Here is a 72089-nt window from a genome sequence, read left to right on the forward strand (position 1 = left end):
GCACAGTGAAGAGATTAATCAGTAGGAAATTATTTAGGTTGCTCCGAAAGTAATGCCTCCATCTGTATTTCCATACAGATACCTTATATGGTATGCAAAATGTAAAATATACCTTACGGATACAAAGCTTACAATTAAACTATTTAATAGAGCAAATTCCCATCTACAAAACACTATTTTGTAACACAGTCACCATCATTGGCCAGTTTGCACAAATGGGCCAGCTGTGCATGGCTGTCTTGAATATGACTTGGTTTTCACATTGCTTTTGCCACTGCTGAAATGCACCATCTACTGCCTTACGATGATAGCATCACTGTTTGGTCTACATAGATGTTCAGCAAGCATTGATGAATGTCCGTGGGAGCAAGTTTTTCCATATGGAAGATGGACACACCTTCAACTCATATACACTTTCACATCAGAAGCTGCTTTGTCAGGCTGTCCCTCTGCTGCCATCCATCACACAGCAACAAAATGTAAGGAAATATTGTGGGAAATGTTCAACTTCTACTGCCATAGCACCAACATCCACCTCTGACATCATAGGCCAACTTCATAAAATAGGAGGCATTACTTTTGGAGCAGCCTCCATTCTAAGTATAGGAACTGTGTTCAAATTTTATGACCAATTCTACCATACTGATAGCGTTAATCATTCTTTTTCACATATACATGAAGATCAGCATGTATAGAAATGTAAAAGTTTCTTAGTTACTTTAGCATTCCTAATCGCCTTACTATAGAAGCCTCTAATAATAGCTTTAAAAAGGTCAGACAAAAAAAAAAAATTTTCCAAGATTTTGTTCAGACTTCTAAGAATATTACCACCAATTCACTCTTCCTTTAAGTTGGACCTTCCTAAAACATGATTGTAAGACAAAAAATGAATCTAGACAGGAAAGAAATGGCAAACTTGATAATACAACACTTAGGAATTCAACAAATACCCTAGTTATTCTTCAACTATTTGTGTGAGCTTTCATCCCATTTTCAAGAAACTGCTCAACTGGGCAGTACTGGTATGAGAAATTTATTGCCACTTTACTCCCAAATAAAAACATGACCTGGTTTTGGGTAGTAATATTGATAACTGGTAATATTTTGTCGCTGTTCCTACCAGGGTTTACTTAGGTATATTAGCATTAATATCTCTCTGGTAATTATTATTAAATTATATTAATTCATATTCATATAAAATTCATTTTATATCATCTACATAAAGAATATCATTGTTCCCTCTCTTTTTTTTTTCTCCACAGTACTTAATTACATTTAATATTTTCTGTTGAATGGTCACTGGAGAGGAGATGAAATATCCATTACAGCTTTTGGAACCAAGAGTAATTATTCAATAAAACTGAATAAGTAAGAGAGACAGAAACACTTTAATGGTCTGCTTGTTAAGGAGTGAGAAAAGTTGATGGTGTGAGAGACATGGCCCAAATTTGATCATCAGAATTACAGAGAAAACACTATTGCTGGTGAACTATCTGATAATTTATGGAGTTGAGTGGATCTTGGTTTAACTCTGTACATGTGCATGTGTGAGTATACAGTGAATACTTCATATATACAGTTTGACAGAACAAAAGGCAGCTTCAAAATAAAAGAGGGTAGCTTTAGGTTAGATTTTTTTACTCAGAGAATGGTGAGTTGCTGGAATAGGTTTTCCAGAGATGCTCTGGATGTCCCATCCCTGGAGACATTCAAGGCCAAGTTGAATGTGATCCTGGGCAGCCTGATCTGGTGGGTGGCAACCAGCCCATGGCAGAAGGATCTGAAATAAACGAGTTTTAAGTCCCCTCCAACCTAAGCCATTCTATGATTTTACGAATGTGAAACTTCGTGCAAAAAACTGTTTTACACTATGTAGATATTTATATACTTGATACAGACTGGCCCAGTGACCACAGCACAGCTCTACATTTTGCCAGTTCTCTCCTTATATCATGTTATTGGGGCATTGGATTTTGATTTTTCTCCCGCAAGCTTCAAGTCATCTGGAGAGTATTTAGAAAACTTCTGTGGAATAAATGCCTTCTGGGCAAGCATAAGTTGGCATTCCTTATACACTGTTTCATAATCTTGAGATTTCCCAGAAACAAGGGTTATCCTCAATGCTTAGAAAGGCTCAAGCAAGTTACAGGTGCTTTCCTTAAAGAAGCCACCAAATGCAGTGAAGGTGTATTCTAGCCTTTCTTGTACGATTCAGTATTTTTCTCTGTTAAGAAGTGGAAGGGAATGGAGAAGTCATGATTTACTTCTAGCCAAAAATATTCAAATAGAAATATATCTTAAAGCACCACCCTATGTATCTTGTCAGCAACTTGTCTTTTCTTTAAATGATGGCTAAAATATATTTTTTCCCATACCCCTTGATTTGTTAAACCATAATCTTGAAATTGAATTACAGGACAGGAACGATAAAAATAGATGAAACTATTATGTGTCATAGAGAGGCAATTATACTGTAGCTAATGATCTTTACTAATAGGAAAAGATATACTGCCACATGTGCCTTGAAGATCATCATTCAATAAAATGGAGTCATCTATCAACTGAACCTTTAAGGTAGTGTTTAATTTGAGAAGTGAAAGAAATGAAATTGGGCTTTGGAGAATGCTGCGAATTCCATCCATGAAATGAGATAGAATACTGATCTAATGAACTATTTGAAGTCTAGACCATATCGTTAACCTGGAGCCTTGAGCAATTGGTTGTACACACATGCATAACCAAAAGCATGGTGGAGGAAAAATTAACATTTCTTACTCAAAGTCATTACGTTGTTCTGTATAAATTTGAATACAATTATGTCCACCAGCATACAGGATTTCTACTGAATTCTGCATGTTCAATCAGAGAACCTGGATGATGGGATTCTTTGGTTCTTTGACAGGGAACAAATGATATAACATTGGTATAGTCACTTTGGTCTACGTTAACAAGTACAGCAGTGTAATAAGGAGCATGTGGGGCAATCCAGTGTTAAAAGTCCATTTCCTGCTACATATTTTGTATGTTCTACTTTCTAGTAGATCACACCACAGACTACATTCTTCTCAATGATAGATGTATACATGAGTATCCTGATGATGATCAGATGCTACTTTTTAGAAGACTTTTCTCTGTTGTCCATTGCACTGCTTCCCTTCTCCCATCCTTTCACATTTCTTTCCTTGTTGCCCTCTTCCATCCCCTTCTGCCCTCTCCATCTTTACTCCACAATCACATATTTTGAAACAGAGACTGATAGTGACCGTAGACCTACAAGTTTGAGCTACTATCATCACTGTCTTATCCACTCTTACCTTCTCCTCGGTTTAACAACAAATAGCTATGAGGCAAGAGAGCAAATTTCTCATTACACAGTCACCCCCAAATAAACTAGGCTTTCTTGCTATACAAGGCTGTCATAGACTCTGTGAGCAATGAACAACTCAGGATTTGTGTGTAAATAAAAGGACTAGGATTGAAGGATATCAGAAGAAGGCCTTCGTATACTTCGTATACTTATCAGCTGTGTTTTTCAGGGATCTTTGGCCAGAAGTTTAGGGAAATTTTGAGATAATTAATAAAAACTCCGACTCGGGATAAGAAAAGAGGTGTGAGATTTGAGAGAGATTTCCTAATATGGAGGGGAAGAATTTGGCTGGCTTTGCTGGTGCTTTGAGGACATAGGTTTTCTTAGGAGAGAAATTGGATAGAGTAGGTTGTTACATTGATGGGAAGCTGAAGGAGGACAGATTGTATGTAGGGCTGGCCTGGTCTATACAGTCTTAAAAAATCAGAGTTAGAAGTATAAATCTTTTCCAGGAGACAAGAGGAAAAAAAGGGTTTTTTGACAACAGTCACGGCCTTTTTTGTGTGTTTTTCTTTACTGGGTAATTTGCCTTTTATTAGTTGTATCCATTCATCCATCATTTTCTGCTACGCTCAGCTGTGAAACTAATTCTTTAGGCCGCTCTGTCCAATGGCAACAGAGGTTACTCTTGGGCCACTTGCACCAAGAGAGCTGTCTGGTTATAGCTGATAGCAAATGGTTGACTGGATTATTTTCATGATGAATATCCTTATGCACCAAGAGAAGGAGGTATTTAATTTTGTATCCAAAAGAGAAATGTCTATGTGTAATTGTGTGGGGGATAATTTTTTTTTTTCTAAAGTCGCTCATTAAACTGAATGGCATCTAAAACAATTGCAATTCATTTTCAACAGCCTGAGGGAAGAAAATGCCAATAGACAGAAATGACATTTATAAATACCTACTAACTGAACAATGTAAAATCCAAATAAACCCCAAATCCCTGTGCCTTCCCCATCCTTCTCAAAAGAACTCATTCACTCCCTTCAACCTTTAAAATAAAGACAATAAAACAGAAAGGGAATGATCAACTTTTTAAATATTAACTGACTTTTTTCTTGAGTTTTCCATGTGACATACATTTAGAATTTGTGTGTAAATCTGAGCAAGAAGGGCTAATAATGAATACCTCCCATTTACCTCCACTATTTATTTCATGCATATTGAGTATTGACAAAAACATTATTGATTAAGGAGTTTGGAAAAAGCATGCTTTCATTCTTAGAGCAGTGGTAGGTCTGGTATAGGCTCCCAGTATATGTCAGGGAATTTGCACAAGCCTGAGTCTGTTACCTAAGATTTAACAAGCAAAATGGCAGGAGAAGACAAGTTAATCTAAACAAGTTCAGTTTGAGTCAAGAGGCTGCATAACCTCAGAAAGGTATGAACATAATTCTGGTTAAATGCAATGTGAAATGCAGAGAGATTCAAGACATCAGTGAAAGAGTCGAGAAAATACTGATGCTTCTGGCATTCCTGTTTTCTTCGTGCATTTAGATGCGTTTCCTATAAATTGTCACAAACAAAGGATTAACCTAAAGAAAATCTCTAACTCACTATGGATTTCCTCTTAAATTATATTATCTAGCATAATTACTCCCTCAAAGAAAGTACTTCTTGCACTTCAATGTAATAAAAACAACTCATAAGATAATTCTACCAATTGCTTGTTATGCCTTATTTTTCTTCCACTACTGTATAATCAATGAATATAAAGATGCTATAATTATAAAATAAACAAGATTGCTTCAGCTAAACAGGTTATAATAGCAAAAAGAGAATAGATAGAATGCTCGCCCACATCCTAGGCTCACTGCAAAACTCCAGAGAAGGAATATCCAGAAGAGATCCTTTCTCACTGGTAGTCAGCTCTTAAATGGGTCTAGGAGAGTGGAGCCAGGCTCCACCCCTTCTGGCACAGGTGAATTGCCTTCACCTCAGGTGATCAATCAGAGTTTCAAGCCATGATTCAGCAGTTCCCATGCAACTGCATATGTGAGAAAGACATCAGCAGCAAACAGCTATTCGAAATTGTTAAAAAATTCAGTCCATCCTGATAGAAGAATCTGTGAAATTTCACTTTGAATACACTTTAAATCTTCTTCTCTATCAATTAGATGGCATAATATTAATAAATGATTAATCATATTAAATACAAACAAAAATTGACTGGAAAGCAATGAATGCTTAGTGGCATTGAGAAAAATATGAGGACTAAGCCAAAGGCACGTGATTCAGAAGATAAGCAATCTGGACACAAAGTTAGCTATGCAGGAGAGAGTATAGTAATTTACTGAATCTGAGTCTTCTACATAAGATAGAAAAAAAAAGTAGATGGGAATTTGCCTCACAGAGGAAAGTAGAAGTGCGAAGTATCAGATCTACAAATCCCATGAAGTACCATGGAGCCTCATAATGTAAAAAAAATATATATATACGTATAATTTCAATAAGTCTGATTTTCACTGCCAACCATGAGTGCTCTTTAGCTGCTGGTTTTATATTATGATCCAAACAGCAGTAATTAACCCACTGGGAATGTCCAGAGCAGATAACATTGGCGTATTTTAATGGAAAACCTCCAGGAAACTTGGATGCCTGTTTCATCTGCGTTCAACCAATATGGATACACATTTGATCTATTAGACACTGCAGTGTGTATATATATTCCATGTAAATACGGTGACAATATCAATGTCCTGACTTGGTTTAATTAAATTTTCATAATTTTCTCAATTTCTGGATACTGAGAGAATCATGTTTTTTGTGAACATCTTCTCAAATTCAGGCTTCAGACTCAGTTGGCCAGATTCGAATCAGATTCCCTGGAAAGTGAATGTTTAATTTTTCTGAATTTTCTAAGCTTTGAAATTTTCATCAGGAGTACATTTTTCTCTGTACACCATAGATCAAAGTAATACTGTTCTCATACTATAATGATTGATTCAAAAATGAAGATCTCTTAAAATTCTATAGCAAGTAAGTTTAGGATTTTAAGGAACTGTTTATGTATAATTAAATATTCATGGCTGCCTTTGCAAAAGACCTGGATTTACTTTCTGTCCCAACATTTGCCTGAGCAATCCCCTCCAAAATCAGACACATTGAATCAGTGTAATATAGCCTAGAATTTAAATGGTATGGAAAAGGGAAATAAGTAATTTTTAATTCATTTTCTTATTAGAAACAAAATCAGTTTGCATTCTGAGATAATCTAGAATGACTCTTCTCCAAGCTGACACTCAGTGAGATACTGCATCACGTTGGGGTAACCCACAGTTTCAGCCTTACCATAAGGAATTTCTTTATGTTCACATACACTTTTAGAGTGAAAACCGGTATAATTTAAAATATTGTATAATGAGTTTTTTTTAATGCCCCCCAAAATTTTGTTTTTTGCCATCTTCCTGTATTTTTCCATCCAAACTAATTGAAAGCATAACTTCAAATGTCTCAGAAACAATGTGAAATAATGCTATTCATTCTCTTTATTTCTTCTCCATTTCCCTTTTACATCAGGGTCATCATGCCAAGGCTTAGTGGTCAGCCTGATGTGCAGTTTCAAAACCTTATGAAAGATATTGCTGTGACAGGTTGGATGAGACATGACAAGATAAATCCATGTAAAACAATTCTAGATGTTGTTAGGCCTCAATTTAGGACAGGAGTTCTAAAGAATTTTTGCCCTGTGGGAAAGATCTGTAAAAGCCCAACAATATGAAGCATTCCACTTGTTCCACAGTGAAGGTGATACTTAATTAGTGTGCTGGCATGAGAAGTACCAGAGGTTACACTGGCTCCTCGGTGAGTTCTTCTTTGATTAAATACAAGCTCTTAGGTTGCTTCAGTGCAGGGGTCAGGAAGGCAAAAGATGCAAATTCATTCACCCACATTGTTTGCATTTTAATTGTCAAGCTTTGCTGTTTTAATGTGAGCTAAGAGTGAGCCCAACATGTAGATGTGTCTACAAGAAACATTAAGTCTTTAAGTCATTCTTCCTTCCTTATGCTGGTATAGGACCCCCATGGACTTGACCAAGAGAGCTGCTGCAGGATTGTAATGGAGTCCATGGAAGAGGGATATGGTTTCTGACTGGCCATGAGAAAGTAAGCAATCCAAAACTCAAAATGAGCTTTTGCTTATTATTCAACTTGCTGAGAGTGTCCTTGGGCATATACAAGAACAAATATAGTGAAGATATTATTCCTTAATATATGATATTCTTTAATATATGATGAAATCCCCATTGCAAATGCTTCTCCAACCTGACTTGGAGCTACATAGTTCTATAGCTAACTTACAAATAATATGTACAGCAACGTGTCACTAAACTCTGTAAAAGAGAAAGTGAGACCAAGTCACTGACTGAAAATATGCCATGAAGCAGGTAATAACTGGAAACTCATCAGTCATCTCCCTTAAGAACACAAATTGCTTAAGGGTGACTTTCCAATATTTTTGAAATACTAAAAATGTTGCTCTTTTCCCTGCATATAGAAGTATTTAAATAAGTTGATGTGAATGAAAAAGGCAAAACCACCCCTCCTCTCACTCTTTTTTTAAATATTAAGCATGTGAAAAATTGTCCTTTTTGAGGTGCTTAGAATTTTATTTGGCCCGAGACACTTTAAATAAGTTTTTGATAGAATTTCAAATAAAGCTGACCAGGATTTATCTTTCATCTTTTAAAAATGTTCAGCATTTGGCTGGTTACTTAATTTTACAGGAAAAAAAAAAAAAAAAAAGATTGGAAGATTCAAGGACAGAATAAGCTCCCACTCACTACAGAAAAGTTTTGGTTAAAGTACCCCTCCAAGACAAAATGTAGGTCCAGTTCTTGCCTGAACCTATATACTTCAAAATATCATGTGTGTCTCTATGGAACATTTTTTTACTTGGGGACTTCAGGTGAATGCAGCATACAGTAAGAAATTAATGTATAAGGAAGTGATATTAAATGGGGAATGGAAACTATTGCATGTATATCATTTGATAGGAGATTCTGTGCAATTAGAAATCTCACAATAATGTGAAACAAAATCAGATGAAATCAAACCTAGGTTATAATCAAGAGAAGGTATTTCATATTTCAAAATAACTGGTGATAGAAGGAAGGTAGCCCCAACAATAAAACTACTTCCTTTACATTCACTCAAGATGTAGTCAAGTTTTCCCTGAGCTTACTGATAGTGCCTTCATTCAACGTTCAATTTTCTTTATCAGATCACTGCTATTAGGGAGGTATGTTGAACAATAGCAAGCAAAGTCCAAAATTGCTTTCTCACATTTCTCTTTTCCTGTGATTTCTCTCAGGCTATTATTTCAAGACATTGTTCGGCTTGTACTGTAATGCCCAACTTGGGTAATGGGAATATATTTCTACTGTTTCCCACTGCAAAGAAGAGCCTGCTATGGTGCAGTTGGCCATGTTCCATTTGAACAGTATCAGCGTGAGATCATCACTGCCACTAAAAAGTAAAGTGTTAAGCAGAGTGCACAAATATTCTGGGTTTTAAGACAAAAAGCCACCACCACAACAACAAAAATACAAGAAAATCCAGGATAATTCTGGGCAACTAAATATCTGTTAGAACATTTTAACCATTTTTGAGCTATGCACAAATATATGAAATGGAAATTAAATTAGACGGCCCGACGTAAACCTTCTGTTGAGAAAAAACAACAAAACAAAACAAGAAGAGAGCTTAAAAGATAGAGAGAATGAGAGGAAGAGAGAAAGGACAGTTGAAACTGACTTGAGTGTCCCTCTAGGCTTTAGTGAAAATTGAATAGACATTGATGGATTTGTTTTCCTTTCAGATTAAATTGAACTTTTGATTTGAAATTATTTTGCCTGCTCCTGCTTTTGAAGGCTACATTTTTCCTTAACTAATTTTCTCTTGTTAAGGCATTCTAGTTTCAGAGCGGTTGATAGTGTTTTACAGATTGGCACTGTAATCCTCTGGAAAGAGCAAGGAAAGAGAATCACATAAATAACACTGAGCTATACTTTCTTGTATTGCTTTACCCTCACAATGTCATGGCTTTTAAAAATTCCATCTTGTGCAGTTATGATTTTAAATACAATTGAACCATTTCCTAGGATCACATGTTACCAGTTCCATGGAGTTAAAATCTTTCTGGACATTTTAAAATTGCTGCTGAAGTATAAATAGCAAATACTTGTACTGTTCTCCAAATGAGTATGCAGCCTACACTATGTGGCTGTGCAAACTACTTTATGGTCTTTGTGGTTTCTGCTTCTCTGGCCCTCACGGTCTCAGCCTTAATCTCAGATCAGCTTTGCTTACAGTGGAGACCCACTCAGCATAAGTCAGGGAAACATTTTGCTCTACCCTCAATCTTATATTAGTCTCAAGATTATGCTGTAGATCTAGGAATAGGCTATTACGCCCCATGCCTGGGCTGAATATCAAACACGTCCCAGCTACTCTGTGCTTAGCTTTAGGCAGACTGGAGTGATTTCTTCCCACAGTGATCTCATTGTTGCCTGCCTAAGTTAGAGAGGAGCTTCAAAATGTGTATAAACTCATGCTATGTTGTTGCTACTTGCAATGCAGCATAGGTCTGGGTCTCACTCTGGAAGGTCTGATTCTGTCTAAACTGGGCAAGTATGCACTAAGTAACTGTATGGGAACTGCTGAGTCACGGCCTGAACCTCTGATTGATCACCTGAGGCGAGCCATGAGTCAGCCTGAGGAGCACAGGTGAAGGCAATTCACCTGTGCTGCCGGAAGGGGTGGAGCCTGGCTGCATCCCTCCTAGACCTATTGAAGAGCTGGCTAGCAGTGGGGAAGGATCTCTTCTGGAGATCATCTCTCTTGGTGTTTTGTGGTGAGCCTAGCTGAAGGGTAAGCTCTTCCACTTATTCTCTTTTGTTATCGTTGTCTACTTTGCCTAACTCTCTTGATTATATTGTGATTATAACATCTTGATATCCATTGATTATACAGTTATATTGTGATTATAGCATCTTGATATCTATTGATTATACAGTAACTAAGCTGAAACTTTGATCCACAGTGCATCTCAGGGAATATCTGCCTCAAAAAGAGAAGTCATTGTACTTGTTTTATTGGGCTTGTTTTATTAAATGAAGCTATATTCATTTCTAGAAAACAAACAAACAAAACATAGATCAAAACAATTAAAAAACCCAACCAACCAGCCAAAAACCCTTTTCCAGATTAAATATGCTAGAGAGTATATCCTACCGTTGTGCAGGGAAATTAAGGCACACAGACCTTGCTTAGCTTAACATAATGACAAAACTAAAAACAGATTTCCTAAGAAAATTCCAGTAGTCAAACCAGATATACCAGCCACCAGAACTGTCAAACTAAATACCATGACTCTATAGGCTCAGGACATTTTGGCACTAAATTCTATGGAAATAGCTACAGGTAAGAGACTGAATTTTAAACTCTGTAAATAAAAACAAACAAAACACCTAAAATTCTGCCGAGCAATCTTGTTACTATGTTGAGAATGTATTCTTAGCATGTAAATGATTTACTGCATGTGGATTGGTTGGACCAATCATTCAGAAACACCATAAACTATGTCTTAATCCTTCAGGAAAGGTACCAGATCGCCTTTGTTTTGCACACTGCTTCTCTTTGGTACTTTGCATGTGTAGCATCTGTTCCAGGGAAATATCAATCAGTGGGTTCTCTGTTTCATGCACAGATTAATCTCATAACATCAAAGATTAATGTCATATGCTCAATGAAAAGTCAGAATTTATTTATTTACCTCAGCATCCTGCCATATTCCTTGTTACTTCTTGCTCTCCAGATCCTTGTATCGTGCAATAGAGGAGTGGACTTGTAAAAAAGAAACTGAGATAACCCAATAAAATCTTCTGAAGCATTAAAAAGAAGCTTTGGGGAGGCAGAGTAAGATGTAGGTGGGTGAAAATTAACACTGTTTTGCATCTGCCTGCTAAAAGCATCACAAAAAAAAAAAAGGAAAAAACACACCCATAGCATCTTTTTATGCCCCTTGTCATTTTCCTGAATACATTATCAGATTATAAATTGTGAGAATAAGAATCTGGCTTCAACTAGAAATCTCTCTCTCCTTGTTTCACTTTCAAATACACAGAAATAATCAGCCTAGAAACATAATTTGATTTTTTTAAATGTATTTTACAAAGGAAATGATTTCCTGCAGCATCAGTTGCCCAGGACTCAAATGTTCAAGAGGAGTACCTATCTGGCTATATTCTCTTACAGAAAAGATGTGGTCTATTTGGTTATCATGATCCTTTCAGTCTAGGAGTTGCTTCAGAAGCTTCTGTCTCTAGTAGTAGGATTTAGGGAGGTATTCATCTCCAAATTCAACCTTGATACCCAAACCATCTGTAGAGGAACTGTTATGTCACAGCCTGAACTGATGATTGAGCACCTGGTGAAGGAGGAGGAGGGGGGAGGGGAAGGGGGGTTTGGCTGGCTCAGGAATCACAGGTACAAGCCGTTCACCTGTGCTTCCCACATGACTGGAGGCTAGCCCTTAAATGAGCCCAGGCTTCTCTCCTCCCCATTCCTAGGGCTAGCTTCCAAAAGGAGAATGACTCTTGGATGATTGTCACTTCCTGAGAAGTAGTGCTATATGGCTAGAGACTCTATCTGCAGCTGGGTGAGTTGACTTCTTTCTATATATGCTTACTGATATTCCTAATGGTGCTTGGCCTGATATTCTCAGGATCAATGATATCAAATCACTTTTAGCTGATAACCAGTTTTGTTAATAGATAAAAGGCAGGGGATGATTATGAGGCTTTAAGTTAAACCTTACATATAATTAAGCACTTATGTTATGGTTTAGAAGAAGCCCTGCCAAGCAGAGATATGGAGCAGCACTTGCAGGACAAATTCTATAGCTGCAGTTGATGAGTCTCTCAAACAGAAAAAAAAAAAAAATGTTACAGAAAAATTTTAGTATTACACTGAGAGAAGTAGATTAAAAGAGGCATCTTATTTCTTAATCTTCTATGATGTAATCAGACACTCTTGTTTGCTTGTTTTCTAATTTTGAAACAAAAGTGTGAGAGCTGGGAAACAATGGTGAGCCTAAAGTCTGTTTCTGATGTGTAAACCTTAAAAATTTTACCTTTTGAATAGTCCAGCTAAAATAAAATTCAGACAAGTACTTCTTGCAGAGTACCAAGAGTTTATATTTCCCCTGATTCTTAGAACTAGGGGATCCCACCCTTTAACTCATTTGTTTTGGGATATAGGCAAATAGAATGGCTACTGTTACTTGTGTAAAAAGAGCAGATGGGAAAAATAAATTCTATAATTTCTGGAAGAAAATTCAGTGCATCTTCTGAACTACAAGGGATAAACAGTGGAAAATGTTAGAACTTACCTTCAGGTGTTGATGTTATAGTTTGTTTTGAGTTTTGTTTAAGATGTGAATTAAGGGTTTCAATAATAGTCTTTCCTCTGTCTTCTGAGCAGCTAACACATTCCTTGTTGCTTCCTTGTTTTAATATGTGATAAAGTAATTCAGAAGGAGAATAGTGAGTGTCAGGCTGTGTATTCCACAAAAACCCTCTGAGCTGCTTTTCAAGCTCTTTTAAGTAAGAATCTAACTTTTTCTGCAGTGCTTGTTCTCTTCTTGCTGTTTCCTCCTCCAAGAACTCTAGGAAAGTATTCACAGACAGCAAAGATATCAGCACCAACAGTGGCTCAAATTCATTTCTGAGCAGACTGAAATACTGTCGGAACAGCTGGAGTTCCGTCAGGAATGTGTGCAGCCATGTGGGCAGGAGAGCTGCACACACATACATGTACTTTCTTGATCCAAATTCAGGTGGAATTTGAGTGAAGTTTTTAAAATTTCTGTTTGGGAGGTCTAGGATCACGGTGCTGTGTAGTACGATGTATCATATTTCATAATAGAAGGCTTTTATTTAAAATCTGTGACAATGCCAAGTGCTGCTGCTTACTGAAATCCAATTACTTGAGAAACATTCAAGACATCGCACTTCAAGATGTCATCTCTAAGGGGAAACAACTGCATTAAAACAGTCATGAAACTTCAGGACCAAACACTTAGGAAAAAAAAAAAATCAGCTGTAAAATTTAAAGTACTGATTTTCATTTTCCCTCTTCTTCAGTAATGTCATGCAAATACATTTCATTGGGATTCACCACAGGCACAATTATCAATATTTTTTTCTGCTGGATTGCAACTGGAATAAGTATGTACCCAGACGCTTGATAAAATGCGTCTGATTTCACTCTTTGTGAAGCACAGGGTTATTAATTATTACTGTTCTCACTCTTCTGGATATGGCAAAGAAATAGCAAAATCAAATCAAATTTGTCTCTGTATTTAGCCTACGATATTTTGATTAAAGAAGGTACTATAATAACTGGAGCATAGTTGCAACAAATATTGATTAATTGGAGATCTCGCAACAAATTTAAGTGCTACGCTGTTTTTATGTAGGGTTGAAAGTACTCTACAAAACCTCTGTTTTACATCCCAGGAATGATGTCATTTTTGCTAACATTTTCATAATTTGTTAGTTGTTTATAAGAAGCAATATGGGATAGGCTAGCAAACGTTAATATTTTCACAAAAAAAATTATTTGTTTCTTTAATTCTTTTTTCCTAAGAAAAGGAGTCTTTAGAAAATGCAATACAGCTTAAACTGAGATTGCCATAGTGCAAGATGTGTGAGGTCATGTATCAAGTAATGAGGATATGTTAAGCAGTTAACAGTAAACACTAGCCATCCCATTACTTGCTTATGTATTCAGCTCTTTTTAACACCAACTATTTCAGGCTCTGAAAGATTCAGATGTATTTTATCTCCTGTTGTTCTTGTTAAGATAAATTTTAATGGCAGGCTAAACTTTCTGGGCTTTTATTTTTTTTAAATTCAGCTTTTCTTTGCTTGTATTTTTCATACGAATTAAATCTGTTAGGGTGAGACTATGAACCTCTTGTCTTTGACTCCAGTATCAGGCTGGATGAGATCTTCAGTACTGAGAATTGCTTTACTAATTAGTATAAACTACTTCATTTTCATAATTGGTTCTTTCATCCTCATAGAATTCTTTCATAGGTTCTTTCAAAGAATCGTTTGAAGCACCTTTGGTAAACATGCAGTCTCTGTACTTCTTTAAATATGGCACTCAGGTAGACTGACAGCAGATCAGGTGTTAGTCCAGGCTAGTATATGTATAGTAATCCTTGAAGTCTTCTCTAGATTTCCTGTTAAAAGTTTTGCTCTTCCTCCAGCTTGTTTATCAACAGAAGGCCTAATACACTGAAATACTTTCATGTTATAGTGGATACTTGAAATTTATAAGCCAGTATCCTACTCATATCACATCTTAACTATCTTTAGAAAATGAGCTACAGGAGGTCTAACCAAATATCTTAAGAGAAACAAAAATGGGCATAAGCAAAGTAATTCAAAACTGTTGGAACAGCTTTGGTCATGCTTGCATGTGGAGTGCTCTTTAAAAGGTGATTACAGTTAGTGAGAGTGTTGGCTTTTTGACCTCAGGAAGCAAGTGAAATTCTAGGAAAAATTTTATTTGTGGCTGTTGAGTGCATAATAGTTTTACTGCAAGAAATAGGATGATAAAGTAATACTCAGAAGTTACTAAGTGGCTTCTCCAAAATATATTTTTCATAAATTGCTCTTTTCTTCTAACTCTTTCTACATCAACCTCCAGGGGGCTTTCAGAAGAGCAAGAAGAAATGAAGATGCTCTTCACCTGAATTTTTCTTTAAGTCCTATTTTCAATGAGCAATAGAAATAAAAGATTTTCTTCCATCAAATACTTTCTGTGATGGCAGCAGTTTAGTGTGAATGTGTGATAAGAATATCTGCAATGTAAAGATAGCTGGGAACTTTGAATCAGTCCCTTGGCTGACAGTGGGCAGCCCAGTGTGTTACAGAGGAGGGTTTGAGAAATCCTGTGTCTGGCAGATGTGAAACAGTTTGCAGCCATGCTAATCGCTATTGCCTTGGAATTGATTTGACCCTGGAACATGAAGTGAGGCTTTATTTTTGTCTTCTCTTGCTTGCTCTGGATATTTTTATCAGAGTAAATGCTTCTTTTTCCCCCTCGGTCTGAGATAGAGAGCTATATTTGTTACTGGTGAAAACCTGTAGCAATGAGTTTAACTGTTTAACTATTCAGTAAGAATACAGGTCTTTTAATACGGGAAATTATCATCTTTTATCAAAATATTTTCCCTTTTCTCGTATTTGCTTCCTTTGAATTTAAGTATCACTCTTCCTTCTCGTACTGAAAGATGCGAAATCGCAATGTTTCATTTTTCACTTCAAGTACTTTTTTGTAGATTGCCTTATTCATCTACGTATTTTCTCAATGTAAACAAGCCTGGTGCTTTTAATTCCTTTTCTAGGCAAGTTGTCTTGATGATTTAACCACCTTTGTCTGGACCTCCTTTAACTACTCTGCTTTTTGGATGCTTTTCTTTAATCTGAGTTGCTTCTCAAGGTATTACATCTCATTTATGTAATTGCTTTATATTCTTAGACTTCAGTCAAACAAAACAGAGTTGAATCTTCAAAGAGATTGACAGATGTCATACTGCCTGCCAAAATTATCATAGAAATATGTACACAAATTAAATTCTATTTCAATGCACACTGCTTTATTTTTTTTTTTTTTTAAGGCTTGGTGGATATATATATTATTTGTCATAGTTTTGTCCATTGATTTGTTCTTGTTAATTTGGTTAAAGGTCTGACTTCCCTAGCCCAATGATTTAGGCCACCTACTCATTTTATGTCACTTACAGTTTCCTATAATTAATTACTTCATTCAGGTCGAAAGCTTGCAGCACAATTACTGATAAATCTCTTGAGAAGAATAGCAGAAGAACAAATAATAGCCTAGAAAACAAAGAGTAAATTTTTTTCAAGTAATCATTTTAATTTCTTTGCAAGTAAAAAGATTCATTGGTTTTCTTAAAAATTTTCCACTCATGGAGAATTCCAGCTTATCCATGGACTACTTTTTGAGATGACTTTGAAGCATAGAGAAGGCAGACTTTCATTAGGGTGCTGCTGACAAACCACGTGCAACACCACAAACTGTTGTTCTTAAAAACTATCAATGAAAAATCACTGAGAAGGGCAGATGGGGAACAGAGGCTTGTTAGCTAAGCTGAATGTATTGAAAAATACATCACTAAGATATTAGAGGATCTTATACATTGTAGCTTTCTTTAATTGCAGTGACACTCAGCATGTCTCCAGGTTCCATTGAGTTGATAACATAGGTTTGCTTACATGTGTCCTTATTTCCAGACTTGAGGAGCTATTGTTAAAACATTTCAGGCAAAGCAAGCAGCTGTAATGTTCAAGGAACATAGAAATTTCACCTATTTTACAGATGAAAGGAAGAATCTATGTGCAAAGGGCAATTCCATGCAATCACTATAGTTAAAAATACATAAATAATTAGGTTGATAGCAATAATATTCATGTTCTTGACAGTAATTAAGTTGGAATGGATGTAGCTGTGGGGCTAGGGCTCCTCTACGGAGTCAGCAAGATATTAGGTGTAGGTGAAAATGTACAAATTGTGGCTTTTTATTGGTTTGCAGTGTGTAGATGTGTAATTATGTCTTTGTGTCCAACATAATCATAAGATGAATGACAACCAGCTAGAGGAACACGGGAGGTCCAGGAGGTCATCAGTTAGATTCCAGTCTGAGAACTGAGTTAAAGGTATAAAAATCTACACATGTGTCCTAAGCAATAGATTGCACATGGGGGTTTGCTGCAGAATGAGATGAAGTTCTTAAAAACACTCCTTATGCTACCTTCAAAATATGGTGTTTATGGATAGAAAGCCTGCTTGCTGCTTATTTGGCTTGGAAGAAGTGACAAAGCAGAACAGATGCTTTTTCTTTTGCTGCTTGAGTGGAATAATTCCAAAGAAATTTGGAAAAAAGTACTGGAATTTTAAGAGTCTTCAGAGAAATGTTACTGAAAATTTATCTTCTACAGTGCATGTGACTTAGAAATTAGTTCTCAGATAATAAAATAAAGCAGAACAGTATTCAAATAGAGCTGAAAATATATTTCTGCTGTGAAACTAACAGACATAGGCAACTAGGAAGGGTGGAGGCAATGCCTCTGTTATAAATAATAAATGACTTCCTGTGGAAAATGGTAGATATATGTAGGGGTAAGAAAGCCTAGAAAACCCTTTTTCTTTGAGGGTAGAAAGGGGTTTCCGTGAACTTGAATTTACCACTAGCATGGGCATGTTTATCTTCTGACAATTCATGGTGTGAAATGGTGGAGAGGGTTTATTTTAACCACACAAGTCCCCCTAGGTCTCATTGCTGTCTCTATGTTTGGTGCTTGGCACAAAGAAAGTTTTTACTGAGCAGACCATTGGCTGAGGCATTTACTAGGCAAACTTGAAAATCTAATGCCACATATGATTAATAATAAGAGTTCTGCAAAGAGAAGATATCAGAATTAGAATCATGTTCAAGCACTGTACGCCAAAAGACTTTGTTCTGTCACTCAATTACAAATAAAGTTATCCATCATTGATATTAAAGATGTACATCATGGATAATGTGAATAGTGGATAATGTGAGATCCTGTAGGGAATTTTTTTTTTTTTTTTGCTGCAATTGCAACCAATGTCCTTGCCAACTTCCTGTCATGATCAGAACCCTGAGATCATGGATTTTGTTTCCCTGGGAGGGGGGGAAGTTTTGGGAGACCTTTGTTTTCATGCCACTTCTGCTGTTGTATACATTATCTAACTGCCACAGTGATCATTCAGGCTCGATGCCAGGGTAACCATAAGCCTTCAGGATGAGAGAGATGGCATTGGTATTCAGCAGAAATGCCAGCACAGAGAAGGCAACTTTCTAGAGTCCTTTCACTCCCATTTCAGAGCAGATTGCATGTGCTGCTTTGAGAGATGTACAACATTTCCCAGAAGTTATTTGGTAGGAAGTCAGACTACAAGCCAAGGACAATGAAATGAGTAAACTGAGGGGGTATTTTTGGACACCTTAAGTGCAGTTCCTCTGAATACACAGGCATTGCAACCAGTGTTCTGTGATCAGCTGTTTGTATGCCTCTGAAATGTGCAGGTATGGTACCATTAGTGGTAAGCCACATGGAGCTCATAAAACAAAGCCTAGAAGTTAATTACTAATCAAAGCCAGCAAAAAATGTATTTTGCTTTAATATGACAATGCAGTACATAAACTCTTGAGTTAACAGACACTTTAGAAAATGAATAGTGATTACTGTTATAGCAGCTGTTTTGTCAGCTGCTTGAGAACCACAATATGTTAGCCAGCAATACATTAGCAAATGACATAAAGACAGATAGGAGTTGAGACTTTCCATGCTGCTAGCTCCTCTGAGATAAGTAGCATCAATAGATACTCTGTTTAGAACCTCAACAGACAAACTAGGGACAGGGTATGGGAAGGGGTCATCGCAACAGTGGGAGGAGTTGGATATTGCATATTTGAACAGTTGTCTGTTCTCTGAAGAGGCTTAGTGAAGTGAGTGTACAACTGGGGACAAAGGGGAGGAACTTACCTTTTGTCCTACTTAAACTGTAAGCTCTCTGGGGCAGAGACCCTCTACTGCCCTTTGCTTTGTTCTGCACTTCACTTTCAGATATTGTTGTATTATAAGCAATATATTATTTAATCACAAGGGCTTTACTTTTTGATGGTTTTCAATTCACTAGCTATACAAGTTCAAAGTTCTTAAGCTGTGCCTTATATATGTTAATTCTACAAATGTTTATTCAAGGGATTGGAAGAAGTCATTCTTTAACAGGTTAAAATACTCAGTAGTGGATTTGTGAAGATTTTAAGATCCAACACTGGCATATCCATTTTAAGTATGACACTTGTCTGCATTTCACACTAAAATAAGTTCTTGCATTTTCAAGTAACTTGCTTATGATCTAAGAACAGGATCATCCTTAAGTTATTTTGTTGGCATTTCGTGTGGAATTGTAGGCATGAATTAATAAAAATGGCTTCGGAGGTAAACCAAACAAGGTGGTAGAAGCCTTAATATCTGTGGGGAGGGATAGGGTCAGGGAGGGAATACTTGCTAGTAGACAAAGTGAACCTACAGTCACAAATATACGCTTATTTCATAGTCTTTGTATCATCTGGTATTTGTCATCACAATTTTTTTGAGACATGTCAGTATAATATTTGTATAGTGGAAATGGACTTGAAGACTCTGCCTACACAACAAAGCACAACAAAAAGTAAAAGAAACTCCACAACTCTGAAATGCTGACAGGTTTTACTCTGAAATGCGTTCTGTATTTCTGTGCTTTAACTGCTATGTATGCTCAATATCTGTAGTATTTGATGCCATTTATCCTGAAGTTTCAAGGTAGAAAAAATCCACACAAAATGAATGAACAAAAAAAAAACACCCTTAAGTCTTTGCGCTTCATTCTTTTTCTTTGCATTGAGAGACTCAGGAAAAAAAGCAGTAAGCATGTTGCTTTATAATAAATCTGTCCAACAATGAAACAGTTGTGCTTACACCCTTAGCTTCATTGTCTTACAAGTTTTCTAGGCAGTTTAGGGAAGTTCAGCACTCTGCAGTGGTAAGTCTCCTGTAAAAGCATTGTCAGCAAAACCATACAATGAATAACCTTTGATATGGAATCAGTGCTGTGGGAAGCAGCATGGGGCAAAGAGAGTTTCACTTGGCCATAGTCAGAAGCAGACACAATTCAGATTGGCCAAGCACTATTTAGAAGCTCCTTTGTGATTCACCTGTTTCTGTGCACAGGTGCTGAGAGGCATCAAATTCTTATTCTGTTAATTTTAGTTGCTAAAGGATTGTTGCCAGTATCTCTGTTACAGATCAGACCCATAATGTATGCTCAAATTTCATTGAGATGACCTTTTTTTTTTATTCCACAGCTAAAATTTCAGCTGGTTTATGGTACCAGACTCAGTAATCGAGTAGACAGGCATGGTGTTATATACTTATGATGCTGAATTAGTCATAGTGGCAGATCTGAGGGCACATCTATTTCTAGAATCTCCAGTTTAATTTATGATTTTATCTTGTTTTTCACTGTTTTTTTTTTTTTTTTTTCTCAGTAATGCTTCTAAATTCCACAGGTTTACCCATCCAAGGAATTTCCCTGACAACAAAAATATGATCCTGCACTCTCCCATAAAGATGCAGACTGTTATTGATTCACCCTTTTTTTTTTTTTTTTTTTGAGTATTGGTTTCTCTGGATGGCATGCAAAGGGTAGTTCTCAAATTCTCTTCCATTTCTGGCCTAGATGAATAATGCCAGCAATGCTTCAATGCAGAATTTATTATAGTGCACTCTTTGTCCTCTTGATCATTATTACTCAGGTGCTCTTTCCACCTGCTTATTCTTTGCCAGCTGCAGTGAGTATTCACAGGCTGACTAATAGGGCAAGGAAAAGACTTCACTTTCCCTGCTGAGTGGGGAGACAGCAGGCATGCCTTCTAATCTTTACGCTGCCTTTGAGCTGTGACACAATGATTACTTCAGCAGCTTTCTTTTTAGGGTTCATTATATTCATTGCATGTAAGTTGAACTGGAAACTCCCTGAAATATATAAAAGTAGATTATGTGGAATGTCTCAGCTTGTCCTGATGTGGACGATGATCCTGTTCTACATATGGAATTTTTCTGACATGGAGAAATTTACTGTTCTACAAGCAAGATTTCACCATGTCATTTCTATTGCTGATGTTTGGTGCACTTATACAGTTCTGGTAGAAGACTATGCCTATAGATCTACATTTAGAACCTGTAGGGTTAATGTGACATTAACTGGCAGCAGAGATATTTGCTTTTCTGTTTCAGAAATATCATAGAGAATTTCTTCAGATTATTTCATGTTTGTTCCATACTTCCGTTTACAAAAATGAGCTCTGTGATTTCCTACAGTTTCTGTCGAGTCTGTGATGCTCTACACTTCCAGTTGGTACTTATCATGTTGCCAGCTCTTCCTTGAAGTCCTGCAGCATACTAAGATTTCAAGTAGTATGTATTATATTTAAATGTCCATATTTCTTGATTATCATATTCTGCACATGCTCCAAATATGACTTCATATTACTTGGCATAATGACAGAAATGTCATGTACTTACAGGAAAAGGAAACCACATCTGATTTTTTTTTTTTGAAGAGCACAGTTTCATAATTTTTTTTTTTTTGTACAGACATTACAATGAAATTAGAATGCAATCTTTGGATTCCAGAGCTTTCCTCTTGGTATGCCTGTCTGCTTTAAGATTCCTGTTGTTAAAATGTGGTTTAGAAACAGTGTTTCCAGTGCATATGACTTAGAGCTGCTATCCAGATCTTATCTATATAGTGGACTGCAGTACCTGAAGGGGAACCTAAAGGAAAGATGGGCAGGGACTTTTTACAAGGGAGTGTAATAACAGAATGATGGGAAATGGCTTTAAGCAGGAAAAGAGTACATTTAGACTTATAATTAGGAAGAAATTCTTCACTGTGAGGGTGGTGACACACTGAAACAGATTACCCGGATGTTGTAGACAACTCCTCTCTGGTGGTGTTCAAGGCCAGGCTGGATGGGGCTTTGTGCAACATGATCTAGAGGGAGGTGTCCCTGCCTATAGCAGGATAGTTGGAACTACGTGATCTTAAAGATCCCTTCTAACCCAAACCATTCTGATTCTATGATATGCTGTTTTTTAGCATGATGTGAAAGGTACTTGTGGAAATTCTTTTAGTTGAGAGCATGCACGAGTGCTTTCTCTGAAGTAGAGGAATGGGTAGATATTCTTTCTGTAGATAACAGGAGAGAGATTCTTATTTAGGCAAATAGTTAAGAGATGCTTTAGTGAAGAGGGCAAAATGGCTCCCCAGGTCTCAGAAGCACTCTGTGTTCATGCTGTCATTTTGAGTTTACTAACTTGCAGAGTGGATGGCTGGTAGCTGTCAGTCAGCAGAGTAACATGTGTTAACAAGATTAACAGTGTTTGAACACTGCCTCATGTGCTGACAGTACTTCATTTGAAGTGCACTTCAGTCGTTCACCTAGGCAGAAGAAATCTGTAGGCACTTTTGGGCCAGGTTTTACTCTATTCAAAATCAATTGGCGTTTTGTCATTGAATTTAGTAGGTGTTGATCAGACCCTTAGTACTGCCTAAGGGGTAGACAGAAGAGAAATTGAGACTGAGTGGGGAAAAAGGTATATTGTTTTTGTTTATTTTTATTTGCCAATGAATATGTGCTAATGAATTCAACTGTCTGATTACAAAAACAGAAGCTCTTAAAATGATGCTGTATTGCAGCCATTCTGTGTTTGCTAAAACTGCAGTCTTGTTACCATGATAAAAGGTAAATCTATTTGCAGGGTTCATTGTAATTTCAAGCTGAAATTTAATATTTCAGTTTGTTCTACCCACCTTTAAAATTGCTGTTGTGAAAAATATTGCTTGCATAATAAAAAGATTTCTTACATGCAAAACTTCAGATGATGTCATTCAGTGATACCAGTGCGCACCTCTTTCACAGCAGCTCTTGACTGATCATCCACATAATCAAATATGCTTCTAGTGGTAGCCGTTATTGTATGTCCCTTTTCGGTAGTAGATAATCCCAAACCATGCTTGCATGCTTCATGGCACACACACACAAAAAAAAAAAAAAAAAAAAAAAAAACAGGGATCACAGGAGGTTTCCTTTAACTTTAGCTGCTTAAGCTGCAGGCACTGTCTGCTCTTCCTTCTGAGTTGTTTTGTGTGTGGTGAAACTAAAGTGTTGCGCCAGAAAAGGTGTGTTCTAAAATGTTTTTTTTTTTTTTTTTTTCCTTATTTTGCATTCTTCAGAAAGAAATGCAAATAATTGTTCTGTTAAGCTTTATGCTCATTGATAGACAAACCCCACAAGAGGTGGTGAGGAAGAAAAAAGAAAGTATATTTATAGTGGAAAGTGAAAGGAGAAGGTAAGAAAATATTTGCGTGTGTATCCAACAGTCCCAAAGTTTAACAGGGGAATCCATAGCAATGATAACTGTGGAGTTCTTCTTGTTTTTAGGAAAAAGTATCTTCACTTTATTGCAACTGTTTCTAGTATGGAAACTGAAGAACCAGAGCAATGAAATTTGGCTTTTTGCCTTTTCAGGGGGAGGTTCATTTCTAGCCTAGCAAATGTGACTTATGTAACAACAATGATAATCTGTCATCTGGGAGATATGGAAGCCCTATTAGTGAGAGATGAGAAAAGTATGTTCAGCTGCAGTAGGCTGCTAGAAACATGTTTCGAAAAGAATCCTAGCCTGATGTCCCTGGAGGTAAATATTGAATCTGTCTCAAGTCTTAGGTGGATGTGAGAAGGAATATGTTGCGACTGAAAATATAACGGTTGGAGTACACTACAGAAGGGTTGCTGGGATGTGTGGAACATGACTGAGACTACTGTTGTTCAGGCACCACTGAATTCCTCTAAATGTATCCACACCATAAGGAGAGGAGAAGATCTTATTGTTGGCAGCATTCACTAGCAAGTGTAGCAGTTGCTTCATGTGACAGACTGGAAGATGGTTCAGCTGTTTCTAATGTAACCGATCTGTTCCAGATGGAAATTCAAGAGATCTGGTACATTCAGACTGGATAAAGAGGCCTCAGCTGTGAGTTCTGTACCTCTTGTGCTGTCCTTGCTCTTTTAGGCTACTCTGCATTAACTATGTGGACAAACTTATTTATTCAAAACAGCTCATTTACTAGCTTTTGATGTTCTACTTTAAGTGTATGTCTCCATCTGTATCTCTGGTCTCTGCATCACCTCTTTTGGGAGGCCTTGTCACTGCTCTGCCTGCCAGTTGTGTTTCAGGCTCGACTTCATGGATTCTGTGGTTAATATCTTAAGGCTGACACAGCATGTGGAAATGCACTGCTAATTCTGTGGTATCAAATCCTGCTGCTTATCTCCAGCTAAAAGAGTGTAGATAGGTAATAGTGCTAACCTGTCAGAAGAGATCTGAAGGCTCTATTTCAGGACATAGACCTGTATACCTTGCAGGTATTTTATTTGTTTTTGGTATGAGGTTCCTGTCACTTTTAGACATAGAGAACTGGATTAGCAATATCACGGTTCTCACCATGTTGACAATTCCTGATAGTAATAATAGCCTTTGTTCAACAGAAGGAACTTTGTTGTTGGATATGAAGATATTAAGAGAGACCGCTAACTAAGTTATACAATTTTTTTTGCTAATAAGAAAATTAATTTGATTTTTTTTTTTCCTTTTTGCTAAGCATTTGGAATATGTGTAATTCCAAATACGTGTGGGTGTTTGGTCTGGAAAACTAAAGTAGGAATAATGAAAAAGCAGAGTTTACATGAGAAGAAAGGTGAATAAAAAGAGAAGTGTGGGTCGATAAGGAAAGGCTTAGAATATTTTAAGGCTAGTAGATGAAAAATACAGTTCAGTATAGGTAAACAATGAATAATGAGTTAATTGCCAGTATTCCTAGCTGCTTTATACACTTGGAGAAATAAAAGCAAGGGAACATATTATGCAAATTTACGGCATGCTATTATAATAATATCTTTGTATTATATATTATACAATATATAGTATTGCCTGCACTGAGGCCAATAGAGATTTGCAGTTTTACACCTCTGAAGGACTGGACACTTAAAGAGTATCAGCTATGAATAGTGAGAAATATAGAAGTGCCAGCTTTTTCAGAAACTCTAGATAGAGGAATAGGGTTACATTATTTGCTTTCTCATTAGTATTTAATTTGCACAAGTTGTTAAGGCAATAGAGAGCATAATAAACATTCTGTATGCTACTTTAGAAACAGTTGAAATAAAAATTTAGAAATCATCTGAAGCCCCTAAGTCTACTGAAGGAAAAACTTTTCCAAGTCCATAAAGAGCTGCTATACTTTAAACTGTAAAAAAAAAAAAAAAAAAAAAAAAAAAAGACTTTGAAGTGTTTTCAGTTACTGTTAGCTGTAGTCTGAAGGCACTTGATATCTGTGCAGTTCTGCCTTTTTAATTTTGGCAGTTAATGTTTTCATCATAGATTGTTTAATTTAAGCTGTAACTGCTTTGAGTATTTACAAGACAAAAATATGGCACAGAACTACAGAATTGTAGGGGTTGGAAGGGACCTCTAGAGCTCAAGTCCAACACCCTGCTAGAGCAGGTTCCCTACACAGGTCACAGAAGGAGGTGTCCAGTTGGGTCATGAGTAATTCCAGAGGAGGAGACTCTACAAACTCTCTGGGAAGTCTGTTCCAATGTTCTGTAACTCTGACAGTGAGGAGCTTCTTCCTTGAATTAGTATGGAACTTTGTGTTCCAGTTTCTGCTCACTGCCTTTGTTCTACTGTTGCTTGCCAAATTTTACATGAGTGTATGGGAACTGCTGAGTCACGGCCTGAACCTCTGATTGATCACCTGAGGTGAGCCATGAGTCAGCCAGAGGAGCACAGCTGAAGGCAATTCACCTGTGCTGCTAGAAGGGGTGGAGCCTGGCTGCACCCCTCCTAGACCTATTGAAGAGCTGGCTAGCAGTGGGGAAGGATCTCTTCTGGAGATTCCCTTTGGTGTTTTGTGAGCGAGCCCAGGATAGGGGTAAGCTTTCTATTTATTCTCTTTGTTTTCATAGTCTGCTTTGCCTAACTCTCTTGTTTATTTTGTGATTATAACATCCTGAAATTCTTTGATTATACAATGACAAATGCTAATTTTCAAGGATGATGATCACACAGAATACCATTGATACACAGTGGTATCTGTACAGGGCAAAAAGAATTTCTATCTGCCACTTCTATTCTAACAAATAATCAATGTTATATTCTCAGTATTTCATAGCTTCAGAATTTAAGTGTATACACTGCATGTAGGGAAGCACATATGAAAAGCCACAGAAACTACTTCAGCTCCTCACTTGCAAGAGGTTTTTGCAAAGGGTCGCTAAGCAGCCACAATGGAAATTCTATCTGTGCCTTCTATGTAACAGCCTAGTTTTCAACACGGTGTAAGGGATTTATCTCTCAAATTGGATGATGTTTGGAAGGAGAGAGTTGTTTATGGATATCCTGTAGTTGATAACGTAATGGAGAAAGATAAAGACAGAAACCTTCCTGGTTCCTGAGGTTTTTGAATTCTTTTTCTAGGTAAAACTGTTTCCTACTTCATGTTGAATACTGTTTGTGACCAACCTCAAAGTTGAGTCCATTTCACTGCTAGTATTTCCTGAAGGTAGCTTGTATTTACCAAGTCTGATCTCATGAAGTAATGCCGCTGGGCTTATTACTTAATGTTTCTCAAACTTGTTTCCCTCTTTCAGTGGATAAATAAATCATTTCAGATCAAGTGATGGAATTTACCAGAGCTTGCTCTGCAACAGTGCTTAATTTCCTTCTCAATTCCACTAGTGGATCACAAATAATTCCTCTAAATTTGATGACAGCTATGCTAACTGCAGAAGTGAAGTAAGCAGCAGAAAATCCAGCATTTTCTGGAGAAATTTCAAAAGCATTAAGCAATTAGCTGATCAGTCAGCTACATAAACTTGAACCATTGTACAAAAACTGAACTTATGATAAAGATGTTTGCTCTTTGAGTATTTATTTAAAGTGAAACAAATTCTGCATCAGCTTTTAGTAGTGGGGAATTACATCACTGTAGTGAGTGTGTTTGACTGAAATAGGGCATGCTAACTCATACAGTGTCATACAAAGCAGTGCTCTAGTTCTTGTAATGAAACTGTTTTATTATCTGTGGTAGTTCATATCCAATTCACAGAAGTGTGATAACACTGAGGTTTTCTCCGCTTTTGTCTTTGAGATGAATTTGACCTCCCTTTTTCAGCCACGTTAGCATTTCTTTTTCCTTTTTAAAATCCTTTTGCATAGTCCTTGGCTGTTATGAGATTAATGTTTGGTGCCCATCCTACCCTCGTAGCTACAGAGATTGTCACAAGTGGATTGATTTCATCTATTGTTCTATCCTTTAAAATATATTTTTCAATGAAATGTATGTAAGGAAAATACTTTGGGACTAACATTGATTCATTTTCACTACCATGAAACTGGTTGGAAAGGATATGGAGTAAAATAATCTGTTCTCATGATAAACCTGGTTGTATTTAGGATAAATACTACTCTACTTCTCTGCTGAAGGCAAAGTACATTATACTGAGAAATAGAAACTGAAAAAGATAAAATTACTCTCCTAACCTCATTTGTTTCCAGATGCACTTCAATTCTTCTTATTTGAAGAAATCTATACCTAGAGTAGAACAGGAGGTCTTATAATTTTTGCCACAATTATTGTGTTGACTGGATGTATCTTCATCTCACTCTTGTAGCAGTGGAAGTATGAAATTCATTTTCTTTTCCTGCTCTTAGTAACTTCCTGTGTTCACCTAGTGGTGGTATTACATCTTCAGTTGATGTATCAGACATTCAAATACCACGTGATCGGTTTATGTGTACTAAGGTTCTTGTAAAATTATATGTCTTGAACACAGTTAATTTTGCTGTCCAGACCCCACAGTTCTTTGTGCTCCTTTCCAATTTTCAAAATATCTTTGCAGCTCTGGCTAGAAGATATTTTCATATGAGGGGAAAAAAAAATTTAAAAAAACCCACCAAATCTCAAAATCTTGGAGTGGAATTTGATACACTGCCATGCTTTCTTGCCAAAGTTTTCTGAATTGAAAAATATTTTCATGTTTTTTATTCTTCTAAATCTCCTTGAAATCATCACCTTTCTTGTAAGATGATTGAAATGATGTGGTGTTTTAAGTGTACATTCAGCAGTTTGGGGAATTTTAGTATGGAGAGAAGAAACTGGAGCTTGTTCTGTAAAAGATGATGTAGTAACTCATGTGCTTCAAGCATTAGATCCACTGATCTCAGCAGACAGAGCAAGGAAGATGTGGCCTACCAGCCTTAGTCTTCAGAACATTTTTCCCAGATTGGTCAACTAATCTGCCTTTATAGACAGTGGACAAAATTGCAAGGAGAGATTCACCTCATCCTAAGCCAATGCCTAGAAGCTGCAGCTTGAGCTTCTAGATGACTTCTGCAGTGTTTTTACACATGAAAAGGTAACCCTGCAGTTTTCCATCACCCTATAATGCAAAAAATAGCCATGATAATAGCTTCTGGTAGAGCCACTAGTGGACACAATCCCGTGTGAAATGGGGGTAGAGAGAGTTTTCTTCTTCTTGTTAAGTATGTAAATTGCTCCAAAAAGTAATGTCCCCTACTGATTTGCATGGAAAATACCGCAGCTAGAAATAGAGCAATAACACTATTTGTTTAAGCAAATTCTCAAATACAAAACATGGTTTCTACATAGTCACCACTATTAGCCATGTCTTTTTGCTAGTGATGAATATGAGCCTACATGACATGCTTGTAAAAATCTATGCCAGTGAAGGTGACCTACTGTCTCTGCTGCCACTACTGAAATGCTCCACCTGCTGCCTCACTGTTCTCCCTTCCACTGTTTGGTCCCCATCACATTCAGCACGCATCAGTGAATGTCCATGAGTGCATGGAGGAATTCAGTGATACTCTTTTGCTTCATATATTCATCCATGTCAGACAATTTCTTTTGTCAGACTGTCTCTTTGCTGGTTAGAAAAAAATATGTAATGGAATTTTAGTGTGAAGGTTCAACCTCTGCTGCCATACACCACTAATGTTGTGGGGTGACACAATAAAATAGGAGGCATCATTTTCAGAGCAGTCAAAATAGCAGTGGTGTTGTGATAAATGTTCTTTCTAAGGACACTGGGGAAATGCTTCAGCTTTCAGAATATTTTATGAAGGAGCTTCTTGAACAATTTTGTCATTCAAAAAACAGACAGTACTTAAGAAATGGTCATGCTGATTTTGATCAATATTTACTGCATAACGTAATTTTAATATAATCCATTGTTGTCACCTTCTGGCCCCTCCAGTACTGCTTTTCTCTTCTCACAAATTCCAATCTCCCTTTCTTTTGTCAAATGCACTTTTCTGTTTGAACTTAATATCTGGCAAATAATAGTTTCATAGACTTTTATATTAAAAGAGTGCTTTCTATCTAGACCGTTACCAAGACCTATATACTTTCATTTATAAATTATGGATCAGTTCTTTAGTCAGTGCTAAGCTTGCTTAAGATCAGTAAGGCTGTATTGAATTGCATCATTTTAGACTCCTATGTTTTATGGAATAATTTTATTCTCTATTATAGTGCAGGTAGCTATTGCCAGAATATGATACGGCAACAATTTAATAGTTTGTAATTGGAAGTAAGACTTCTCAGTCCTGTATCATGTGACTTCCACCTTCTCTGCCATTCCCCCCCCCCCCCCACCCCAAAAAAAAAAAAAAATTGTAGCATCCAAAGTACAGCTTGTTCTATCTTGAGTGTGAGAAGTGAACTAAGCAACATTTGAGAATTTTCTATGCCTACCTTCTACTTTTCTGTGCTTTATAACTTGAAAACATACTGACCATTTGGTAATTTCATCTTAATAACGTTATTCATATGCAAATTTGGCAAGGATTTTCAATCTCACAAAAAAAATGAAGAAAAAAGTGCTGGAATTTTTAGGTCAGTGCTAGTGGACAAAAGTTGGTTTATATTTCAGCTGTGTGATTAGAAGCCTAACAGTGCAGTGTCCATCAGAGTGGGGGGAAGTGATTTAGTCTTGAATTACAGAGATGATACTTGGTGATGCTACAAACTCTTACTTATTTCTCAGGTTTAGGATGTATTTTCTACTTGGTGAAAACTTGGTGCTGGAGGGTAGTATTAAAGCAGAAAGATCTATTATTCTGACCAGCAGGAGATGATTGAAATTGTTTTATTTTGCTCTCTATATGGAATTATTTTAGTTTGCTCAACTGAACATGCTATTTCTATGTTAGCTATATGTGCTCAACTGCGGAAGGCCTATCAATTTAACAGTATGAACTTTTTTGCTTTAGCAAGATGCATGATCATGATTTGGTCCTTGTTCTGACTTTCATTGCCATCGTAATGCATTTTAGTTTCAAAGTTAGTCAGCAAGGATAGACGGCATCATATGGTAAAATATATCAGATTACCAAACTGACGAACCAGCACTAGCAGGTACATTCAGAACTATCAAAATCCCAGTATGATGGATATGACGGATAATTTCCAGAATAATAAAGAATAATGATTGATGTCCAGCTCATATAACAATACCCTAAAATCCTAATGCTATTCTTTTTTCAATCTCATATTGTGGTAGCCATGCATGAATTACTCAGCTGCCTATATTAAGCCTTGAGAATGAGACATTTCCCAAGGGTTTTTCCAGTGAACCGTTGACAAGTTTGCTTCCATGAAATCTGGACAGATAGTGCTCAATAGCATTCAACAGGCTTGAAGGCCATACCCTATATTTTTTTGAGAAGGATTAATCGTCAAAGTGCAAAACAGCATTTTCTGAAGTATTCTTCATTAAAACAAGTTAACAACATAGATACCAGGGAACGAAGAGTAATCTGTTGGGATACCAAAGCATGGCTGTTATAGCACATATACATACATATGTATATATAAGCCAGAACTTCCTGTTCATGTCCAGAGTTTAACATCTCCCATTACCAAGGGTATTTGGAATTACTCCAGTCAGAGATAGGACAAATTGAGAAACTTTTCTAGATTTCAGGGAGGTTTTAGAAAATCAATGTCAAAAGAAATCGTTATTTAAGTTGCGAAGTCTTGCAGAGATGAGTATTATTGGCATCTGTTAGAATTTGTGATTTAGAGGAATAATTCTGATAATAACATTTTCCACGTTACTGAGCGCTGATCAATTCAAACTGTTTTTCAATCATCTTGTCAGAATTTCATCTCATTTTCATAATGATTATTAACATGTGCCCATGAACCTGGTAAAAGCATTTCCATCGTAAATATGATTTCGGGTAACTTCATGATCTTCTAGTTATTTGTGGGGAAATATGGGAGCAGATTAGTTAAAAATATTGATTATGAATTGGAACTGAATTCTTCCACTTAGTTCTTGAAAGATCTGTAATTAATATCTAGTACTTTAAGCTTGCTTCCTCTACAGATATATAGTATGAGAAACGGTGAGCAACATTTGAGTACGAACTTGATGTACAAACTCTTTATTTATAATACCTATTGGGAACAGAATGAGGTAGTTTACACTTTCCTCACATCAGTCTCAGTTAATTTCCAGGAGAATGAGAAAAACACCAGAGCTATGTGATTTGCTGTTTTTGTTTGTTTTTAATTACCTTATTCCTCAACTATGTGTTTTTTCAGTCCCTTCAAGACCCTCATTAGTGCTGATGTTTCTCATCAGCTTTCAGATTCTTCTAGCTGAGTTGAGACATCTTTCAATTTGGCATTTAGCATTTCTTGTGGAAAGAGGGAGTTTGGTCTTCACAAACTGCTGAAATAAAGGAAAAAATCTGAATGATTTTTTAAAGCTACTGAAGGAGCAGAAGTTCAGAATATGACTATTTCTAATTGATCACTAAATCTATTGTTGTTAATGCTTGTGAAGTACTTGATCTATTAAAGTACTAGAATTCACTTCTAGTAATTCCTGCAAAATATAAATGACAGGCATGTCAGTCTTTCCCTGCTCAAACCAATATGCTTTACTGCAGGAAAGGGAAAGTACACAAAGTAGATTTGATTACCATTATTATTAACTTCTTGATAAATGTATAAAAGGGTATTCATAGAGGCTGCTAGTTGTCCGCACAGTGCAAAGTTGTTTGCATTTTATACAAACTCATTGTGAGGAAGGAATCAGTGTGAAAAGAATAGGTTTAATCTATAAAACTACTCACAATCATTCTGTGGAGACAAAGGAGACTTCAGAATAAGTTAGGCTGTGTTATAGGCTTAGAAAAAAATTCATGCTCTAGTTTACTTTGTGGTAGCTTACGTTTGCACAGAGACATGGATCATGGATCATACAGAACATATCACATGAAAGAATGTCCATCCCATCTTCCCTCTGCGACGCTAGGTTATTCTGCTGCTTTCTTACAAAACAAGGGCTAACAAGTGCAGATCAGCAGAATTCTAAGTGCAAGAAAGTGCATTGATGATTTATGATTTCTTCTGGCCTATTTCTGCAGTTCTCGCTTGAAGAGAAAACATGGAAACAGCTTTTTCTCAATAACAGCTATAAACTAAATCTCATGTTCATTTTACAGTTAAACAAAACTATATGTTAAACTCATTTGGATATAAGAAACATGAAATGAGCTTATACAAACTATTATACTTGAAAGGACAGATTTGCTGGTGCATTGTAAACTGATTGTTTAACAGCATTCCAATAATGGCATTAAAACCATACTTAAAGCCACTGAATGTCATTCGAAAGGCAAGAACTGTGCAGAGCACTTTAGTCAATTTATTATTAATCCAGCAGAAGACATTACTGATGTTTTTCTTTTTACCTTTTGAGCTGCCTAGTGAATGTGATCTTAATCTAGGAGAGAACTTATGACTTTTCAAAACAAATTCCTGAGTAAATTCCATCAACATTATTTATATAAATAATAGAGTAATCCAGCAATTAAAAAAAATTCTATTAATAGTGACTAGAAGTGAAAACAACAAACATTATGAGTTCTGATCTCTGAATCTTAGCAGAGTTTATATATAAAACAGACTTATGGAAAAAGTGTCATTTCCTAAGTTTTGTTAGTATCAGCTGGTTTAATGAAAAATAAGTACTAAGGGCATAAGAATACTGCAGACAGTTAAGGAATTACTAGCATATCTCAAATGATTCAAATGTATCTCTTTCATTTGCAAACTACTTTTCTAGCATTGTTTCAGACCACCCTGTGTATGTGTGTGTGTACTGTTACACTGCCAGGATGAATTTGCCTGGTTCCTTGCTTTAAGTCTTCAGGTTGGCGAAATTCTACCAGTGTGCTTTAATGCTAGAGAAGTCATGCTCTCTACCCATTAGGTAAACCAGCTTTTCTTGTTCAGTTGATTTACTGAATGGTGTATGGTCTACCATATGAGTGTGAAATCTCACAGCTCTGTCCCAGCATGTATATCTTTAAAATCCATTGTGTAGAGTGTTCTATAGATCTCATTACCATTGATTAGTACTTTTATGCTGCTGTCTAGCTGTTACCATTCTATACATTGTGTGAGAGTGCTTTAAGAAGTTTGGTGTCTAAGCAGAAAGGAGAGACATAAGATGAGAAAAGAAATGAACACATAGACAACTTAACCAAAGCCTTATTTATGCTTTTGGGCTCGGTATTAGAATCCAGATCTCCTGACTTAATTTGATGCCCTGTTTTTATACATTTCTGTACATGTGATCTTTCATGCTGGTGGTATTTGTAAGAATACCTGCTTCATTCGTTCTCAGCCATTTCTTGGAAGAAGGCTTTCACAGCAGCCCTTGTACTTTCTTGGCACATTGGAATATATCAAGACAGACTCTGACTCAGCTGATATCTTAGGATTTTCCACTTCTTTTTCCAATTTGGATATATTTCTTCTATCAGCGTGTCTCTAGCCAACATATGTCCAAAAATTATTTTAGAAGCCTGACCTATCAAGCTGCTTCCTGAACTGCTTAACAGCAATTTGGAAGCTCAAGCACCACAGATAGCAAGCAGGAATCATCAACCTAAAATTCTGACCTAGAGGCCCTTCCCTAGCATTGGATTCATGTTTATGCAAATTGCCAACAAAAAGCTATGCCTCTAAATCCGGGTAATAAGTAGCTCACTGCATAACATGGGTATTTTAAGACTTAGTATTTTATTTATAAAGTGGAACAGATGGTAATGACAAAATTGTGTTTTATTGCAACTTTATCTTGCTGGCAAACTTCCAAAATTTTCAACCAGCCTTAACTGTAAGAAAGAAATAATTTTTCCTTCTTATCAATATTTTTTCTATTTTTGCCAACTAGTGGGCGGACAGTAGAACAGTTTAAAGTCAACTATATTTTCCTTGTAGATTTGTAGTAGTTTCTGAGTGAAATGAATTTATATCCCCTATTATAACACAGAAAAGACCAAGTGTCATGATTGGTTGAATGATAAATCCACTGACTGCTTCATATATATTGTAGTAGCATGAAAGATTTCCTTGTGGAAACTTTTTTCTAAATGAACTTCTGGACTTACTTCCAGGATGACGCACAGAGAAACAGATATCATTCTTTTGATAATACCTTGTACTAGTTGGAGTAGCCTCAGGCAAACTGGATTAATTTGTCAGTGGCTTGGAACTGGCAGAATAAAGACAAAAATGAAGTTAATTGAAGTTATTTAGTATACTGTAGAATGAAATGGCAAAGCTATGTGTGGGTCAGGATGACAAAATTATACTTGCAAAGACATTCATCCAGCCTTGTTTCTTAATTTTATTTCCTGGAAAACTCTAAATGTTCCCAGGTCTACCAGTACAAGTTATAGGTAGCTACATTCCTTGCACAACTGACTTGAAATGCCCCCTGTAGGATTTGGATTGATAGGCACATGTCAAATACTACTTTGGTGGTGTTTTTCATGTGATTAGAATCTTAGGCAATAAATCAGGACCTCAGTGTGCAATTTTCATAAGTGCATGTCTGGTGTCATTAAACAAACAAATGTAATATACCAGATTAGAGGAGTGAATGGAAGAATGATACATTGACTTAAGAACACAATTTGAAGCAGCTGTTAACAATCTTTATTTCTCCAATGATTACCCTTAAACACAATGTTGACCTGACTGATGTCTTTCACTTGCCTTGTTTTTTCCTTGGTTTTACACTTCATAAATAACTTTTTAAATCAGCCCCTTCAATCTCTTTAGATCGAAGATTTTACACAATAGATGAATTACAGTAACAAATGAAGAGTAATGAATAAGATCATTCTGAATCATTCTGGCAATAACATCTTCATTTACATCTGTACCTGTTTTCCCTTGTTCAGCTGTGTTATTACAATGACTCCAGAAAAGACATGGGCTCTTACAGTAGGTACTATTTAAGCAAGGTGGGACTTGGTTTTTGCCTGAAGAAAGTAGGTACTGACAAAATACAGAAGCATCAAATCTTAGGAAAGAATCATATATAGTTTTGGAGTCCTAATTGGAAATTATGCTGCATGAGATTTAATTTTTTTTTTTTTCTCATGTAGAATCACTATGTATTTGGTGGCAAAAAATTCAGAGTAAAGAGTTTATGTGAACCTCAAAGAAGTTCTTCAGTATTATCAGCAAGAACTTGACTGTTCAGGGAAGCATGAGATAAATGTTTGCTTGCTTCAGCTTACTTCAGTGGAAGAAATGTTTTACCAAGTGAAATGTGAAAACCTTTAATTGCTGGGTATACTACTTAGAGTTTTGTCCACCTATTAACCTTTTAAAATGTTGTAATAAAATCAACAATAGAAATGTCATCTAATATCATTTAGTTGATTGAGTTTTTAGGTCAAATGCTTTGTTAAATATTCTGCGTCAGAAGTGCTACTTCTGCAGACTCAGTTTTCCTGGGTCATGCATTTAGTGTATATCTCAGATAACAGGGTGACAAGTTTCCTTTCTGTTGACAAATAAAATACACTGCCTATCTGAAAGGTAGACAAGTGAACCAAATAAAAGGTTATGTGCAAGCTAAACTTTCAGTTTTAAAGTACAAAATCTTCTGGGTCAGAACATGTGCACTTATGTCATCAAAGCTTATCAACAAAACCAGAACAGCACTGCTTGACACAAGTCAAAAAAAAAAAAAAAAAGCAGTGCAGTAAATTCAGAAAACTGCTTTTTTTTTTTCCAGATTGTGATGATCTTGATTTATCATCAGGCACAAAGGTTAACTCTTGTCCGTGATCAGGTTGTGTAAAGTTTGTTATGTTTTTTGTGCATGTTACTTTTGTGTACTGTATCATTTAAGTTTGACAGACAGGAAGAGAATGTAATTTTCTTTTCAGTGCTATCCATATCACCACTGTATTTACCTGTCATCTTGACATATGTTAATAAGCAGGTCTAAAATTTTCATGGAGTTGTCTGTTCTTTTCACTCCTGCCCATGGGTAGAAGTCTAGGTGAACATTTGGAGGCCACGTAGTCCAGCCTCTGAAACAGGACTAGTGCCAGCACTGAAGCATTGTTTTGTCCACTACCTGTTCCATTGTCCAGCCTGAAGTCTGCAAGATGAAGTTTGGCCCTTGTTTCACTGTCTGGTGCTATGTAGCACCACTTGACTCCATCATCCTTGTAGCAAACCCTTCAAGCAATGGCAGGTTTCTGTTAATTGCTTCTCAGTTTTCCCTTTGCCTGACTGATCAAGTTGGATACCACTAATCTCCTTGTGAAGGTCATACTATCTATGACCTACTGTTCCTATTGCTGTCTGCTGGATACTCCCTAGTTTCTTCAATAAGAACCAAAAATGGGTGCAGTTGTCCAGCTGGTGCCTCTTCAGTTCTGAGTACAGGGGAAGATGAAACAATAACATATTTTCACCCATATTGTAATGATTTTATAGAACAGAAAAAAGCATGACCAAAAAAAGCACCTTCCCTTCAAAAATAAGGTAGTTTTTGACTTGCTTCGTACCTTAACGTAGGCTAATTCCAAAATATAAAATGTCCTTCATAGTGTTTGTCCTTTCTAGTAGAATTACACGAATTCTAGAAAGCTGCTCTTTTCTGGAATAGCCAAGGTAACCATGATTTGTCTCCTGCCTATACTAGTCAAACTTGTAAGAAACTTGAAGATAATTGAAGGTCACAACTATAAATTCAGGGGGAGAGATAGGTGCTTATTTGCTGCAAGTAAACCCAGTCCTATCTTAACTTCTCATTCTGTCTTTAATAGAAAACACATTTGTTACCTGAATTCTGCTTACTGGAGAATCACCAAGGTTAGGTTAGTTCTGCCATTTGTAATGCAGTAGATTCAATATTATCACACTGAATGAGCTGACCAGGGAGATAAGGAAGAAAACTTCCTTCTCTTCTCCCTACTCCAATCACATGCAGTGCCATTAAATACAGAAGCTTTCAGAACAGATCATTGCTTATTTGATGCAGTGGATGGAAATTCTCATTTCAATCAGGTAGCGAACCTTCAAGGGAAAGGATGATCAGGAGGAATGGGAGAGACCTTGATATATCAAAACAAGCCTTTAAATAATAAGCACATTTCATACCCAGGGCTTGTCCCACATATAAAGCATGATATCTAGAAGCATTTCAGTGTAAGAAGTGTTTATAAGGCTATTTTATATGCAATACAAAACTGGCTACTTTTATACTCACATATAAGGTATCTTTTCACCCTGAATCACAAATAAATAGTTCTTCTCATGAATCCAAAAGAAGATTTGCGGTTTTAGTCCCATATTTTGGCACAGAAAATTGACACCTCTTTGAAACTGCCAGCATAATAATAGGTAGAAAGAGTCTAGACACCATGAATCTTTCTCAGTACGCTTAATGGATTTTGTCTGTCCTCTGTATTTTCAGCCCTGCTACTTCAGAACAAAGAAATGCGAAAAAGCTTCCTACAGTCTATTCTCTCTGGGTGAATGCTTGTTTTAGACAGGTGCAGGAGAAAGTTGCTGTGTTCAGAGTACCTTTGTATTCTGTTTGGTCCAACCAGGTTATCTTCTTACACAGTCTATGGAAAATAGAAATACAGATTCTCTTAGGCACCACTTAATGTAATATGGCCAAACTAAATAAGATGTAATTTCTTTATTTTCTTAAATACCAATATCCTCTTTCAGACTATGTATTAGGAGTAATGGGTCAAAAAATGTGCCCTATTTGTATTCCACAACCTTTTAAAAGACACTTTAAATGTAAGAAAAAAGCTTTTGTGCCCCATACGTACATATAAGGTGTGTGCCAATAGGAAAGGAGCATGTGATGGCAAAACTGTTATAGTAAATCACAGCAAAACAGATCCTTAGTTAATATCAACTGAGCTTTGAGATTCAGAATAGCTACAACATTAGAGGAGATTTAAAAGTTTAGAAAGGCTGCATATGCCCTATGTGAAGGTATTGGTTTGACCTGAAGATCTTCCCCTTGCAAGGAAGAATATATACGTTGGATGTCAAGGTCAGCATTAATGGAAGTGTATTAGTATAAGGGCATCAATAAATTCATAGATTATTAATGTTGCAAAGTAATAGAGAAACTTCAAGGATAGTTTTTGAAAGTGAGTATGAGAATATTTTTGCTATATGAAATGGGAAAAGGAACCTGACATGAGACACTGTGACAGAGATGACTGGTCTAAGCAGTGGATATTTCTACAGCAACGTTCTCATTGGCCTGAAAGAGGGAAACAGGATTATCAAAGCCAATACAGAAAAGGTTCAATTATTGAGTTACTATTGCTCCATTATCCTGTTGGCTATGCGTTAGTTTTTATTATCCATGAGAAGCAGTGGCTGTTGGCTGCATTCCAGGTTGGTACTTCTGTAATTGCAGCAGAGCAGTAAAAATAGAATAAAAGAAATAAAAATTAATTAAAACCTGGAAGTTGGATGTACAAAGTTGATGGAAAATGGGATGTTCACAGTTCCTAACTTTCAGAGTAGGAAGTCTAAGTTCCAGCTAAGAAGTGAGGCTCTTGGAGAGTCAGTGAAACTCTTGATAGGTTTATTCAAGTAGCAACTCACAGATTAAGTCCCTGATTGTTTTTCCCTCTCAAAAAATCTGTGCCTCCCTAAAAAGTGTACTTATAGTAGCCTTGGATAGATGATGTGAACTATTTTCCCTGTCTTTATCCAAGCTTCTGTTTCAGGTATCATCTATAAGTAAAAGGTTTTGCTTAAATCACGTGTTATTTACTCTATTTTCTTCTCACTGAGTGTACAAGGAAGGAGAAGAATCTGTAGTAAGCACTTCTTATCAAATCAGTAGAAGAGCTGTGGAAACAGTTTCGGTGGGAGTTCAAACATATTGATTTGCCATGCTGAACAGAAAACTGCACAGATTAATGTATGAATAGCATATGTTGAAGACAATCACATAAATCATTTCCCTCCTGGTTATTTTGGGGGAAATTATCTCTCTTCCTTCAGAAAATACTCTGTGGGATGCATCCTTCTCAAAGTGACATAGACTGTTATACTGATATAAGCTATTTTATCTTATTAGTCTAGCTCTACGCCATAGTGACTGAGAGCAGAAGTTGGACATGTATTATCTTGAAAGTTATTCATTAAAATTTAATGAACAGTAACCCCCCCATCCTTTCACCTCCCCCCAAAAATACTAATTACATGAAAGATGGTAAGACTACCATCCTTCTCACTATTTTTCTCCTACTAGCTATTTAATTAGTTACGTAGAAAATCTCCAGTAAGACAGCTTGAGAAAGGCAGTAACCTGATGGGTAGGATCCTTTTTTTCTGTCATGCAAAGCCCACATTTGAATTCCTTGTATACATAAAGTGAAGAAGCACTTGAGCAGACTTTAGCAGATGCCACTTCCCATTTAAAATAATCAGAATTTTGCCAAGTGTGAAACATGGCAATTTAAAAACAACTGTAACAGAGAAAATAAATCTTTGATGGATTCCAGTATTCAGCTGGAATTTTATATACATTTCTTATAATTCATAGATGTTTCCAAAACTGAAAAATATAACAAACCATGATGGTTTGTTTTTGATGTGACACTGGGAAAAATAGATGTTTATTGTAAAACACGCTTGTTTCTAAAATAGACTATATCTTAGTTGATCTAGCCTTTGCCCATAGAAATCTCCTAAGAACTATAGAGCAAAGGTGATTTTCTTGTTACATCTTATTGTGGGACTCGCTTTTGGAGTGGAAAAGATGCAAGGTGTTTCAGCAGGGCATTTCACTGCATATGAGCTTAAAAAAAAAAAGGAATTTTCACAACTAAATGAAGAGTTCAGTGCTTTGGACTTGCAAGGTTCAGGAAAGCCCTTTTTATTAAGAAAAGTAATCCCTTTTTATTGTACTTCAGAATCCTATCATCCCTCATGGTTTCCAACCTTGTCCTCTTTATTAGCATTCCTGGCAGTTTTATAATATTTAAAATAATACTCTGCTTTATTGAGGTTAGTACAATAATTTCACAGTACTAGTTAGCAGTGTATGAGCACTGAGTTTCAGGGTGTAGCAAACAGATTCTGGTTTTGTTATGCAGTAGACATTGCTAAGACAACCTTGTCAACTGAATTTTATAGTGGTATTAATTGCTAGAGGTAATCTCTCTGCTTTTACCCACAGACAAAGTCTTCTCAATCAGATTCATAGTAATGCATGTATAGAATGCATGGATTCACTAGCATTGGAAGAGTTTTTCCCCAGTGACTTCTGTCTGTTCAGGGAACTAACAATTCTGTTGAAGTGAAATTTGTTTCTGCTTCACTGATAAGAACAATTTTGGTACTTTTATCCTAACTTTTGAGGTAAGATATTTTGATGAAGCATACAATGCAATTGGTTATTTTCTACCGAAGTACACATGTCACAAAGCTTTACTCTGAAGCTCGTGCTTTTCTGTTCTGCCCTGCTCTGCTGCTCATTGTATTGCTGAAGTTCAGCAAATGTCTACATGAGCAGATCAAAGTGTAATCTTGGCTTTTGCTGCTTCTCTGTGGTTTCTGGTGCTTATGTTAATCCTACTTAGACTAAGTGGTCAGAGATTTGGGAGATTTGAAATACAAAATATATTCTAACCTTGAGATGGATTAGGGTTGTCAGATGATACAAAGCTGTCATGTAGGACTAATGTTATGAAAACAAGAGCTGAAAATACTATTTTAGTGTAGCTGACAACAGAGATTTACCCTAGAAGAGACATGGATGTGTTAGAATAAAGCATCTTCTTAGTGAAAATGTAGCCTGAATGCCTCACAAAGTTACTGATTATGTATCTTAAGTTAAAGAAACAGATTTTTGTCCAAGAGACTTTATTATTTTCATCAAGTAAACATGATAGACTTCAGAACATGGGTATGTTTTTAACCAAAAGCTTTATTTCGCATGATAAGGAGAGGATTGGCTTGTATTGTAATGACTTATCTTTAACCTTTTCTTCAGGAAACCCTCTTGTATGGAAACTTATTTTCAAACAATATTGAAGCTTCCTAGCTGAAACTCATTTAACAGGATCCAATGGGACAATCTGCTATGCTTTGCAAGGGGGAGGTGACATTGGATGTGCTCCTGCTGGCTATTATAAAGGAGGAAACCATTACAATGTAGGCTATGAGTTTAAATTATTGTTAAGAGAACAGAAAATAGTTTGTAGGCAAGTGTTTTTACTTCAACAGAAGCTGCAACCAGAAAAAGGTTTTGTGAATCTTTCAAAAGATTTCTGCACCTTTAGTTTGAGAAAAGAAAGCCATCTCAAAAAGATTTTCTAGTGTTTTAAGACTTTTTTCTCCTTTTTTTTTTTTTTTTTTTATTAACATTGTTTTTTAAAATGGTTTTTTTTTTTTTTTTTTTTTTCTGTTGCTAATAGTTACAAAGTCCTTTAGAGCAGAACTAAGTGGCTTGGCCATATTTGTGACTAGTGGAAATTAATATCCATCCTGGATTAAGCCTATTCTGTAAGCTTGAACAGTTGCCGCTTTACTCACAATTCTATTCAGAAATGGTAAGAAATGTGATGCTAACATAGTGAACCTCCTGTTCCCCTCTTCCCCGCTTTCTACCACAGCTTTCTAATTTGTACAACCACTGATCAGGAGAGTAATCACTCTCTTAAAGACCTTAAAATAGGCATGAATTTGGATTGAATGGTACCTCTTACAACTATGCTTAGCTCATGTCCAGCCTTGGATTTTTAGGTCTGGAGAGGGATCTTAAGAGGTAGACTGGGGCCGGGGAGAGACTACATTAATTTTTTCAGCATATATTGCTTGAAGAATAGGCATTTAAATTTTTTTTCCTTTTGCTCTTAACAGTGGTGTAAGGATGCACCAAGATACACTGGAGCGCCCAGCTTATCCCTGCTCTGTTTTGGTGGACACTATAAAGTAAATTTTTGGAAGAGGCTCACCATATCTTTACAGTAGATGCATGTCTAATGAAGCCTCTGTGCTGGTGGGGCAGTATTCTATGACACATACATGTTTTTATCCAAGTTAGATGTTTTCTGAGAAGTTGAATTCAGGTATGGCTGTTTCTTGATATAAAATAAATGAAACCCACCCAGAACTGAACTTTTGTACTAGGAAAACATGCTTTCTAAAATCTGGTTTTCCCTATAGGAACCAGATGTAATAAAAAGGGACAATATCCGTGGAGGGGTTCCCCACACTGCCCTGCAGTTTTAAAGAATTGCAATAGTACAGTCTTTTTCAGGCTGGCTGTTGTTACATATCTAGATTTGGGAAGCAGGTGGTAAAAAATTATCAAGGTAAAGAGCTACTTAGATCAATAAAAAAAAAAATGCAACCTTCCTAAAATAGAGGACATTTGTGATGGAGCTGTCTTTAGCTGTCTTCAGTGTGAACAGAGTTGGTAGAAGAACCATGTGAAAACAAGAAGAGGACCCTGAACAGCCCCCAGTTCTCAATCTGCTGCAGGACATTATCTTTTCCAAATGTAAGCATTTCACTCTTCTATTTCCTATCTGGGAAAAACAGTCAATATCTGCCCACTTTCCACCCAAAAAGGGCAGAGGCAGGTAATGCAGCAGAGCTGGGGATTTCTGTAACACATTACATATACAGTGTGAAATTGCAAGAGATAAAATTGCCTTGTATGGATGTTGTGCACATCCTTACATTTGACTAGATTTAGTGGATGAACAAAACATTGGAAATGAAAAGATAGAGCTAAATTTTAAATTCGTTACTCTGAAAATATTCTTTGAGAAGTAACTTGTATTTATTTATTTATTTTTTTAACTTTTTTCATCTGCTTGCCAGTATTCTATAATGAAGCTCCATTCTGGATGAATAAACAGCAAGGGAAAATGTTTCACTTGTTTGTAAATTGCAGGTGAAATGCATTCTTATTTCCTGGTACAGATCTGCAGCATGAATCACTGTTAAACTGTATTGTGTAAATAACAAAGCTATAAGGACAACTGTCTTCCTTATCCAGACTACAGAAAAGATTTAAATCATATCTCCTAACATATTAATAACCTTTAAGCATCTGTCATTGCCTCTTGTAGACAAGGAAAATCATCTTGGAAAAGATGTAAAGTAGTTATGATCAATTAGGCAAGAGATTTATACTCATGAAGGTTCAGAATGAGATACTTCCCAATTTAACACATCTTTCATAATTTTTGTAGAAAATGAACCATCATAGTAAGAAACATCAATATGGTGAAAAAAATCAAAGTTATTTTACAGTGACAAAAATCTTCTTATGTTATCTGTGCTAACAACTGGAGCAGTCATAGGTATGGGACCAAATATCCTGTCCCTCTAAGAATCTAGGCAACTGTCAATGCTTTTGTGTCTTCGGTTCTCAAGCGCAAACGATAATAGCTTCCAAATAGGAGTGAAATGATCCACTACTAATTGCTCTTCATACACTTTCAGACTAAACCAACAATAAAGGATGTTTCCTAAAGATCGCCTAAATCAGTGGAGATCACTTTTGGCCAGATACAAGAAAAAAATCCCATTTTATGAGTCACACCTCAATTAACAATGAACACAATTTGTACAATATCTGTGAATAACATATCTTTTCCTGAATCAGTGTATAGCAGCCAACAGTTTTGGGGAAAATATGATGCACTTTCAGAGAATGTGTTTTCTTCTCCTTCAACTAATTTTGCTGTCAGGATTAATTATTTAACTTGCTTTGGTGATGAATAACTTGGTCAAAAGTATTGTTCATGATCACAGTGAGAAAACTTTATACTTGTTCATGTGATGGAACATACTTTATTCTAATTCTTAGAAAAGAACAATAAAATAGGTGTTTATTTAATGATAGAGACAGACATCCACTCTGAAATCGAGGTTACATTATAAAATATACTTAATATGGAGCACGTCTCCTTGTTTTAATTTGAGGCCAGGGATTTAAACTATATTAAGTCTTATGTAGCAGTGGCCTTCCAGGGCAAAATTTCAAGAGATGTTAGTTTTAAATCTTTTTTAACTATCTGTTTGCTTTTGTTTTTGATGTCATTTTATACATTTTTAAAGAAGTCTTTGAGATGTGTGCATGGCTGAAATCTCTGTATCTGTCAGCTTTTTTTGTCAGCCATTCTTTCAGATTTATTTTCTTTCTTTTAGTCTCAGCAGAAAAAAATAAAATGTCAGAAAATAAGCTCCTATGGCTCACATAATGCAGTGATTGCCCCCAAGTTATGCATTTAGAAACACTACATCAGTTAGTGTGTTCCTTTATATTGGTTTATTAGTTCCATTTCATTCTTATTTCTTTGTTTCCTCATTTTCATATAAGCATCCATGTGTTCTGGATTTTAAGTATTTCATCACTGTGTGGACCAACATATGATATGTTTGTAATTCGGATATGATTACCTTCTCTTTAGAAATATTGATAGAAATGGAACATAAATATGCAATGGACACCTATCTATTACTTAAATCATGTAGAAATTATATTATGAAAGAAAAGTATTAGGAAGTAAACAGGGATAGGAGGACTTATCAAAAAGAAGACACATTTTTTGTTGCTGTCTTTCTATCTTACAGGCTGCCAGAGAACACATTCTGCAGCTGTAGTTTTGATTCCCACTTGTAATATTAATCTTTCATTATCCTCTTTGAGGAACTTCCTTTCTCATCACAATTGACTACTATGCCAGGCACAGATAAATATTTGGTCTTGGATGAGTTTTATGATGAAATGTAAGCAGTTTTAAAATCCTAAAGGGAAGGCTTGTTTACTGTAGTGTGAGGGTTATTGATCTGGAGAAATAATAAAGGTAAGACCTCTGGACAGAGTAGTTAAACTAAGAACAATTCAACTAAACTTATAATTGTTATTCTATACTGTCAGAACTGTTTTGAATTAAAAAAAAAAAAAACAAACAACAAATCTCTTTCTATGAAAAACACCATAATGAGATCTCTGTTCATTCAGAAAAGAGGAACAAATCTGAAATGTTAAAATGTCCTGTAATAAAAATGACAACACTTAAGAAATCAAGATTTTTTTAATGCATTACCATATTTACTGAAAATCTTGTTTCACTCCAAATTTGTCAAGCTATTTTTATGATTAAATTATAACCTGAAACTGCAATCAGATGCTTTAGACATAGCAGTTTAGGAACAGATATATCCATACACACAAACTAGCACATATGCTATACTTTTGCCTTATTTATGAACCTTGTCCAACATAATGAGCTTTTATTTTTTTATGTACTCTTGTTGTTTCAGAACAGTTTTTTAATGGATGTAAAATTGATATTAATAGCTTACAAATGATTAATGGATAATATTTCAAAACACAAACAACAAAGAGGCAATTAGAAAAAAGCCATAGTAGATTTTCTTTTCCACAAATCAAATAGCTTTTCCTATAGGGATTATGTATTACCAATTAAAAAGGTTATTGAAGATTGTAAAAAAAAAATAAAATAAAATATGGCAAATGTATATATCAGAAAAAAGTATTGGAAATAACACAATTGGCCATGCAATGTCAATCTATCTGCATTTTAAAACATACAGTATTCAAATGCCAAGAATGGCAAAAAAAAAACATGAAGGGTTAGAGAAGGGTTAATAAAGCTAATTTGGTTACATGATACTAACTGCCACCAGAATTAAGTCCATAAATGAATTAAGAGTTTATCAGAGGAAATGTTTGCTCTGAGTTAATAAGTGTCTAGATGTGCATCCTGAATGAAGCAGCAAAGAGTGTTGCTGAAGGAATTAAACCAGCCTGCCAGTTCTAAGCATTACAGGCTTATAGAAAGTCCACTCTGCCTAGCAGAGTCGCAACAAATTTCTTTGCTGAAGTGTAAAGTCAGAGCAAGGCTACAAAAATTCTCAAAGTTGGAAGAAGGATTAAATCAAATTAACATTGTGCGCTGCTGAATTTGCTCAGTACTATAAGAATTTGATTCCATAGGATTTGCTCATGGGAAATGAGTTTTGCCTGTGGGATGTATGGGGAGGCAAGGACATCATAAAATCATAGAACAACTTAGGTTGGAAGGGATCTCAGGGATCACCAAGTTCCAACCCCTCTGCCACAGGTAGTGTTGCCAACTGCTAGATCAGGTTGCCCTGGGCCCTATCCAACTTGGCCTTAAACTTCTCCAGGGATGAGATATCCATAATTTTGTGCCTGCTGCCTCCTGCTCTAATTTGGGACGCCCTCTCCCAAGTCACAGGATATAAAGATTCTGGATTTTCTCCAACACTTTACACGGTGGAACACTAAAGCTCTGACTGCTAATGAAGCATACAATACTCCTTGTAATCCTTTAGGATTTTTGATGTGTCTTTTTGCTCTGCTTTAAAAAGTGCAATTACCTGCCACTTCTGTGTTGGACTGTGCAGCTAAAATTCTTCATAGCATTAGATGAATGATCTTCAAAGCTCTTTTCTCATCTTATGATGAACACTCTCATGAGAACAGATAAATATTGTACCATTTTATTTTCTAGACACAATCTTTGTTACACGAATGAGACAGTAACTCTTAATGTCTCATGCCTCCTGTGAATTACAGAAATCTGATGTTAACTTTCTGACCTCTGCAGTAAGCTGTGTTTCTGATACTTGGCTATTCTGCTCCATTTTATCAGCTACAGCTAATTTGTGGGGAAGGAACAGGTGTATCTAAAAGCAAATACTTGAAAGTCTTCTCTGTTGTGCTTGCAGGATGATATTTAACAGGTTATATTCAGCATTAGCATCCTGATGAGCTATCAAATTAGGAAACAGAAAATCAGGCAAATAGAAATGTATTCTTACAGCATCAATGAGAAGAACTGTAGAACCACAGAATGGCTTGGTTTGGAAAGGACAAAGATACCACAAATTCCAAACACAGCTAAAGGGATTGCTTCAATTACTTATTGTACTTATTGTTCTAACTTATGCATCCAATAATATGATTGCTATAATTGTAATTACTTTGTCTTTTATTTGCTATGTCAAAATACTCATGGTAGTGAAATTTTGTTCACCATGTTGTAATAGGCACAAATTGAATGGAGCTAAGAGCACCTGTGCAAATCCAACTATAATTATGCACATTTTCAGAAAAAAAAAAAAAAAAACAAATCCTGGTAGTTGGTCAGGTTTATAGATGATTTTAGACAGCTAAACGCAGACTACAGGTAAAGAATCGGAATGGGAGGCATTCGGTCACATTATGGAATTTTTGAACAATCCATGGATTTGCAGCATTAATGAAAAAATGTTTATTGAATAGTTGAGATTAATGAATGCTGCTGTAGATGAATGTCTGTTATTATTTTGTAAGTATAAAGGAAAAAGGCTCAGTTTGGTGCAGCTGGTTCAGCTGTAAACCTGTAAACAATTTTATATGAAATGCATTCTTTTGAGATTTTCAGGTTTGAGTCTCATCATTTATACAATAACATCCAGTACTGTCAAAGCTCTTCACTAACGCTAACAAGACTTTCCTGCCTATTGATCTTCTCTAGAAAGGGAACCAATGTTAACAATTAGAGTGTTATATAAGTGCCAGTGTTCTCCTTGAAATAACTGTTTGCCATTAAATGAAAGTTCAGTTCATACTGGATATAAGAAAGAATATTTTAAGACTAAAGGATGTGTCAATTTCTTGAGTGCTAGCGTTAATTGTAGGTAGACCACTAGGAAACGCAGCTTGTGACTTCCTATCTCCTGGTTCTTGTTTAATAATGGTTTGCACAGAGAAGCACATCTAACTCCTAATACAAAATGCAGCAAAGAAAAATAAGTTCAGATAATTTTTAGTGTTAACTGTAGATCTTAATGTTTACAATCAGCCTCTAAACTAAGAACAACTGTGCTGCTGATTTATTTTTACCCAATGCACAATTAACACTCCATTAAATATTACAGTTGCAGTGCATTTTACTTTTAATCTGTTGCTGTCTTTTTTCCCATTCTCCCTGCACCTTAAACAAGCATGCTCTGGAATGTCTGTGTTTTTTTTTTTGTTTTTTTTTCTTTTCTCTTAATGATTTCAAGTTCTTGGCTGATAAACATTCCTTATTTGCAGAATATGCATAAGAGGAATTCCCCAGTGTATGTAATTACTTAGCTAGTATGAAAGAAAACAAGAAGCACAGAACTGTATTTTCCCCAGTGTGTTTTCACAGGCTGCAGAATATGGATTTCTTGAGTTAGAATTTGTGATTGTGGAACCATTTTTGGCTACCAATTCTAAGTTTTCTGCAAACATCTAAAGAATTAGCAATTGGCTAAGTTTGCCCACCACTGTGTTCCCCTCTTCTCTTGGATGGTTCCTGCTGGGAACCCCACATAGGTGCAGATGTGCTTTCTTTTGGCTTGCAGAAAAGGCCATTGGAGTGTGTCAGAGCAGCCTTGTGCGGAAACTGAACCTGCTCTGCTTGGATGGATGCTCTTAGCACTCACTTCAGGTTAAACTTGGGGTCCTTTTCCTAAAATTGTCTGAAGATCTGGGTTATGATTTGCTATGTTTGAAACAGCCCAAGCCTTGCACTGTTGCTTTCAAGATAGTCAACACAGGAAAATAGTTGTCATTCCTATCAATCTGATTTCATAGAATCATAGACTGGCTTAGGAAAGGACCTTAAAGACCACCTAGTTCAAACCTGCTGGATAGGTCTGGTAGAGGTCTGCTACCTACTAGATCAGGCTGTCCAGGACCCCATCCAGCCTGACCTTGTACAATTCCAGGGATGGGGCATCCACAACTTGCCTGAATAATCTGGTTTGAATTAGCTGCAGGTAGGTCAATAATTCACCCCAACATTGACTTTTCAGCCTCCTCACGGAAACCTTGTCTTCTGAACATAACAGGTCTTATTACAAATAATTCAAAAAGAGCATTTGGACAGGGGGGAATTCAACCAAGACAAGAAAGTGTCAGGCTTACAGACTTGCAGACTTACTTCCCATCACTTAAACATCCTTCCTGAATTCAGAACTGGATGCAGACAACTGCTGTGGTGTGCGCACTTGTCCTGCCTGCAGTCAGAGCCTGGCAGATGTATATAGGCTCTGACCTGCAAAAATGCTTAAGCTGCTGTTAGTGCAGCACTGGACCTGGCTAATGAAACCACATGGGGCTGTCAGTCTGGATGTGCATGTCTTTGGCTGGCAGGGCACTTGGGTAGCATGCACTCACATCTGTCTGCCAAAGCCCACGTAGGTGCACCTTGAGTAAAGTCCATCTGGAGGGAAAAACATGTTGGCCTTTTATTTAAAGGTTGTTGAACTGAGCTCTGCATTCGCAGTGTTAGCTGTTAATATTATTTCCCTAGTCTACAGCGTTAGGAAAGACCTTTATGGGAAAATTTACTGCACACACTCTTTAATTCCTTGTAAACCAAAAGTAAACAGTTTAATCCCTGCTGGAATTACTTGTGCTCTGTTTGTCAGAGGGAAACAGAGAGGTGTAATTAATTGTCATGTTCTGCTGGGACAACTGGCTCACAAAGAAAATAAATAAATAAGGTAGAAAGTGAAACTGAAGGCCTTGTGATGCCCCTGTATAGTATCCCAGACTGCAGTTCATGTTTTTAATAAGAAAGATGGCTCATATTCACAAGGGCCTCCCAGTTGGATCTTAAAACATAAAGGTTTTCCATTATTGCCACCAACCTTCTCTTCCTCTTGATTAACTGAATTTACAGATTAGATTTGGGTCTGTTTAAAAATCACTATAATTAAGCAAGGGGGGAAAAAAAAAAAAAAGGAAGACCTTTCCTATGCTTACTAGTGCATTTTTCCTCAAAAAAAAAAAAAAAAAAAAAAAAAAAAAAAAACACAAAAAACCCATAACCAATTTTCTACACAACAGATTGCAATGTCTTCCAGTCTGAAAATGACAGAGCGTTATGCTGTTATATGCTTTCCTGACTTCAAGGCCAAATAGTCCGATTCATATTCAATTCATCAGAAGTATGTTTCAGTAGAGAAACAGCCAGATGATTGTCTTTTCATCTTTCAGTGTGGAGACTGTATGCTCCAGTCAGCCTCCACCAGTGCTGGGACAACTGATGAAGTTCCCAGTTTTCTGTACACATGAGTTGACTCGTTATTAGGCAACTATACATACATGCAATAAACTTATGCTGTATTCATATAAAAATGAGGAATTACATCATCTTTCAGGATTAGAATAGTCTTTAGAATTAATCATCAATAGTACAAATGAGTAGGAACAAGATGTCATTAATTTGGGTGTCTGTCAAACTAGAGAAAAGGTGTAGGAACAAGAGATAAAGAAACTTTCTCATACTTGTGAACTTAATTCAGTGCATTATGAACAGCACAGCAGGTTTCCTCTTGAGTTAGGTATGACTCACCTCTCCTGCCTACACCTACTGCCTCTCCCCTGAATGAGATTAAATAAAGATCTAAAGATCATTAAACAAAGCCCAGATACTAAAAGAAATTCAATTCATCATATAGATGAAGATGAGCAAAAAGAACTATCAATCTCTTTTAGCTTCTGTGTTTCTTCCTCCAGTCATTCCCTCCTCCTTAAGGCTCTTAATTTTTGCAGGTTTAATCTATTAGATTTAAACCCTAGGAGCATTTGGAGATGGTATATTTGATAAGATACCCACATCTGATTGACATGCACAATGCTAATGCTCTAAAAAGTGTGATGAAGAACTGAAAAAATCAGAACATCTGATTTTGTTTTGGCACCTTGGCTTATTTTTAATATCTTTTTCCCATGTTCCACTGTAAGTCTTAATTCTCTTGAATTTTGAATTTACTTTTCTGAACTCACAGTAATGTTTCTTCTGTTTTGAGATTCAGATATGATTTTTAATTTTTTGTTTGGCTTTGTTATGCATCAGTCTGTATCGTATAACTATCTATGGTTCCTTGCTGTTATGTCATTCAGCCAATTCTGTTGTTACCTTCACTATTAAACGCGGACACCTTATCTTTAGATGCCAATTTTCAAGCTTTGGAAGCTTGTTATATCTGTTAATTAGAAAGATGATCTCTCTTCAAGATCTGCCTGTCATGCTGACTAGACAGAAATAAGTGGCATCTCTCTCCAGAGACAGGTGGAGATCTGAATCTGGTCTCCAACTCCACCAACAGACTACACCAAATAGCAAACACTTGATGGGTACAAAGTAGAAGGAGAGGTTAAGAACAAGGCACTTTAGAAAAATCAAGAGCACCTGAAGAAACTGTAATGTGAGAGTGAATGAGAGTGACTTACCCACCTCCCTGGGGAGCTTATGGGAGGGTATATTTGGATATATTTACTTAACTGAGCCTCCAAGGAAGAGGAAACAGTTTCTTCTGTGTACGTGTAAAGTTTGTCTGTGATATCAAAACTGAAGCTAGATGTAATGTTGGGCAGGATGCCACTTATTCCCTGTTCTGTTACCTAAGTCACTAGAGGAAGAGGCAGAGGAGAGCATCTTTACAGCTTATCCTCTTGTATTCCCTGACGGTATTTTAACTATGTAGAATAAATACAACAGTTATACTTTTCTCTTCCTCAAATTTTCTCTACTTCTCTGATGAAGACACAGAAAGTCTCCTCTCCATTTTAAATGCATAGATGTTTCCTGTTAAAGAGTACACATGTGAAAAAATAACAAAAATATTATTTAAGGAATCACCAGAATCTTAAAAAGGCACCTCAATTATTTCTTTAGTGAAGACAGCAAAGGGAGCTGTTTGAAGAAAATCTGTGAATTAAAAGGAGGAAATAAAAGAGAAACTGGTCTAGTGGAGGCCCTGTGATCTTCCTTTACCTGTTCGTTATTCTTAAAAAACATTTTAGAGTCTTTTTTGTCTACTGTAATTCTCTACCAACACTCCATTAGGATGCAAGAAACTGCAATAAGGCACAAAGAATATGTTTCATTTCATTATATTATTTAGCACATTTGGAAGAGATTTATCGTAATTAATCTCAAGAGCAAGAAAACGAATTAGATACTTCTGGTGTAAATCAGCTTTGCAAATGATGAGCTAAACAATTTTATCTTGGTAATTAGAAATGCAAGTTTGCCACAACATGAATCCTTCAATTTAAAACGTATGTTTAAAAACCTATTCCTCTTCAGAACTGAAAAGTGAAGCATATGCTTAATTTAAGCACCCAAGTTTTGCAGAATGTGCTTTGGCACTGCAAAGAATGATGGATTTAGGTACTTTGAAGTGCCTTCCTGATGTCTCATTTTCTGGTTTTACAGTGGCCATCATTCTCTCCTCCACCCACATACAGTTTGTTATGGCCTCCAGGTTTGAGCCTTTCTACCTATGAAGTTTTTTCCTGTCTGACATTCTGCTGTTTATACAGACTTTAACAGACACTGCCTACAAATATATCTCTGATGTATGCAGCCGCAGCCTATATCTTTGCACTGCACCCACCCCAAGAATTCAACAGCAGCAGCTCAGTGAGATTCCCTGATTGCATCTACCTTGAAAGGGCAGCTGGTACTTTGAGCCCAGTTTGGCTATTGAGTGCCTGAAAGTAGTGAAAAGAAACAGCAAGTTCACCAATCTCTGTACTCATATTTGTGTTTCATACTGATGACTGACCTTAATGTGCAATTTAGTTTATATTCAGAAATGTACAAACAGCCATCGCTTATGCTTGCTTCTTACTTTATCTTTGTATGAAAGAACTTCTGCTGTGAAAGATCCTCAACATGTGTCAAGACAGAAATCCATGAAGTTATATAGTGTTCAATCCAAAAGGAGTTTCAGACCAAATCCTCCTAGAGATTTAGCACTGGCACTTTCCTTGCCTGGTAGGCTAGATTTCCTCTCCAGGCTGAAGGCGATTTTCATTAATTTTAAATTATCAAGTAATGGGATGAAATATTACGAACAATATAAGTAATTTTTCCCCCATCTTCCAGTTCATTCCCAAAAGGATATTTACCACAGCAAATAATATGACATACAGCTGGCTTGATCAAAAGAAATCAGTTTTTGATATTAAGGTTGCAAGCAAAATTCTTCCTTTCTTGTCTAAAACCCACCTTCCAGGGAATTTTATTTATCCCTTGCCAAATGAAAAAACTTTCTGTGTTATGAAAGGCTTTATCTTTCTCCTCCTTTTCTTGTCTACACCAAACTAATTGAAACTGAAAATGCATGGTAGGCTGAAATGGCTGCTTAACAGATTGACCAGTGTCCAGCCTTTATCTAGAAGAAAACCATTTACCAAGAACTTGATTGTAGTAATTGTACTTAACAATTCCTTTAAATGAGTATACCGTTCCAAAATGCAGGATACCAATTTTAATTAAAAATAACTTAAACAATGTTTAAATTGGCCAGATAAACTGAATCCCTAATGTAAAATGTTCTTTGTGGTTAATGAACCATTCCCTTGACAGTAAAAGCTTGGTACAAAATCACTGGTGTTCATAATGTGTCCAACAATAACACTGTTCATTATACTGCGATTATTTCTTGCTGCAGTGCAGCTTAAGGGGAAAGAAGTTTCATTAATAAATTCCCATTCTTTTTTCTTCTAGAAATTATTGCCTTTCCTTTTTGAATGGGCATGACGCTTAGATTCAAAGGTTAAATAACCAGCCCTAGATATGAGATGGTCCTATTGCACAGCTGAGGATATAGTATCCATGGATATTTACGTGATTTTATCAATATCTGAGGCTTCTTGCACAAACTGTGTAATGAGTTTATGATACATCACATCAAAGCTGATATTAGATCTTTATATTTTTCTCTTCTAGGAGAATTAGTATTGCAAAAGGCTTGAAAATAATATGAAGAAATGAGAACAAATGGACACCTTCCTGTGGGAATATGTAGCTTCTATTGTTGCTAATAGTTGGGATACTCTAGACTAACTATGAATGTGATTTTGGCTTTGCACACATATTCATGTAAGCAGTAAAATATAAGATATTTTGCATGTCTTCTTTCACTGTGATCAAGAGGGAGACTTGACAGGACATTTTAATGCTAGATGTTATGATGAAGTATTGCAGGGATCTGCCTCTAATGGCAGCACTTGTTTTCCCACTGTGGTAGTCCAGATACCTTTTTGGTCATCTTTGGAGGATTCATTATAAGGACATAGTCCAAATGAATCCATCTCATATGTGGAGTCAGGTCTCTTCCATGAAACAAGTACTTTTATTTTTTTTAGGGTACCAAGACAGCACAAAAGTAAAGCCAGTGTATTAACCTTAACTTGAATTTAATCCACATCTCTCTTCTTACCTTATTGAGATTTCAGGATTCAATTACTTTCCTTATTTTGTTCAAAGTAGATGTAATGTCACTGCCGTTACCAGTGCAATGCCCATACACTGCTCTTTTCTAACCTCATTTAAGTCAATGGAAAACTTTTACTATTCATTTTGTTTTGAATTCACTCAAACCCTGGGAAGACAGATGAATTCTTTAGCTGTGTGCTGTTATTTCTCTTTGTTTGTTTGCTTCTATGCAACAGTATGTTCAAGGTAGAGGTATTTTGTCTGATCATTCACCTTTATTTGATTATAAACAGTTATACCAGCAGCACTCTGATTTCAGTGTGTAACAGAAAAACATAGTATGTTTGAGGTTATTTGAATGCTAGTATTACGACATAGTTTGGATAATTATGTGTAAAAATTCTTTGTAATTCAACACTGGATTTCTACAGTAGACTCCTATCTCACACTTGACTGGAGGGGAAAGTTTTGGGAGGAGAACATTTGGGAGAAGTGCATGTTCTTGCAAGGAATGATGTACTGTCTTCCTTCCCAGGGTGTCTGTGAAGTCTGGATAAAATCCAACTATATTATTGACATTGTTAGGAGCTTTAATAAAATAAACTGTGATTTGCTTTTTGCAAAAAATGGGTTTTTATTTGTATTGACATCTGAACACAACAGAGAAATGTGATTGAACTTCAGAGATAGAAAGAAGTGCATGTATCCCTAAGGTCAGAAAAGAAAAGCAACACTTAAAGTTTCAAATGGGAAGAAATTATATAGAATATGAGTAATGTCAGCAAAGAGAATACAATAAGAGAAGCAAATCTTCCTGGGCAGGACAGGCATTAAATATACTGTAGAAGAACTATAATGTGTTGCACCTCTCTTTTAGAGGTGAATTTTGGAGACTCTGCTGAACTCCACCAAAACAATGGGCTGTGCTCTTAAAATGCCTTCATTTCTTACTGTCCACAGAACATAGAAATAAACACAAATTAACTGGTTTACTTGCATTTAACTAGAAAGGTTGTTTCACCATAGGAGGTGCTCCATAAACTCTAGGAGCCTGTCATTATGATAAGATATTAATGATTCTTTTTGACATCACTTTATGAGAAGAAGTATTTTTGAAGAGTTACATTTACTTAGAGGAGTGTGCACACTCATACAAATATCACAGAGACTTTAGAACAAAAACACAGGGAAATAGGAACCAGAGGTGAAAATGAACTTTACATACTAAAATGATGTCACCATTTTCAGCCTGTATCTTGATAGAGTGCTGAGTCCAGTATAAAGCAAAACAGATTATGTCTTTTATTTGATATTTCACTTTAAAAAACTGATGGGGAAAAGGAAAAGTTTGTTTGTTTGTTTGTTTTCACTGAGAAGGATGGGATTGATTGGACATGGAAAACAAGATATGTTGAAAAGATATGAAAGAATGAACAAGGTAAAGGAAGGGACAGCTCAAGTGGAAATCACAGCTATGGACTGTCCCAGCATTAGATTGAGTAAACAAATTTGGATTATACCACTCAGTACTTTCAAACTGAATCTTCTTAGAGAACCATAAAACTGTTTCAGTTCCTCTTCTACTCTCATGCATTGCTTAGTTGCACCCAAAACTGAAAAAACAAGCGCTTGCAAAGTGATAGCGGGACACATACTTGTGGCTATATCTGTTTCTTGTACAAGAAGGTAGTTTCAGTTGTCTGAGGTTATTGTGAATTTGGGTTGAAGTACATTTAACAGTCTGAGTCACAATGCATTTAAATGTTTGCTTTTAAACAGAATATCATTTTGACATTTTCAATATTGTTTTCAAATCTGAATTCAAAAGGATAAGAAGGAGAAGGAAGAACTGAAAATACACATATTGTTCTAAGGTAGGCAAAGTACTTACATTGATGAAATTATTGCTATTTTTGTTTGATAAATAATGCAAACTAACAGGTGTTCCAGCAGTTATAATTTGGACACGTTTAGTCCTTTTTTATTAGACCTCTTCCTAGGAATGTCTGTGTCAAAGTCTGTATACATTTTATTAAGAAAATGCCTGTGAAGAAAGATTGCAATTAGAATGAGAAAATAAAAAAGGCGACCATTACTGGTTTTGCTGCTCTGCTCAAAGACATTCAATAGGAAATGGACTCTAAATCTCTAGTCTTAAATAATTTGCACAATGCATATTTCAGAATATGCAAGTTCTAATTGTTCCAACTGCTATAATATTTGGGATGAAACCAAGAAGTTTAGAGGGATAGACCAAAAATGAAAAGTAAAGAGCACTTTGATTATCTTTGTAATCTGATGAAAATTTTCCTGTACTAAATGCCTACACTTTAGTTGTCAAAGTCTTTTGAAAATTTTAAAATTACAGATTTTTCGGTACTATTTTTTTTCCTCTGCTGTTGAAATCAAATCATTTTATTATTATATCTCTTAAATTCTGTTCAGGGAGGAGTTTTGTGTGGGATGCTGCCTCGTTTAAATCTTTGATGTGATGTGTTCATTTAATTGTAATAAGTATTTCCTATTCAGTGATGTTTGTCGGAAAAGCTTGGTTAAAAGTAAGGATCTTCCTGCTCATTTTTGGGGTAGGCAAAATTCCAAAGGTTCCAAAAAATTCCAAATGGTGTAAATAACCTCAGGTCAGTAGCTCAGTAATCATAGTCCTTTATAGTCAATTTGAATGGGTTGTGCTATAGAAATCTTTAGATGTGCTCAAGGCTCAGCACATCTTTCTAGTTCTCTTACCACAAGAAACTTGAAGCAACAAGAGTTGAAATATGTATCATAAGGAGAAATATAATTATCAGACAAGAAATTAATCATATAGCAGTAGATGAGGAAAAGGAATTTTTTCATGTGTAACATCTTTGATGATCCTATTATCTTTGCATATGCATCACTTGTGTGATGAGAGCATTTAGTGTGCATTTACAAAAAACTACCATTCTAAATTTGAGAGAGATGTGCCTCACTTAAGAGTCTTTTTTAGCAAGAGGACCACAAGGAAAAAAGAAAGCATGACCTTTTGCACCACAAAATTAGATTGTAAGGGAGATGAATGTCTCCTGACAGAGGGACAAAGACAAACTAATGAAGCAGGGATTTGATTGACAGCATATTGACTGACAAAAATATTATCCGTGTCATGCTGTAGCTTGCTTTGCTGTGATTCCTTAAATTGGAAATCAAAGACATAATAGGCCCAAAAGTCTATGAACTTGAGGGTGCAAAACTAATTTTTCTTACAATAGCACCTAACTAGGAAAGATATAGAAGGAGGAATGTTCTACTCAGTGATGAAAATATTAACTAAGCTTTAATACTGAGAAAAAGGAGAAGAAGGAGAGGTTTTTTTTTTTTTCTGTGATTTGATTGGTTTTTGTTTGGTTTTTCATCTGCCTTGACCTGCCATGCTTTCCAAATGCTCTCTGTGGCCTTTATTCTTTTAATTTCTCATCTGGTCTTCCTTTAAAAAAACATAAATCTGAAAAAACTTCAATCACAGAGTGATTTAAATAAAGAAAGATTTTTCCCAAAGTTATGAATCAAAGGCACTTTTTTTTCACTTTACAATTTGGAGAGTTCCATGGTTCTTCAGCTAGCTTGGGTAAAGTTCCTAAAAAGAAAACCAGAATTTACATATCCATGAATTCAAAAACAGTGAAAAGTGCTGGTCTGCAGATATCACCATGAAAGCTTAAAAAATGGAATCAAGAGGAACTTAACAGGGTTGCGGTTTGTTTATCTTTGAATTCTCAAATATACTGGAGGTCAAAATTTATTCCGAGACCATCTACATAGGTACGAAAAAGCAATGTGAAGATGAAATCAATGCCATAGGAAGAATTGAAACTGCTAGAGAAAATAAGATTCATTTTTGATGATTTTTAATTTAATTTAATTTAATTTAATTTAATTTAACTTTATTTTATTTTATTTTATTTTATTTTATTTTATTTTATTTTATTTTATTGCTGTTTGAATGTCAGTGCATTCTCCATAGGATAGGTTCTGCTTACATCACTGAGACAATGAAAAGATGAACTATTGAGAATACTGGATACAAAGGGTTTTCACCTGCTCAGGAATAGAACAGACAAGTGTATTGAGCAGAAAGTTCCACATGGGTTTGACTCACCACTATACTCTTGTATTAAGCTCAATAAATGAGACAAAATTAAGTGATTAAGCCAAGAAAATATATTCTCTTTCTATGGGTACTGCACAAGAATTATTGTCAGTCTTGAAGCCTATGACATATCATTATAGACATTTTCTTGGCTAAGATATGAAAGCTAAAACCGCACTGGAGACCTGAGATGGCCCTGAAATCTACAAACTAAATGCCTGTATTTTCCCAAAAACCAAATGGAACAAAAAAACAATTATGGACCTCTACTGCATGTCCAGCCACACCACTGATCTAGTCTTTCATTTTAATTTGTGCTTTATTTAATCCTGATGTAACGTTGTACTTTATAAGAAAAAAAAGTATTTTATCCTTTTAAATCGTCCCACACAGTGACAGTAGCTTAGTAAAGATATAAATAAGGTGTCCATCAGCTCTTTGTAGTGAGTGAACGTGTGATGTTTAAGTAAACAGACTGGGTATTTGATGCAGTATTTTGTATTTCTCTGCTAGCTATCACTAATTATACATAGCTCTTGAAAAAAAAGTAGAAGAAACAAAAATGGTATGAGACGGCAGGCTGTTGTTGTTTAACCTGACAAGCAGCTAAACACAACACACTCTTTTACTTATTCCCTTCCTTCCAGTCAGATGGGGGAGAAAATTGGAAGAAAAAAGGTAGAACTGATAGGTTAAGATAGAAACTATTTATGAAGGCAGAAAAGGAAGAGATAAGTAATATTAATTTTAATTACATATGCGTTTATATATACAAAACAATGCACATTGCTTACCCCATCAGCCAATACCCAACCACTTCCAGAGCACTCTTTTGGCCAGCTTCCCTCTGTTTTATAATTTTTTCACATGATGTCATATGGCATGTATTATCCCTTTTTCTAGTTTAGGTAAGCTGTCCTGATTCCATCCCCTTCCAGTTCCTTGTGTGCCCTGCATCCCCCTTCCTGGCAGGGCAGTATGAGAAGCTGAAAAACTGAAATGTCCTTGGTTCTGTGCAGCACTGCGTAGCAACAACTCAAACATTGGTGTTATCAACATTGTTTTCTCATAAAGCCAAAATATAACTTCATATCAGCCACTGTGAAAAAAATCAACTCTGTCCCAGCTAAAATATGGACACAGACTAATTCAGTCTCTACATAAAAAAAAATAACTGTCTACATTATAAACCTTATCTATGCTTGTAGTTTTGAAGCATATTTCAAAAGGAAATGGAATTTGAAAAATTAGGGGAAATTTAGGGAAAAGCCCAATTGGCAAAATATGATTAAAATGTCACCCCACTGCTGCCTTCCTTCATTCTGCCACTAACGTAGACTCAGCATTGCAAGAAATTTGATTTCTGGCCTTGCTCCTTTTATAAGTGGTGAAAATTTCCATTAATTTCCATAGAAGTAGGCTCAGATTTTTCATTTGCAATATCTGTTTCCCAGTGGAAAGTATACGTTGTCTCAGCAGTGCACTTCTGTGCTATAATAGCTGTTGGGGACTGGGAGCTGACTTGGCTTCTGCCCTTCTGAATGCTATTTTTAAGATCTTGAATCAAAACTTCTCTTGAGGTGCTGATATCTACATTGGATTGGTAATACAGTCCAGTGAAGAAAAAAGTCCTGAGAAAAAAAGAAAGGCCTCTAGATTTTTACTTTGGGTGCTAAGAACATTCATAACTAGGAAAGAGCCCATCTGTTTCTGTTTCTGCCCTGGAAGTATTTTCTTTACATTTGATAATGAGAAATATCAACAGAAAATCCAGACCACAAGGACAGAAATCCACATTTCCTGCTCTGATCTGAAACCAACCAATGTTAAAATAATGAATTCATCTAGTGAGAAATATGCCAAAATAGGTTTGTAAAAGATAGCCCCAAACATACAGTGACATTTATGAAGAATAGGAGAACTACAGAGCAAGAATCAGAGGTGATGTACGCAATTATGTGTATCGAGGTTCAAGCCTAAACATTTCGCATTATTGCACTTCACTGAGTGCCATGGTAGGAACAGCGAATGCACAGTACTGCCTAAGAAAGTTTTCTGACCCCTCCAGCAGTTACTTGGACTAGCATCTTGGAAAACATATTGAAGTTTATTCTGACAGGAAACATTTTCCTTCTGTCATAAATGACCTAATAATCCTTCGTGAGTGGCTGAAGTTATTGAAACCTCCTGCACTGAAGTAATATATTCCTTCCTCCAACAGACAAGACTTGTTTTCTGAAGGTTTATTGAAAAATGAAAGTCTCATAAAATGTACTCCAGATCATTTAACTTTTCTATCTCCTTTTATAATCCAATGAATTTTATTCATTTTAGTAATCTTCTTGTGAGCCTAAGTACTGTGGGGCTCAGATTAAAATACGATGCATAAGAACCTGTGTTCATAAAAGAAATGAAGGCTCTTCTTGCTTATAAGTTTGCAGTCACTTGAATCAACCGATATAGGTGAGAAATAGGATAAGAGTAAACTGCCTGCTAACTAATTTTTGTTCTCCTGTGCCTACACAAATCAAGTTCAGATAGTTCAACTACTATCTAAACTAAGGTTTATAAAGCTGACATATATCTGCAGGGAGTTCTTTCTTGTGATTATTAAAGCCTGAAGTCCATATCAGTATTTTTGGAGCATTCCCAACTAGTGTGATCAGTGACAAAGATTAGCTGTGAGCTGATGTCCACGACGATATTTCCTCGCTCTGTTTCAGCAGAGATGAGTGGAGAGCTGTAAGCACAGACATGACTGATTGTAAATTTGCAGCCCTTGACTTACAGCAAAAAGCTGAAACACCTAAATAAGGTACTTATTCTAGGAACTCTTGTTCAAATTCCTTCCTTTGCTATACTTTGCTAAAATGACATGTATGGACTCACTCCTTTGAAGTATGAACACTGCTTCCTGCTTCTGTAGATTAATAGGAAATTGTTTCCCTAGCATAACAGTGAAGGAATGCATTCCAATTTGTGCTGCTGTTGGATATTTTGTCCCTAACCCAAAACTACTTCTCAAAGAGCAATTTCTCATATGTCCATTGAGTATCATCTTTATGTCTGTTGTAATTTTATTCCTACAGATATATAGCAATCAATGTCTATAAAGTGATTGGAAGCATAATTTTATATGACACTAAGGAAAATGGTCAAAGCTGTTATGGAGAAAGAGAAACACAAGCAGAACTTTGTACCATTAAATGAAGAGAAACATTTATTGGACAATCAGAAATCAGAATATGCTCTAAGAAAGGAAGGTTATGGAGTTCATGACTTGCAGTGAGATTTACCTGCCACTGTTGTATTTCTATGATAATTTGTATGCAATAAGCAAACTATTCAGAACTGCACTGTCTTTCTGTTGAGTAAACTTCCCAAACTTTTTTCCTTTACATATAACTGAAATATTCATTAGAATAACATAGACTTTTGAGACTTGAAATGAAATGAACAATAGATTTGGATTCAGGGTGATATAATTACAGTTTTCCATTATACATGGTGAGCAGAGTAAGTTCAGGATTAGTTTTTCTTGCTGTATTATACAATTTGAAAGAAAATGTCACACACATCATGCTAAAATAGCATGGAATTCTTCCTACACAAGCGCAGACAATGCACTAATGAGCTGACTCTTCTGTCAGACTGGGAACATGCAGGAGTTGACCAGAGAGCATCAAAGAAGCTTCTGAAGTATATAATTTGACTAGTAAATAATTGGGAAAGTAGCTCTGTTTGTGTTTACTATTCTCCCCAAACAGCGAATTTTCTCTGAAAAAGATTGGCTAAATGGCATTGAAAAAAAAGTTGTGTTAAAATTTGGAACTTGTAAATTAGTAGAACATTGCCTGAAAATCAGAAGAGCTGAAGTATTACAATGAGGCAAGCTCAGCTGATGAGAGAAAAACTTTTCAGATAACTTTGGAAACAAGAATGCAGCCAGAATCAAGAGTCACAAATGGATGATAAGATGTGAATAGCCACCCACTTTTCCCACTGAGAGAATCTGATGTAGTTGATCCACAGTAGTAGTTCTTAATGGAAAACTGTAACTCCGTTCCCAATTTAACAGTCTTATGATGGTCAAGCTTAGAGTTGCTAATGTTGTACTGAGGCTTGGACATGAAATGCTGATCTCCTAAGCTAAATTTTGTCTTCAGCCCAAGTGTAAAAAAAGTGTGGGTATTTTCATGTTTGTTATCCTTGTGGTTTATAATGGAGAAGAAGCAATGGCTCTTGATCCACATGGCTCAAAATTAACAATTTTTGATGTACTGGCAAGCATTTGCCCTGTATTGCTACTGGGTTCTGTGTGACATCCTAACGCTCCTAAGTCAATATATACTTATTCAAGCTAAAACTTTGTTAGTACAAGATTATATCCGTATCTGCAAGCCTAGTATTTGGGAAAGGGAAGACATTCATAAGTTCCACATTTTGTAATTAATTATTAACCTCACCCTTCAACTGAATTAACTTCTCCAATTAATCAATATTAGGGGTACCTCAAAAAAACAAAAAAAACCAAACAAACAAAAAACAAAAAACAAAAATAAAAAACCCCAACACGTTGCATATTCCCCATCCTGTAAGTAGGTCACAAAACCACATAACTTCTGGGGCTGGTTCACACTATAAATTCAAGCAGATTCTGAAGGTGTTTATCCCTTTCCATGTTGTCCAAGTCACAGTGCAACTGTGATAACTTCTTTTTAGCAAGCAAGGTATTTAGAAAAAAGTTTGCATGTCAAATAATTTGGCTCATTCAACCAAGCTAGGCAAGGGATAATGAAACATATCAAGACTTTAGTTTCACTAAAATTAAAATAATTCCTGTTACTATGACATAACTTCTATGCTTCATTCAGAGACAAGTCAGGAAGGCAAATAGGATGCAGCTGAACAACTTAGTCTTCATTTTACTTGGGTTGGGAAAAAATAAAAGAAGCCATACACATTTCAATTTATGGAGCAATAAATGGACTGAATAGTGGAATAAACATCAGTAGAGAACATAAAGATGCCATGAAATATTTCCACCAAAATGGCTGAAGCTTCCCTTCCCTTACAAATCCACCAAGAGACATTTTTATTCCTCTGTATTTTTGTAAAACTAAGGATAGTCTGAACAAAGGAAAAAGATATCATTAAGAGATTAAAAACAAAAGAAGTTTTAACTTTACACATTACATGTCTTTCAGTGATGCTATTAGGGAAATTAATGAAACCCATTTTCCTTACTCTGGGGCTGTGGAAAAGCCATTAGATTGGAATGAATATATAACACTACATCAATCTAATTTTGAGAGAGGGAATTGGCAAACCAATGAGCAGATGTAGCTTCAAAAAATTCACCTTAATGGCTGCAATGTAAGTTTCATGAGTTACAGTAGAAAGCAAATTAAAAACAGCACAAAGAGACAATGATTCAATGAAGCACAAAAACAACAGTTAAGTTCTTCTGTCTATTCAGCATCAAGTTGACAATTAACCATGCCATTTTACTAATCTAAGGATTTGGCTTGTCCTATTTGTTTGGATGACTCTCCCTGCACACTCTTCCTAAAATACAGATTGAACGTGTGTTCCTTTGAAGAGCAGAGCAATGGTGACTTTGAAATTCCACTAAGGACACAACTTCTCAGGATGTTCACTTCAGGGAGGGGAGAAAGGATTTTCCTGTAGAGTTTTAAAATTTAATTACTTTAAAACTGTACCTACTTTCAAACATCTATTTGAAACCTTAGTACACTCTTTTTCTCTTTATAAATTACGCATTTTTGTTCATTTAATTACTTTTTATTGCTAGTACTTGCTTTTTATGAGTCACTCTGAAGCCAAAGTAAAATAACACTGATGTGTTAATACAACAAAACAAAATTGAACAACAAAAAACCCAAACCACATACAAACATTACTTGTCTCTGTGGAACCAACAAAATAGGGGCAGCTGAAAAGAGAACATGCCAGATGATTGCTATAATAACAACTAAAGCTCCCACTTCCTTCTGAAGTATCACAAATGAAGATTCCTGTTGATTTTTAGATATTTTGCACACCTCCTGTCTATACTAACATTTGAAAGAAGCTCAAATTCTTCCTAGAGATTTTGTCGATGGAATAATACTTCACAATGTAAAAAATACTCCATAATTCCTTGAATACAGCTGAGGGTCCTAGTGCTCCCTGGCAACAATGAGCATTTGATCTTACCTTTTGCAAGTAGCTGCAAGCATATACTGGGCTCTTCCGTGAACCCATAAACAGTGTGAATAATGCTGTGTCAGGTTTGTACTGAGAACAATAACACATTTGACAGCTTCTAGCTTAGCCTTTGGAGATGGCTTTTGGGCAAGTGGCCAAGCAAAGCAAAACCAAACCCAAGGTCCTTTTGTGCAACCAGACAGGGTTTTCAGACCAAGTTCTAGCACAGCATCTTCTCTCACCAACCTCTACTTCCTTTGTAAGAGTTTCTTGGATCTTAACACCATATTCTGCATTTCTATTCAAAATTTCAGAGGTAAACAGTTCTACGTTTGAAACTCCTAATTGTTATTGATGGGAGTGAAATAATTTCTATGAGTTGTTCTATGATATGTTGTTAATACTAACGTTTAATACTCTTGTGTGTATATCCATACAGAAGGTAAATCATTCTCGATTCCTTCTTTACTCCGTTTGTCAGTGCTCTTTTTTTTTTTTTTTTTTGTAGTTTAGAATAGTTCATCTTCTAATTAGTCAGTATCAGTACAGTATAACAGAAGGAGTGAAGCACTCAATGTGAACATCAAACATCAACACTCCAGTTCACGGAAATCTGCTGCTTGGACTTTTGCTGCTGGTGAGCAGCAGTGAATAATGTCCAGTGGAAACAGACAAACTGCTGACATGAAATCAACAGCAACAGACGCTAAGGTTTCTAGACAGCCAGTTAACCTTAGCAGCGATTCTTGGATCTTCAGGATATGCTCAAAAGAGAACAGAGATCACAAACTGGCCAGAATAATCACTTGTGCAGTGACTGTAACTGATGCTGTCTACCAAGTGCCCTTGTATAAAAATAAAAGACTGTGTGACCCAGCATCTCTCCAACAGATACGATTCTCTCAACAATCCTCATCAATCTACAGTTAAGATTTAGTGTGACAATTGACTGACTTGCCATAACAAACAGGTTTGGAAGCAGTGTATGTTGCATCTTCCCGTGAAGATATTGTATGTTGCAGAGTGGTAACTGTCACGTTATGAAATTTAATGAAAGCCAAGTATACATCAGAGATTTACAATCCCATCCGTTTACTACTACTGCAACAATGTTTTTGTAATCAACAAAGGAGCTACCCTGTAAATGTACTTTATACTTTTCTTTTCTGGCAGAAATTTTTTATAACACTTTATAAATGTCAAGAAAGGTGGAAAAAGAAAAGAAAAGGAGGGGTAGAGGAACCTGGAGGAAGTCTTACCTGTTTATTTATTTCTGTCTCTTGACTGTTGAATTCAAGACATCAGAATGCAACTTCTGAATAAATGGCACATTTTCAGAAACAAGCACATCGCCATGAAAAAGAAGTACTTGAAATTTTTTGATGCTAAAAGGAGTTATTGTAATTGAGAAACAAACAAACAAGAAAACACCTTCTAGGCTATACTTTAACATATAGATTAGAGAGCTAAAAAGATCTCTACATTTTTAATAAGCCTTTTGGATGTGGTTTAGGTAAGTACTTGGGGCAGATTCCAACAGAAAGAGCAGTGCTTACTTACTCTTTGTCCAGCAGAAGTTGGTCTGCAATGACAACAGTAGTCACTGTCATCAGTGAAGAGAAAAAAAAGGCAGCAGATTCAGGTTAGAAATTTCTTGCTAGAAAAAGCATTGACAAAGGCTCCCTGCACTGACAGAGCTCTACATTGGTTCTTCTCTGATGTGATACCTTAGGAGTGAGCTGCCTATGGAAAGTGAAGAAAAATAACCACTCTTTCTGCATCAGCCTCTTGGTTATCTGAGGTAGCTGTTATGTAAAACCAGAATACCTGCTTCTGAGACTGCTCAGACTGGACACCAGTCCCAGTTAGTGTGCTGTAGGCAAGCAGAACCTGACACAGTGTGAAACCTGATGCAACAAGTTCAGCCATCTGAATATTTTTAAACAAGCTTGAGCTAGCAGTGTGGCTGATGTCTGTTCACACAGCTGTGACATTTTTGAAGTGATATTAGGGGATGGAAAACTGAATTTACTGTATCATCAAACCATAGCCTCAGGCATGATGCCTCCTGAGACTCCTTTTCAGCTGGTGAACCTTATGCATATCTCATTGCCCAAGGCCGAGCCTCAAATTCCTTGGATTATTAGAAGAGAAAGAAGTAACATAAGCAGAAATGTTTTACATTGAGGAAGCAGAAAGTCTTCTTAAAAAACCACTGCTCTTAGTACTAATCTATTTATAATATTAGTCTCCAGATGCTAGCTGTTGATGGACGTATTCACAGCTATAAACAGCTACACGCATGCAGCTCTGGGACTAACTTTTTGAGAACTTTGTTCTGCTCTTTTACAGGAGGAATTATTGTTGCTGCTCAGGTCTTAGAGAGACCTTATATTTGGGAAAAGTTCCCTATTTCTGTGTAGTTAGCTATTCATCAATATATCTCCCTGTCCAAAATTACAAGCACCTTCCTTACCAAAATGCTGGATAAAACATGCCTTAAGAAGTCTTCCTACTCCTCTTAACTGTTTTTGTTTTAATGGTATGCGCACAAAGGTGTATGAGCACTTCTGAACATCTTCTGCTCTTCTTGTATTGCTGTAGAAGTACTGTTCAAGGAAGTTTCATAAGTATGAAAAGCAATTCAGGTCATAAGATTATGGTATTTTTTTCTTATGAATCTTAGACTCTGCTTTCATCAATTAACTAACTGAAATAATGAGATGGCCTGGAGGTGGGCTGTAGATTGGGATGTTTCTTTGACTATTGATTTTTCCTCACTGACTCTTATCTATCATCTTGGGATTTCTGGGGAAAGAAACACACAGAAAACTATTGATAAGTAGTGGTTCAAGCTATTAAATTTGAACATTCAAACACATGGCACAAGGAAACCTGAATGCTTTTACACTGTCAGCTTATAAAGTAGTGCTTAAGGATAACAGCGGCCATGTTTGTAGAAAAGCAGATCTTACAGCTCAAAAGCTAAAAGCTATTTTTTTTTTTTTCATTGACTCAGAATGAAGCCTATGAGGGAAAGAGCCTTTCTCCTTGATTTGCATACTTAAAGAAACCCTGTGAACTCTTAATCCTTTCTGAGTCTGCACATTAAAACTAGTTTACATTTTCCATGTGTGTTACACTGTTAGAGTCTGTATCTCGTCCTTTATCTTGCAGTGATATCCCAGCCACATGAAGTCATGTTCAAAAACCCGTGAGAAGAAAAAAAACCCAAACAACCAAACAACAGAGTAAGGTTTATGTATTTAAAAACAAGAACTGCTGTTACAATCACTTTAGGCTAAAATAAAATTGCTAATAACTGAGATCCCAAGAGTAGCTGTCTGACCTGAAAATGCCAGCCTTATTCACACATTCATTCGCACAGCCTCATTTTCTTTACTTGTAGAGTAGGTACTATTCAGTATGCAGAAGCATGAAGCACTATGAATAGACGTGGGCTTAGACTCTGCTGTTTGTACTTGTGATGATTAATATTGTACCAGAGCTGTGTGAAAAATGGATTTCTTTGTTTGTCAGCCAACAAAGTAAACAAATGGGAAAAAAATGGTGACTGAATAAATATTCAATTCTAGGCATTTAATTTTTTGGGGTCTCCATTTTATTTATTTTTAAAAGCAAATTTTGTCTGAAAACACAATTCAGATGGAAACATATCAAAGTATTATTGGTAGGAAAAAAAAAAACAACAAGAAAGGGCTTTTTTGCTTTGTGAATTCAGTTTTCTCGGAGAATCTGTTTGCTGCAATCAGTTTTAATTCATGAGCTTAATTGCAATTGTCCTATGATTTTTGATGCCTTACTCTGCCTCAGACTTTGTACTGCTATGAGCTTTTCCTCCACACAACTGTAGCATGGCGCAGAGCTGTTCTGCTACTGCTTTAGGCCCTGGAACGGGCTGCCCAGGGAGGTTGTGGATGCCCCGTCCTTGGACGTGTTTAAGGCCAGGTTGGACGGGGTCCTGGGCAACCTGATCTGAATGTGTATGTTTGGTGGCCCTGCTAGGCAGGGGGATTGGAACTACATGATCCTTGAGGTCCCTTCCAACCCGGGTGATTCTGTGATTCTGTGATTCTGCTTTGGGGAAGTCCCAATGACAGCCCTGTATCATCCTCCATGCTCCCAGTCTGAACTTTTGGCCCCCCAGGGGCTGCCAGTATGGCACCTATCTGAATTGGAGCTAAAATCCCTTTTACCTGTACAATAAGTGTTCACAGGTGTGGTGGGGGAATAGTCAAATGTAGCACTGTTTGTCTCCTGAAGAAAAACCCAAAGAATTGAACAAAGGTCTTCCCAACTTCAACTCACATATCTTCTACCTTGTGGACTCAGTTTGGTTTCAATTTATTTTACAAATTTTCTTAAAAGAAGCTTAGCACATTTTTCAAAATATTAAATAAGAAAGAAAGATAAAAAGTAGAATTAAGGATCAGCAGTGTAGGAAAAAAGACTACCCTGACAACACAGGCAATGAATACAGGTGAATAGGTCTTGGGCCACTGTTATCCCCCTCCTTGCTTTATTTCACAGCTCAGTGCACCGTATCTTCTCATCTGGTGTGAGGTGGGCATTTACAGGTCATTTCAAACATCGCATGCAGCTCTGAATGTATCACAATTAACAACACCTGCTCTACACCACTGTGCTCATCTGCTAGACACACCCAATGAACAGTCCTTAACAGCTCTTGTGTTTTTAGCTGGCAATTGGTAGTCTGCTGATTGTGAATTTGTCTTTGATGGTATTAGAGGCAATGAGTCACTGTTTACCTTGAATGCAACCTGCTTGCAACTCCTAAAATGGCATGAAACTGCACAAGGAGAAGCTCAGGCTGAGTACTAGAAAAAGGCTCTTCATTGAGAGAATGGTCAAGCACTGTCACAAGCTCCCCAGGGCAGTGATCAGAGTCCCAGGCTGCCACAGTTAGAGTATTTGGACAATGCTCTCAGAAATATGGTTTGAATTTTTGGTGGTGCTGTGTCTGCCAGAAGTCCTTGGGGGACTCAAGGACCTCAGTGGTCCTTGGGGGTCCTTTTCAACTGAAGATGTTCTGTTGTCTTCTTGTCATTACTGCAGTTGATGGACTACTAGGAATTCAAGTACAACTGAGGTCAGGAAGAAAGGAGTATTTGTAGTATAACTTATCAGCTGAAGAGAGTAATCAGTGCCAGTTGGTACATCAACACAATTCAGCAAGTAGTATTTCCACTGAGAGAAGATACCTAGTCCTGAGGAATTCTGATACATGAAAGACATTGCAAGAACCAGCAATGAAATAAATAAACAGAAACAGCAGGTGGAGTTCTGTGGAAGGGTTACTATATGGTCCTGCATGCTGTTCCTGATCCTTTGTAATGTTTGACCCCATTTGCACTACCATGCAAAAGGTACTCTGTAATTTCTCCATTGCTGGTTTTGTAGCTTTTTTGGAGCCAGTGGAGGAGAATGAGATCTGTGTTTTTCTATGCATGAGATGTTATGCACTCTGCTGATAAGCACTTCACACTTTTTCATTCCCATTCTCAGAACTTTGTATCTCACAGTGTTAACAGAATAGGTTTAACCTACTCGTGTGTTTATCTGTTTTGCTACTTTGCAGGTTTGCTTTATCTATGTCATCCCTTTGAATTGAAACATTGAGTTGCTGTTCCTTGTTACCTGAGATAAAATCTTCATTATTGCAAAATGAATTTCATTCTGCAGACTTAAAAATTCATAGCTGTCTACATTCATAAGCACATAAGCAGCAGACACCACTCCTGCTGCTACTTCTAAGGCTTCATTGCACTGAGGAGTAAATACAGTCACAGCTGATGACACAGGATAACAGGGCTCTCTTAGGACTTCCTCCAGCCACCTGCTTCTTGACATAAAATATCTTCTCTTTCCTTCTGAACACTCCAGGGCAGGGGAGTGTTGGCAAACAGCTCTGTATTTGGCATATTCAACATTCAAATGGTTTGTATGCACTATTCCTCAATGATTCCCTCCCTCACACCCTGCTTTGCATGCAAAATCATTAGTTCTTGCTAGTATACAGGACATGGAAATGATAATGAGTGATTGACAATTATTTAAGATACATCGAATGGCTGACCTTTAGCTGATCTGATCTCTCCTCACACATTCCTGTGACTGAGCATTACTCAGTGTGACCCATGTGGGCCATTTCCTGAAGGTCTGCTCTTAATCTGAGGAAAGAGGAGACACTTCAGGTTTTCCGAAAGCCACTGTCACATTTATGGGACAGAAAAAAATCCTGAGAAAGCCTTCATGGACGGCTGGCCTAAACACCTGCAGTTCCCCTCTTAACATGATTCTCCTCTCCAAACGATGCAAGGGAAAAAAAGGTCTTACATGATCCCTTTCATTTCTACGGTGCCTTTTGAGTACTGTTGTTGCTCCTGTTAATTCGTTCCTGTACCTAAAGGGAGCCTACAAAAAATGAGGGGAATCATAGAATCACAAGTTTGGAAACGACCTATAAGATCATCTAGTCCAACCATCTCCTCATCACCATTGCCACCACAAGTACTAAGCCACATCACGCAGTACATCATCCAGACGCCTCTTGAACACTGCCAGGGATGGCGACTCCACCACCTCTCTGGGCAGGCCATTCCAGTGCCTGACCACTCTCTGAGAGAAAAAGTTCTTCCTTATGTCTAATTTAAACCTCCTCTGATACAACTTGCGGCCATTTCCCTGGGTCCTGTTCGTTGCTTGGGAGAAGAGGCCAAATCCCTCTTCAGGAAGTTGTACAGTGCAATGAGGTCTCCCCTGAGCCTACTCTTCTCCAGACTAAACAATCCCAGCTCCCTCAGCTCCTCCTCATAAGACTTGTGCTCCAGACCCCTCACCAGTTTTGTTGCCCTTCTCTGAACACGCTCCAGGACCTCAACATCTTTCCTGTAGTGAGGGGCCCAAAACTGAAAACAATACTCGAG

At 36.5% G+C, this 72089-nt stretch overlaps 1 long non-coding RNA gene across 1 annotated transcript; it reads left to right on the forward strand.

Annotated features, from left to right (window-relative positions):
- Positions 1–11276: 11276 nt before the first annotated feature.
- Positions 11277–42436, forward strand: LOC122183752. The gene is made up of 3 exons (XR_006180350.1): positions 11277–11297; positions 11940–12028; positions 42376–42436. It is a non-coding gene; the product is annotated as an uncharacterized LOC122183752 (long non-coding RNA).
- Positions 42437–72089: the final 29653 nt, after the last annotated feature.

The sequence above is a fragment of the Lagopus leucura genome, unplaced genomic scaffold (genome assembly GCF_019238085.1).
Source record: "Lagopus leucura isolate 7727_CA_CO unplaced genomic scaffold, USGS_WTPT01 Super-Scaffold_100019, whole genome shotgun sequence".
Lineage (NCBI taxonomy): Eukaryota > Metazoa > Chordata > Aves > Galliformes > Phasianidae > Lagopus > Lagopus leucura.